Source organism: Periplaneta americana, chromosome 16 (genome assembly GCF_040183065.1).
Source record: "Periplaneta americana isolate PAMFEO1 chromosome 16, P.americana_PAMFEO1_priV1, whole genome shotgun sequence".
In the NCBI taxonomy this organism is placed as follows: Eukaryota; Metazoa; Arthropoda; class Insecta; order Blattodea; family Blattidae; genus Periplaneta; species Periplaneta americana.
The window spans coordinates 87943346-88015434 of record NC_091132.1 but is presented as its reverse complement, the minus strand read 5'-3'; the positions used below and the strand labels follow the sequence as shown (position 1 = coordinate 88015434).

The window sequence follows — 72089 nt, the reverse complement described above, 5'->3', positions numbered from 1 at the left end:
TTACTTGCATGCGTATACCCAGTGTGTAGCTGGCCTCCATACGCTCACAGCGTGCCAAGCAATTCAGGGTATTTAAACTCCACGTATATTCGGCTAATTTCAATTATACTAATAGTAAAGTGATAGAATTTCAAGGTATAAATAATGCAATATAAAATTAATACTCTACATTAAATAAATTGTGCAAGTGTGTGTGTGTGTGTGTGTGTGTGTATGTATGTATGTATGTATTCACACTGCAAATGGGTATATATCCGGTGGCAGTGGTAACTTATTACACTCAATAATAATAATAATAATAATAATAATAATAATAATAATAATAATAATAATAATAATAATAATAATAAACGCAACTACTAAAAATGCAATTAATGATAAATTAATAATAATACTAATAATAATTAGTACTTACTGGCTTTTAAGGAACCCGGAGGTTTATTGCCGCCCTCACATAAGCCCGCCATTGGTCCCTATCCTGAGCAAGATTAATCCAGTCTCTACCATCATACCCTACCTCCCTCAAATCCATTTTAATATTATCTTCCCATCTACGTCTCGGCCTCCCCAAAGGTCTTTTTCCCTCCGGCCTCCCAACTAACACTCTATATGCATTTCTGGATTCGCCCATACGTGCTACATGTCCTGCCCATCTTAAACGTCTGGATTTAATGTCCCTAATTATGTCAGGTGAAGAATACAATGCGTGCAGCTCTGTGTTGTGTAACTTTCTCCATTTTCCTGTAACTTCATCCCTCTTAGACCCAAATATTTTCCTAAGAACCTTATTCTCAAACACCCTTAATCTCTGTTCCTCTCTCAAAGTGAGACTCCAAGTTTCACAGCCATAGAGAACAACCGGTAATATAACTGTTTTATAAATTCTAACTTTCAGATTTTTTGACAGCAGACTAAATGACAAAAGATTCTCAATCGAATAATAACAGGCATTTCCCATATTTATGCTGCGTTTAATTTCCTCCCGAGTGTCATTTATATTTGTTACTGTTGCTCCAAGATATTTGAATAATAATAATAATAATAATAATAATAATAATAATATAACAAAGAGCATCCTAATTTAAATGAAGCACGATCACTTAAAATAACATATCGCTCAATTTGCGATAAGAGAGGCACAACTCAAAATTTTTCATTTTTGAGATTCTTACAAAAATGAACTCCAAAATCAGTATATTTTTATCGTGAATAACGACAAATACATTATTACATTATTTTCCCCCCAGATGGCAGATGTGTCTTTATTAAATTGTTTTAATGTAACAAAATCATTACAACAACAATTTTAGTTGTTACGAAGCATTCAAACTTAAACGTTTAAATCTTTTCATGAAGAGTGACAGAATTTGTGTTGCGTCTTTTCATTGAATAATCTTTTTTCAGCGGCAAGGAATTATTCTGCGTTGTGTCATTATTTTAGAAAAGTAACAAATAATTATTTAACTTCCCTTATCATCAATAAGCTTACATTTAATATTGTGACGGTATTTATGATTAAAACTATTTTAATTCAATAATAATTATTTCATGTTATGTCTGTCTATTTGAAAAGTATAATAACGTTTTACCTTTATTTTTAATAGGGTTCGTAATTTTTTTTACACGAAATGAGTCAATTACGTTCCTATCTAATTCTAAAGCTGCCAAAACAAACATTTTTTAGAAAATGATGTCTGGCAGCCGGTTACTCAAACACAACTCGATGGTTTGTTCAATAATATACCGCAAATTTTATCAAGATGAATAGTATTAATGCCTTGATTAAACATTTAAAAGAAATAACAGTGTCCCTATAAATGAAATAAGTTTAAAATATGTAACATGAATAACGATCTGCCCTGTTATTTACAGAAAATAAGCAGGCTAGTGTAAATGATGCTGATGCAGATTCTAAATAGAATGTTTTTAATTTAACATTTTTGACTTGAAAACAACTGATGTCACCCGTTTCATTTGCCATGTGGGAGAAGCAGAAAGAGTGTCAGTGAAGTAGGTATCTGTGTACTTAACTTCTTGGAAGAAAAATAAAAAATGTCGACTGAAGACATAAACATAATTTCCCATACTGATCATTGCTGAGGACTTCTGTTCTAAGGTTCATGATCCATCTGTACATGTTCACTGTATCCAAATTCCCAAATGTGAAATCCATTATCCATAAATTCTTGATAACTGGACACACTCAGGACGAAGATAATAGTGCCCTTTCAATGATCGAGAGCGAAATAAAACGCGTGTCCAAAAGTGGTCCGATTTACACTCCACATCATTTTGTCTCTATTGTTAAAGCTGCAAAGAAAACAGGACGGACCTACAAAACGAAGGAAATATTCCATAAGGACTTTTTCAATATCAAGAATCTAGGAACAAATTACAAGAACGCAAATTACTTCAGGAACACAAGGAAAATCAACGAAGTAAAGGTTTTGACAGTGCATCAAAGTCATCCATTGTCATTTTTCTACAAAACATTCTATTTCGACGAAGAATTTCAAGAAGTACAACTAAAAAATTGTTCTTCAAGAAGTAAAACCAAAACCGAGACTCCAGAATTGCCATAAGTTCATAATGAAAAAATAGATATAAGTGAGAGGAAAAAGGCAGATTTATTAGATCTGATTACATCGAATCACATTCCAAGCTTCTATAAAGAATTCTTTGAATCTCTGAAAGTGTAGAGAGGTGTTGTGAACTGTATTGAAAATGTTGTGCTGTAGTTTATGTTTACTGGGCAATTTATTTCTAAAATAATTTTGTGTAAAGAATTTAAGATTTTGTATAATGTTTTCTCAATCTAGATTGTTGCAATTATATGATTTTTTCTAATATAATTCATAGTCATGTATTTAAAAATAGTCTTTAAATTATACGGTTAATTATACAGTATAATTTTCATAGAAAGTTATTACATTCGTTTGTCAATACAACAATATCTTTGTTAAAATATAAATTTGTTAATGGATGTCACAGAGCATCCTTATAATATTATTGTGTAATGAAATGCCAATAAATTATTCCATTGCATTACTTTATCGAAAAATTACTTTTCTACAAAAACAATAATTGTGCAGTTATTGTACAATTGCAATTATTGTACAATTATTGTACGTCAGGTAAATATTCTCACTGTCATAACTAAAAATATACATATATTTATTTAAAAAAAGAACGACACAGCTTAAAATTATTGTTGAAATTATTGAAATTAATTAATTATAATTATGGTACTATACGCTACAACACTAGAAATATAATACATGTGCAAAATTGTATTCCGTTTGGAAAAAGCATGTGCCTACAATTTGATTTTTAAGAATATGAAAATTTTAAATTGCTTCTCCTGTAAAATTAACACTTTTTAAGTTATGTCACTCTTATCGCAAATGAGCGATATAAAGTAAATCTAATTTGTATCTTAACCCTAAGTTCGAACTAAAACTCACGGGTATGATATATTCATACCTGCAAAAGTACCTTTCAGCACCACACTTATTTCGCTGTCAATTCACTCACTGCACTGGAACTACGACACACTTCACTGATTCTATCCTGATTTCACTAACACTTTAAAAACATTTCACTGTTCAAATACTTTGCACTTCACTTACACAACACACTTCACTGACACAATACACTTCTTCACTGATATAACAAAATGTTCTAAGTATTGTAATAACACGTCATATTAGTGTCTTCAGAATATTAAAAATGTTATCAACATCATCATCATCATCATCGTCATCATCCTTCACGACTCTAGAACAGTTGATCAATTTCTTGACACAAAATCACCGGTTGCACGTTTTAAAGGTCTTCCCGTCTTGCAAATCTGGCTTTCAGGTAAAGCTCCCTGTGAAGCTGACTTCAATAATTTCAAGGAAAAATTGTTCCGGGGCCGGGTATCGAACTCGGGACCTTTGGCTGAGCGCGCCAACGCTCTACCTACTGAGCTACCCAAGAACTGTATCAGACACTCGCTCTTCTTTATCTTCCTGGTCGGTATATCAGAATTCGCGAAGAAAGTATGAAGAGAAATTTTGATTAATTTTCCCTAAGGTTATGCTTCCTTCAGAGTATGATACTGGAATTAAGATAAAGTGGGAAAGATATCTAGAGTACACGAAGTCGAAGCGAATTTTTAGAGAAATTCTATTGTCATCCATTCTTAGTGTAGGGCTGTTGTTCCCAGTTTTGCTTCTAATTTTTGGTTATATCTAAAATAGATGTAATTTATAATTCTTGAACATTTCTTCATTTATTTTATGGCCTAATTTAATTTAATTTCTTCCTGTAACCACTACAGGTTGCCATCTATAAAGAGTACCATGATACAATAGAATAAATGCCTTGAGGCTTAGTGATACATTGTTGTTAGAGTGAAAAATAACAATATGAATTATATTGAAACGCATGATATTAAACGAAGTAACGTCAAGGAGATGCGAATTAGTCATGGTCCATATGTATGATGCCTGAAAATAGCTATTGAGCCTTTGAGTGCTGCAATTGTTAGATCTCTTAAACTATTTTTATGCAGGCCAAAAGATTTACAGAAGTCGACTAGGAACCGGGGTATGGTCCCACGGGCTCCTATCATTAGTCCCGTAATTCCAGATGGTATTTGTCCTTATAAAAACTGATGGAAGGTTCATATATATTCCTTTTTTTCCTCGTGTACTTCTTCTGGCTGGTGTTCGTGCGATTCGAATCTCACAGTAGTGTCTGTGCTGTAACCTTCAAGAGAGGGAGGTTTAAATGCAATTATGTCGATTCTTCGATTACTGCCCTCACTGGATATGCCGTATACTTCTTCATATACTGAATAGTGTATTCAACTGTTCTTCTAAAAAATCTAACAAATTATAAAATCTCAATTCGAAGGCTTAATGCGAAACTAATGTAACTATTTTATTCACAACAAAACTCTTAACAGCCATTAACCTTATTTCAAATGAACTATACTACCATGTTTTGTCGTTACGAATTGTATTATATACAAGACTGTTCGGAACTGAGTTACAATTTTTTGTGACCACTTAAGTAGAAGAAGAAATAATTATTATCGATTTGTGTAAAAACCTAAAATGTCAATTTTTTAGTTACGTTAGTTTCACATTAAGCTCTCGAATTATGTAAATGGAATAATCATACGAACGCGCGTGAAGAAAGTATGAAGATAAATTTTGATTAATTTTCTCTAAAATTATTCTTCCTTCAGTGTATGGGACTGAAATTTAGATAAGAAGAGAAAAATGTCTAGAGACCAAGTTAATAATACCAAAACAATTCCTCATCTACAGATAACCAGGATAAAATGAAGCGTTGGAAGACCAGCAAAAAATGGACATAACAGTTTCACGTAGGTATAACAGGAAACGTCTTCCAACTCATGAAAAAAAAAAGACAATTAAACCGGGATATTTCAGAAAACTGAAAGAAGTCAAAGGAACTTTTCTCTGACTAATAGTTTCTTTCTACTCCACGCACGCAGAATTACGTCATTTCATGGAGTTTTTTTGAGACAAAAGTCATTCCTTGCTTACCGTGGATTATCAAGATCAGACATTAATAAGCTATGCTGTATTAGAAGGGGGAAAGGAACTGGAGACCCTACCCCATTACCACCTAGCTTAGTTACCTCATGAGCGATGCCTTATTAGTGTCACATGTGATGTTCAAACATATCTTCAGGCAGTTGACTAAACTACAAACATCTGTATTAGAGAAGCAGTGTTGTTTGTTCTGGATCAGGAGGCAGTATCACTACAGAATCCTCACCAGGAATCAGGTTTTTGCTCAGGTAAATGGCGTTGGCCTCTTACTGCTATAGATCGTACGCGAATGCCTAGTAAATACTGTAGTGTGTACACTTCCCCTGGTTCGAGCGTGGGAAGTTTTTTTGTTGCGTAGTATGGACAGATAACACAGCTGAAGAGACGTCAAGTTTAGAACATTAGAATAGAGCTGACTTCTATCCAGTGCAGTTCAGTTTAGTTCGTGGCAATCCAGTACACACTAGAACAGCGAATTTACATTTTTTTTATACATACGTATGATTTTACGAAAAACCGTACGAAAACTGTCGTGGTATATTTCTACGGAATTATCCTGGCGTTCAACAACCATCTGGTTCAACAATACAGAATTTTTTAATAGAAAAGAAGGCGCTTGTGTTGTAGGTCTGTGCCCCATTACAGTCCGCGTTACCGTTTTTGGCATGTGAAATAAGTAATGGGAAAGTTAAGTGCGAATTTTTTACATTTGTCGCAGTCAGTCTGATAATTGTGTTTGGCAAATGGCTGATGTAACGTGTAAAGGAAGTGGTACCATTCTCAGCTGCACTAGCAACATGCTCACAAACTGAGCACTATATATCTAGGACACACGCCAAAAATGTTGACGCCAGCTGTACTTTTAGGATCATTCCGGCATTTATTTTAGTGCCTTCGGAAAACGACAGGCTGGATGAGTTGTCTTAGGATACTAGCCAATTGGCTATAAAGTGACCCTAATAAAATATGATCCGATCGAGCATAATGTGGGGAAAGGAGGGTATTCTAACCAAAGCGGGGGAGAGAGATGTGTTCCTGGCTTAAGAGAGTGGTTGGGGGTGGGACACGTTTAATCCGTGGCACAACAACTCATTAAGAGCCAGGGCCGACCAGCTTGCCAAGAGAAAACTCGTCTTGAAAACTCTAAACAACCAAACTCGGTCCCGTTTGTTGATAGAGGAAATTTACTACAGTGCAAAAATTTTCATCCCATTTTAAAAAACTTAGGACTTTCAGTATACATAAGTGTACAGATATGGTTAAAATTATGTATTGTTGACCTTAATGCGGTAGTTAAAATATTAATAGTTGTAATAATTAGAGATCACATTAAATAATTCCAAAACTTGCTACATGTTGGTAATAGGAAGGCATTTGAAACTAACAGCCTTAAGATATTCACATAGAAAGACGACTTTCCTATAACGAACTTTTCTGTTCAGGGATGCTGACTGAATACGAGTAATTCCATAAAAATCTAAAATTCAATTTTTTCACCATCACAATGCTTTCTCTTCATACTTCGGACAATGAGAAAAAAAAAAGAATGTTATAAATGCGGTGGAATGAAATCTTCTTTAAAGTATCTGATCTGAATATTTCTCATCTCGTCTGATCTTTCCAACCGCTCTTTCGTGACCCGACCTCCGACCTCACTTCCTGTCTGGCTCGGTTCTTCTCAGTTTTCTGCCTGGTTTCAGTTATTTCCGGTCTGGCTTCTTAGCCAAGCGTAAGTAATTTAGTGCCATTATACAATTCAGAAACCTGTACCGTCTCGGCTTCTTCCCAAAAACTAAAGGCTGGAGAATATGAAACCGTTCTTGTCTTGTAAAGCATGGGTCCTTTAACTCAAAAGGAAGAAGTGATTGCAATCGCGAAAGATATTTGTAAGGACTCGAGAGTGGAAAGTAGCAGAACGAAAATGTTTATGCGGTTTATTTCTATTCCTATTTATGTATTCATCTTATATTTATTCAGTTATTTGTTTAGCTTTTTTTTCGTTATAAAGCATTTGATGGGAATTGAGAGCGTATTAGAAATGATGGACAAAATAATAAACGCGTTGATAAAATACACATACGAGTAGAAACCTCTTTGTCCTAGCCTAAGTTGCTGAATATAACCGTAATTAGAATGCGTTTGAAGAGTACAGGGAAAAAAATCAATGTCACAATTCTCATAAGGGTGTCATCATATAATTTATTACTGCAAACTTTAGTGTTTTTCTTGTTAAAACTGGTAAAGGAGAATTATCACCACAGATACAGTCATCCTTTCCTCCCTTTTCATTAGGAACAGCAATAAATTTTGCAGTAATGTACTGAATCAGAAGAAGACCTCACCTTTAAGAGAATTGTGACTGATTGTTTTTCCCTTATATTCTTCATTTGCTGACTTCAGCTATGAAGAGTATGCCTACGCCCTACAATGTCTGAAATGTAAAATTGTTCTTTCGAACAGTTTAACACTCAGAAATTTAATTCAAGACTTACATAGTAATGGGGTATATTTCACGAATCGAATAAAAATCTGTATTTTTTTATCAGAGATAGGTTAGAAATTCTAAAATTAGTAAAGCGATAGGTTTGGAAGTAAACCCCGGAAAGCCGAAGTATATGATTATGTCTGTGATCAGAATATTGTACGAAATGGAAATATAAAAATTGGAGATTTATCCTTCGAAGAGGTGGAAAAATTCAAATAGCTTGGAGCAACAGTAACAAATATAAATGAACTCGGGAGGAAATTAAATGCAGAATAAATATGGGAAATGCGTGTTATTATTCGGTTGAGAAACTTTTGTCATCTACTGTGCTGTCAAAAAATCTGAAAGTTAGAATTTATAAAACAGTTATATTACCGGTTGTTATTTATGGTTGCGAAACTTGAACTCTCACTTTGAGAGAGGAACAGAGATCAAGGGTGTTTGAGAATAAGGTTCTTAGGAAAATATCTGGGGCTAAGAGAGATGAAGTTACAGGAGAATGGAGAAAGTTACACAATGCAGAACTGGACGCATTGTATTCTTCACCTGACATAATTAGGAATTAAATCCAGACGTTTAAGATGGGCAGGGCATGTAGCAAGTATGGGCGAATCCAGAAATGCATATAGAGTGTTAGTTGGGAGGCCGGAGGGAATAAGACCTTTAGGGAGGCCGAAACGTAGATGGGAAGATAATATTAAAATGGATTTGAGGGAGGTGGGATCTGATGGTAGAGAGTGGATTAATCTTGCACAGGATAGGGACAGATGGCGGGCTTATGTGAGGGCGGCAATGAACCTCTGGGTTCCTTAAAAGTCATTTGTAAGTAAGATAGATTAGATGTTAAAACGACACAAAATAATAAGCTTAATAGTAGTAGTAGCAGTAGTAGTAATATAATAATAATAATAATTATTATTATTATTATTATTATTATTATTATTATTATTATATGAAGTATTGCTATGTTTTAAAACACGTCCTATATTGCTATTTAATTGAGAGAATTGTTATAAGCAGGGAGCGAAACTTGTTGCCCGATGGGAGAGAGGCAAGTGGTCTTAGGTAAACTGTGTTATAGAGTCCCTCTACTGTGTACAAAGAAGTCGTGCTCTGTTGAACTACTGTGCCTTAGTTGTTCGCTATTTACTTGGTTTGTGTTGCAGTCTACGAGTAACTTCTTTTAATTGGTTATTTCACGGCGCTTTATAACTGCGACGAGTAACTTACATAATGGGCTAGAGACCATAGAATTCCTTATTAATTTGGAAAAAAAATCGTGATATAAATATTATTTCGTGTTTTATCACTAATTAGTTGTAAGATAATCGCAATAATTTCGTATAAATTGAAAAGATAACCATATATTACGCATTAGGCGTCAAAATAATTATGAAAAATGTTTCATACATCAGTTTATTCAACAGATGGACAAGGAATCCAGACACATTCGAACACAGCAGGTGTAAATCCAGGATAATTCAACATGAGAACTCGTAATGCCTCAATCACGTCAACTTTAACATTGAAAAGTATTGGATGATTGTTTCAAAACTATTTCTTTCAAAGTAAGAAATGCTACACTGCAATCAGTACTTTTTATATCATTGAAGTAAGTCATTGTTTTAACCCTTTCTGTGAGTGTATTAACATTATTAACATTTATCTGTACAATATTTGCTAGGTCGAATAATTCATTTAAATTTACAAACAATGAATATGAATCATGTAACTCGTATATTTCAATTTTCTGAATCACTAGTTCACTGACATACCTACTACTTAAATAATGTTTTTATTTCAGTTTTTTTAAGTCCAAACTGAAATGGTTAATTAATCTGCCTACTGACTCCCCTACATTATTATAAATTAATGTATTCATTCTTGGCTTCATGCCATTATAAGGAAATGGGTCCAGGTGAATTGCCACAAAACCCGAATAGGTAAAGATAGTTATAAGATCGAGATATGTTGTCACAATTTTAGATTTTGTATCTGCGAGATATGTTAATTGCCATAAAACTACCTGCGGTAAATTTTGTGGTTGGTACCTGTGTCGATTAAGTTGCTTATGATTCGTATCAGTGTCTGTTCTACCCTCCTTAGTGATGGCAGTGCATTTGACTTACAGTGAAAAAAGTAAATAACTTTTAGTGATCAACAATTTTAAATTTTATGTTCATTATATATCTGAAAGTAACAAACATACATGGCGGTGTGTCCAAAGAAGCTGCAGAGCGAAAGTTTACACAACAGGGTTAACTGAAGAAATATGTGACATGGGTAAGTGTGACTTTACTCATAATCATACGAGCATAGCCGAGGTAAAATTAAATCGACAAGAAATAAGCGATACTTGCAAAAGAAAAACAATAGAAAACTTATCTGAAAAACCTTAAAAAACCATTCGTGTTGAATTTGCAAATCATGACAATGAACATGAGTTGACAAGAGCGGATCTTGAATTTCAGGCGAAATATACATTTTGCCAGATCAGCTGTACATCCCGCATTGCCTAAAACAAGACGAGAGGTACAAGAAATGCTGGAATCAATGACCATAAAGACAAATAGAGGCGAAGATTTTATTCTTGAAAACGACGTAGGAAGTGAGTTAGTGATTTTTTCGTGTACCACAAATATATCGGCTCTGAAAACTGCAGAAACTGTCTACATGGATGGGACATTTCAATATTGTAGGCCTACCCGTCACTTTTATCAAATTGTATTCCGTGCATTGCCTGTTAAATAATATCTGCTACCTTTGTTATTCACGCTTTTGTCAAGTAAAGCACTTGGAACCTATACTAGGTTGTTAGGCGTTTTGAAAAAATCTTAGAATTTCCCCCTCACTTTTATCAAATTGTATTCCGTGCATTGTCTGTTAAATAATATCTGCTACCTTTGTTATTCGCGCTTTTCTCAAGTAAAGCACTTGGAACCTATACTAGGTTGTTAGGCGTTTTGAAAAATCTTACAATTTCCCCCTCACTTTTATCAAATTGTATTCCGTGCATTGCCTGTTAAATAATATCTACTACCTTTGTTATTCGCGCTTTTGTCAAGTAAAGCACTTGGAACCTATACTAGGTTGTTAGGCGTTTTGAAAAATCTTAGAATTTCCCCTCTTTAATTTGCCATTGACTTTGAAATTCCCACAAAGATAACCATCGAAATAGTGTTTCGAGATAGTAAAATTGAAGGTTGTACATTTCATTTGGAGCAAGGGTGGCACAGAAAAATGCAACAACTCGGCTTTTCAAAACAGTTTGCTGATGGTGAAGGTGAAGTTGGAAAATGGTTGAATTAAGTTTTTGCCTACCATTTCTTCGTCCTGACGAAGTGAGTGATTGTTTCGTTGAGGACTTCATGTCAATAAAGCCTAATGACACTGCTGTGGATAAATATAGGCCTAGTGATTTTATTTATTAGATACTTACATAAGTGAAGATAGGCCTAGCACTTGTCACCGGCGTAGCTCAGTCGGCTAAGGTGCTTGCCTGCCGATCGGGAGTTGCGTTGGGGCGCAGGTTCGATTCCCGCTTGGGCTGATTACCTGGTTGGGTTTTTTCCGAGGTTTTCCCCAACCGTAAGGCAAATGTCAGGTAATCTATGGCGAATCCTCGGACTCATATCGCCAAATACCATCTCACTATCACAAATCCAATCGATGCTAAATAACCTCGCAGTTGATACAGTGTCGTTAAATAACCAAGTAAAAAAAAAGATAGCACTTTCCCGCCGGAAATTTGGTTAAGTTTCTAGTCACAGTCACTGCACACTACTAATGCCTGCGAATCTTTCCATTCGGATTTGAACTTTAACTGTTACTATTATCATCCATATATATATATATATATATATATATATATATATATATATATATAAATTTATAGAAGTCCTAAAGACATTGCAGACCAACACTTACGTAAAAATTAGAAGTGCTATACAACAAATTATTACATTCAGGAAAAAAATCACTTGTTGAAAAAAAGAAGTTTTCTTAGATAAGGTCATGCAAGAATATTCCTGTGGACAAATCAGTCCACACCTGTGGAGTAACGGTCAGCACGTCAGCACGTCTAGGTGGCCCAGATTCGAATCCCGGTCGGAGCAAGTTACCTGGTTGAGGTTTTTTTTCCGGGGTTTTCCCTCAACCCAATACGAGCAAATGCTGGGTAACTTTCGGTGCTGGACCCCGGACTCACTTCACCGGCATTATCACATTCATTTCATTCAGACGCTAAATAACCTAGATGTTGATACAGCGTCGTAAAATAACGCAGTAAAATAAAAATAAATGGACAAATCACGCGATTTTAATTTATAACGAAAGTTTCATATAGTAACAAGGCATTAAAACGCAGAAAGTGATAGTAAGACTTAATTTAAGTTTTTTCTTTCCCCATGGTATCTAACTTTATTTAACTTTTGACAAAGAGAACAACATTTCTAACCACACCAACCATGCTGGTTGCCCAGTCCCAAGTCTGTACAAAGTGGGAGGGAAAATGTACCGGAAAGTCGTATGCCTTTGTGACAATTCATCGTTCCTGTACGGAAATCTGTGGTCTCCGCCTATCCCTCTACACGCGCATGTAAAAAAACCGTATCTATAGTCAGCTAACAGCTACAGGAACAGTCAGCAGGAACAGCTAATCTGTTTCATCGGGCAACACGTTTCGTTCTTTGGTTATAAGGTATTTAGTGATTTACTCGTACAATGGTATTCTAAGTGTAGTACTTTATTTACGTAACATTTCATTTTTTCCATTTCATTTATTATATTCCATAGGTCTTACATTAGCAATGAAGCTTTACGATGTGGAACAAGTCAAAATTTTACAAGATTACAACTACAGTTACAATTTTTTACATTTGTAAAACTAATTTTTTTAATATCTTACAATTTTTACAATTTTACAATTTTCTACAATTCTCTTTTACAATTTTTTACAATATTTTGGCGAGATGTAGTGAGATGAGGTGAGGCCCGAGGATTCACCAAAAGATTACCTGGCATTTGCCTTACGATTGGGGAAAACCTCGGAAAAAACCCAACCAGGTAACCAGATCAAAGGGGATGAAATGAAGTGAGGCCGAGGACTAAGAGTACAACGAAGGCAAACCGAACTGAAGTCATAAAGTCCACGCCTGTGGAGTAACGGTTAGCACGTCTAGCCGCGAAACTAGGTGGCCCCGGTTCGATTCCCGGCCGGGACAAGTTACCTGGTTGAGGTTTTTTCCGGGCTTTTCCCTCAATCCAATGTGAGAAAATGCTGGGTAACTTACGATGTTGGACCCCGGACTTATTTCACCGCCATTATCACCTTCATCTCATTCAGACTCTAAATAACCAAAGCTGTTGACAAAGCGTCGTAAAATAACCTACTAAAAAAACATGAAGTCATAAAAGAGTCTAAGACACATTTGCTCATGCATCAAAGATTCCATTTTAGTGATTTTTTACAATTGAGTGTCGGCATGCGAAAAGTAACTAATTCTTTTAAGAACGGCCCTATCTGATTCCTATAAATAAGGTAAATAAACGGGTCAGTCCAGGCTGGCAAATTGTCCAGTGGCAAAAATCATGAAGTGAATAATTTTAATAGCTTTAATAGTAGTCGTCCAAAAGTCAGTGATATCATGCCTGCGACGTTGTCCAGAAACAATGATTTGGAACCTGTAAGGAAATTATTTAAGTTCTAGTGTGTTTGCCTCAGGGAAATATTCTTGTTAGAAATATGACTTGCCAACAAAATGAACTTCGACCACCTCTTCCGACCTTCAAGACATGAAAAACGAAGAACCATGCAATAGAACACTTGCAGGTAATTAATTTTTTAATATATTATTCTGATATTAAATTTACAAAGAGAATATTAACAATGACGTTCTATAATATTTATGGACCATTTAGTGTCACCTTAAGCTCTACGGCAGGCATGTCAATTGATGCCCACAGGAGCAAGCGCGCGCTTTAGTGCCCAGGAGAGCCTGAGCGCTTTACAGCGGAATGAAAAGAGACAGACGATCGAGCTATATTCAGGAATGGCCAGCACTGATTCAATAGATAAAGGGAAGAGAACTTATTAAAACTGTATCCATTTTAATTTTTAGATTTGCCTGAGAAGTATAAGTGCATTATAAGAATGTAAATTTTAATTTTAATGCTCATTTTTCACAAGTTTGAATTTTTTATTCAAAAGAAATGTTTTCTCAACTTTTCTTATAGAAAAGTGAAATTTTCAGGTATAGGCCTGTTTATTTAGTAGCCTTCCAGAATGTTTTCGTAAATCTAATATACCGTATATACGTATTACTGAAGATAGTGTATTGAAAATTTTGAAAATATTCGCATGGAAATTGTTTGTAAGGAAATGAATTAACAAAGCAACTAATGTTACATCATAAGCAAAAGATACGTGCCCATGTGTTCTAAAAATGTCAGCTCTATAGCTTCAGCAGGTTTCGAGAAAATAATTTAATATTCTGATGATAGGAAGTTGCTCACAAATATCACCTTAAAAGCATAATGCGATAAGAGTTTTGTTATGTAATATTAGTTACACTTAAAACAGATACAGTACCTAGGTAACTTTGCTTTGCACTGTAATATTGTTATGATTAGTTTATTGATTACTTTTGTAAGGCTAAAGATACCATCAATATAAATTCCAACTTATCATGTCATACTCAATCTCTTTCTTTGGAATATCACTTTCTTTATGAATGATGTGTTTCATCCACTTAATACAGTATAATATTATACTACTATGGAATTTAAGTGAATATTCCTTCTTAATTCTCTATTATGTTATTAAGATTTAAAACACAAGTGCAATATTAAGAAAGCAGTGTTAGTACTTTTGTTTTACAGACAATATAGATAATAGGCCTATTAAACAGAAAGAGGCCATATACAAATAACGACATAAAATTTCACGTTCCGTTTGAAGTTTGTGCATCAGTGGCGTATAGTGAACCTGGAGTTTGGGTGTTCTGTTAAAAATATATAGTTGGTCTATCTCGCACAATTATTATAGGCCTAAGTGAAATATCGAGTCACCATTAACTGCCATTTTAATATATAATTTAGTATTATTTATAAATAATAACTATGGGGCAGATGTTGATGACCTAAAAATCTACTTAAAATGAACATTAAAATGCCCTTAAACTGATGGAAAAATGACATAAAATTAAAAGAAAATGACATTTAAATATTATTCAAAATACTCGCACCACAACTTTTTAAAAATTAATCACCTTGTTTCAATGACTGCCCTGCAAATGCCGGAGAAAGGAGGCAACTACAAATAAGTTATTCAAAATTGCATTATTTATGATCAAACAATAACCATGGCCTGCAAAATAACCTGTTTGAAGTTGCACAACTCGCTAACTATTCTACAATTTCATATTGCGAGATAGAAAAATGTCTAGTGTATTGTTCGCTTTTTGTTTTATATTGTTACACTAAATTCGGAAGTGGTGGGGTAGGTCTACCCTTATTCACTATATGTAATTTCTCTCCTAGTTGGCGAGAAGAGAATGGCTTTTGCAAAAGATCTTTTACAGTGTACATTTGCATGTGCTATTATCATTAAATAAGTAATTTAAATTGTTCACCTACGCTGGCACACAACTATGAACCCTAGTAAAACCTAAACATAGTAAATTCACTTAAACACACACGTCAAATACAATATTTTGTAACGCTATTGACAAGTTGAGCTGCCTGTATACAGGACGACCTGGCGAGCTTGAGAGAAGCGAGTATCCCCACCATGCCACCTTGCGCGTGCAGAGAATTACAGCAGGAACTCTCAGCAGGGGATGTTCTTTTCTACGGACAGGACAACCAGACCAGAACTCATCCCACTTCGTCAGGCAGAGCGTACGTTATAAAACGAAAGCCGTTCTGGGGATGATGTGCATATTTAACCAGCAGGCATTTAAAATATTTAAATGGTAATAAATTAAAATTAGTCTTGAACTATATACGTCAACTGCCAATGAGATTAACACGCATTTAAATTGTGATAAATTAAAATTATTGTTGCATTATATAAAACAACTTAAAATAAAAAATGAGATTACCGAATTTACAGGGTGTCCAGCGCACACCTTGAACACCCGCAATATACGCCCCTGTTGTGCATCACTGTTTTCTTAATCCAACAGGTTGCTTATTCATATACACAACCCTTCCTGTTTCCATATTTAGCGCTTGCTGCCCGCGCACGACGTCAAGGTCAGAAAAATGCGCTTGCTTTGACATCACTGCTCTAAGGCAACTCCGAAGTCTACTCTTGAAACAGAGAGACTGAAGACTGTCCGTCTATTCAGCTAGCACTTGTTTGTGTATAGAATTTCTTTTGCAAATAAATATTTTGGTAAATTTATTAGCATTGTTAATGGACAAATTCTGAGTGCAATTTCGATATTGGATATTTTCAGAGAAAGGGCTTATTTCTATGGATATGTAAACTGTACTTTTACATATATTGGACCTTTTATACAAGGGAACATATTCAGAGTGAACAATTTGGAAATTGAGGACCGTTTTTGCAAAACTTGCTAACTGAAAAAAACTAAATTTTACAGGAGAGACAAACCACTATAGTAAGCAAGTTTTACTGTATCTCTCACTTATAGCAGAAAGCAAGTTTTGAAAAACCGATCAAACTTTGACACACTACAATGAAGAGAAATAACCCAATTTTACTAAGACGCTTTGAACATCATGTAGAGGCCTGTCTTATGTTAACGAATCCATCAAAATCTCAATTTTGCAAATTTTGCAGTTAGCAAGTTTTGCAAAAACGGACCTCAATTGGACATTTCGTGTATTGGATCTATTAGCGGGATGGACGTTACAATTATCTGGACCTTAATGAAGTTTGGGTGTTTTCCATTCGGACATTATCGCTGATAGCCAGATCAACACATTGACGGTAAAGCATGAGTAAGTTTGCTAGATGAACTTTGAGGATACGTGTAGTTCAGTGGCGTAACTTACACCCCCGCATACCCCACGTTGCGGGGGGGGGGGGACCGAGGCTCCGGAAACGTTCAGTGGTTAATGACATATATTTGGAAATGAGTTCGAATTACAATTCAGGGCCCACATTATGTATTTTCCGTAACGCATAGCCACTCTTTTTACTCTCTGGCATATGGAAATCAGCAACACGTCTGCTTATTACTAGATTTAATTCATCATTTTTCTCGTGTTTTGTGACAAAGAAACCTTTTAAAAGTAATTATGAACATTTAAGTTGTGCAGAAAAAAAAAAAGAAAAAACTTGAAAAACATGTTTCGAAATTGACTAAAATACACTCAGTATTTCGACCAAGCAGGCAAACAAACTACCTGTGGTGGAACGAATCCCAGTGTTTCAGTACCGTGACTCAAGAAAGACTTAGTGCTCTCAGTGTATTAAGTATTGAATGTGAAAAGGCCCAAGGACTTGATCTACATGATTTGATTGAGTCATTTGCTTCTCAAAAGGCCAGAAGAGAAAAGCGCTTGTTGAACTAAACTTCATATTAAATTTATCTTAGGTAGGCCTATTATTGTGTAATTATAGCATTTTGTTACCTATGCTAAATTGTTTTATTCAAATTAGATTTAAACAATAAAATTATGAAAATATGAAAAATGGCAGTAAGGAAAGGAGCCCAGATTATCATTTTTATTGGGAGGGTCCAGCTGTAAAAATTTACGCCACTGGTGTAGACCTAGAGTATATCATGAGTTGCTTCCTATAGAGTCAAATATGGATTCGTTCGACGCTATTGCAAAGCTGTCCGATATTAGAGAAAACCTTGTACCAAACAATGTGAGGTAAATAAGCATTAAGATGAAGTAGCCAGCATCTTATTGAACAGCACAATCATTACCACGCATTATCCAAGGCAAACGTCTTAGCTAGCCAACTGTCGTGAAGATTCTTCAAGCACTCGTAAAAACGAATCAACCAAGGAGGACAGCTATGTGACCTTGCAGAAATATTTGTTAACCGACATAACGTTGCTGAGAGATCGTAACAACGGTCGAGTTACGCATTCCAAATCCTTGGCGAGAATCAGAGTTGATATGCAGTCACTTTAAACTCTACTACAGTATTGAAATAGAACTGTACTATACAAAGAGATTAAGAACAAACCCCTGCTGTGTCCAGCTGCGCTCTGGTTGTCCCGCCTACCCATAAAAAGATCACCGTATGTTCAAGACAGGACAATGTAAAAAAAGTAGAGAATAAAACTACTATGAACTCAGTTTCTTATTAGCTCTGCTCTTCACTCGTAGATATTTGTAGAGGTTGCGAACAAAACCACTAATAAAATAAAATAAGCTTTTTACGGTTTCAGTATGTTTAGAGGCATCTTTATGATTATATTAACTTACTGTTTTTATCCTAACTCTGTCATTTTTATGAGAAACAGTACGATAAAATCAGTATTTTCAATCAAAACCGGATAATTCCATATCATACTAATGCCGATATTTTCATTGTCTTTTTTGTATCAAAAACGGACATTTCCAACATCTTATTGCTAATTGAAATTATTGTAAAAGTGTTATAAGTGATAGTCGGGTAGTATCGGACATCGGGTAATATCGGACAGTGCGTTTCTTTCATCTACCACCATATGGTAGTACCTGAATGACGTGGTTACGTTTCTCTATGCGACATCACAGAAACGTAAAATGTACAGAAAATGACTAAAACCATTATTATTGACACCATTAGAACAACGGTCGTAAGATGCATGACACATAAAATTGTCCTTCACTTTGGGATAAAGTGAAGACTCGATACAGTTTTTCCTATTTCCCGAAAATAAAATACTTTTTTGGAGATAACCTGTTTTGTTCGCAATCTCCACATTTATATATTTTCAGTTAAGTCTCTTCGAAAATAAATGAACAGTTCAGAGCCATATTGGGCCAAGTTCCATATATTAAAAACGGAGAAAACATTGATTAAAATTGAATGATTACCATAATATAATGAACATTATAGCAAATAATATAAAGTATGTACATTAAAGCTAAATAATATGACAATCTTCATTAAACTACGGTATTCACTTACCTTTAACCCTTGCTTTCTCCGTTTTTAATAAATGGCGTTTGGCCCACTATGGCGCTGAACCCTTCAAATTGTGTCTAAATAACAGTTACAAAAGTCAATATATCCTTTTATGTAAGTGACCAGGTATTTTTAGTGAACATTAATTTATTAATTCATCGTCTACAAGTGTTCAAGTAATATGAATGCAGATTATAAATCGGAGATTTCTGCAATGAAATTATACCCATTATTTTATGTGCCTTGGTTGTGACCTAACTTTGAGTTAAAATACACATAGCCTAAGAGTAAAAAATAAATGTCAGTTAATTTTGGTGCAAGAAGGTGCTTAAATTTTGTTATGCTTTGGAATGAATTAAACATACATCTGTGACAAATAAATTTGTACAAAGAATCAGAATGCAAAAATAAAATAATTAAAAATGTAAAATTACAGAAAGAACCTTCAATTAGACAAAATGGTTAAGAAACCATTAACGACCAGTGAAGAGGTGAAGTAAATGATTGAGTGTAACTACCACTATTTTAATTAGGCCTAAGATTTTGTCAAATTATTTGGTATCAAATTCTTCTAGTTCCCTTCCTCTTGCAAGGTCACAACTCTTCCACTGCTCGAGTTCATCAACTCTTTAGTTTTAAAGGCATTTATTAGATGACACAATGGTAAGTGCCACTCTCTCTCTCTCTATAAGCAATGTTTCCCTCCCCTTCATAAGTTTTATGATGGAGAAAACTTAAAAGCGTTGAAAAACTTTGTTTACTATCCACCATATAGATGTTGTTAGTACACATATTATGTGATTTCTAATGCTACATTTTTGTACCTCGTAAAGGGATGTTTTTACTTTAATTCATTAGTTTTTATAAGCTCAAAAATTTTCATGTAAAGGAAATTTGAGATTTTTTTTACAAAAATTGTTAATATTGTAAACCAATAATATTTTTGGACATCCTTGTCTTAGTCCCTGATTAATTGAGATTCTCTGTTTTGATTTTTGGTTTCCACTCTTTGTTACACTTGTATTTACATATAGGCTTTGAATAGCTCTTATAAAATGTCTTGGAACACCTCTTTCAATCAATATATTCAGTCAAAAGGTTTTATGTAGTCATTGAAGGCTATAAATAGTGAGAGGTTAAATTCTCATCTCTTCTTGATAATGTGTGTAGGTGTGAAAATACAGTCTAAGCACGATCTTCTTTGGCGGAAACTATTTTGTGTCTCTAATGGGGAACGTTCAGAATATTCCTTTATATTCTTTATTCGGTTAGTTAATACCTTCACGTACAATTTGTAGCAGGAGCTAATTTATCTTACAATATAACAAAATTAATTAAAAAATCTCTTATCACATTTTTTATGAACCATAATTTTGTGTAGTTCTAACATGAAGACTTCTATAAAAAATGGTATTTTGGAATACAATTATTACATTTCATGTGCATATAGTCTAAACAAATTGAATCACAGATGTTTCATATTTACAGAATAGTTAGGGTAAAGCTGTATCAGATGAAGAGAGAAAGAAATTACATATTACTAAAAACACATTTTTAGTATTGAGGATGGTCGAAATTGTATATTTTCTTATAAGTACCTAGGAGTGAATTTATTTCCCCTATACTTGTAATATGTAAAAAGTAAGAGAAGACTTAATAGGCCTATAGTAGGCCTATATATTTGCATATGTGTTTATGTTTTTGTACAGTTTCCCTAGAAAAGGATGAGACGATTGAATATTCCTAAGTCTCAGATGTAAGACACTGCGCATGATCAGAGACCAGAGCACTGATACACAAGATAACGAATATTGAGTTACTTAGATTCAGGCTATTTGGTTTGTTACTAGCATCGTTCCGAAATTCACTTCAAAAACTGCAAAAGATATGATAATATTACGTAAATAAAATATAAATATATACGTAAATCGTGTCGTTAAATCGACAATGGATCTTCATGAATAGATCGACTCTCCGCACAGAAAGAAAAGCTTTTGTGGCGTTTCAATAGCTCAGACGCTAAGACTTCTGCGTGTTGTGTAGAAGAGTGCGAGTTCGGTTCCTAGCCTACCCCACGATTTTTTTTGTCTAAATAACTTTGAAATAGCTAAATAACGTTGAAATAGAGTTCTAAAAAGTCCTCAGATTAAGTGTTAATGATCACAGACAATACAAAATTACAAGTTATAATATTATAAAAGTTAATCTAATGAATGCATTTATACATACACACATACAATGTAAATGCATATATATTAAAAACTAAAAATTGAAATGAAATTAAAAAATATCCCTAAGCCACACAGACACACTTTTATAAAGGTTTAGAGTCCTTAGGTTATGTCATTTGTTGAGTAATTATTACAATATTTTATTAGTAGCTTTCCAATATGTGTAAGAAATGCACTCGCACAAAAACAATTTTTGTTAGAAGTGTGGCTTTGGATTATTTCATTCTCACCCCTTCAGTTGATTTGAACTATTTTATCTACGTGTTTGCAATAGTGTTCAATTTAATGTGCATTCAATTTTATTCATGTTATGATTGAATGAAAAAGCACTTTTGCAGTTATTGACTAATTACATATATTAATACTAATTATTAAATGCATCTGTTAAGTTACCAATTGCAGTATCTTTTGAAAAATCTTGAATGTTTAATTTGTCAATAATATTTCTTTACTATATACTATAAGACGTTGAAAGAATTTACAATAGATTTGGGAGCCTCTACTTTATAATCACTGCTTTTAATGAAAAAAATATTTTCTTTCTTAGGATATCGACAAGTTTAACTTTAATAATATTACGAATAGCTTTAATTGCATTATCTGAATTTTGTGCTTTTCTATTCAAATGTATTCTATTTCTCTCTTTCATAATTTTTGATAAATTACACTGTACTTCTTGTAGTATTTAAGAACATGAGGTTCATTACATTGCAACTCATTACATATAGATTCTTCTTTTTAATACATGAGATTTTTAAGTCCCTGCGTTATCTACATGTTTTTACTTTTGAATTTTTTTTACAACATTGAGTGGAGAACATCCACTGAAGTGATTCTGAAATTAAGTCAAAAATACATTACATTTACTCTTAATGTCAGTAGTACCAGTATCATATACGTTTTCCGAAGATTCATTTCGTAGACATAAATGTAAATAATCACTAGATAGGCTACAGCATTTACGACCCTTTTTTAGTTTTTAAATTAATATTTTGAAATTGTTCAGTGACATTGGAAACACTTCGGACTTGTTTATCATGTTCAGACAAGCCATTGATTATAGGTTCTGTCGAATAGGAATTCAGTCTAATTCTGTGTACAAAACTTTTATCAATGGCTGTGCTACTTCAGCTTGTATGCAGGTGGGACAATGAGTCTACGACTAATGTTTCCAGTTTCAAGGAGTGAATTTAATTTACTTTTACGCAAAAGCTCCGAGAGATAATCTATGTTTATGTCACTACAGATCACAAATTCCATATGAGATTTCTAAAGTCTTTTCTTTACAAATTCAATGTTGGCTATAAATATTAATAAATAATGTAAGAAATATGAATGTAGTTAGAAGTCTGATTTACATAATAAAAAGCAAGAAGTTATATTCCTCGGCAAGATTCGAAATTTCGATGTTTGGTTTTGTCGTCCAACGCATAAGCACGGACCTATTCAATGCGTATGTTAATAACCTACAATTTAGTTGTAGCAATGTGGTGTCATAACTTGGGATTTGTTTACTTAATGTAATTAGATTTAATTGGATTAGGTTCGCAACAATTGGACTTCCTCTTATATCATGTTATTTAAATATTTAATTTAGGTTTGATTTATTAACTCTTACTGTGCAAGATACCCCTTATTTCAATAATTCTATATCACGTTAAATAGTCATGTCTACACTAAAGTATTATCGTCATCCCTCATTTCTCATCGCAATGGCGAACCGACTAGACATGAGACAGCGAGTTATAGCTCTAGTTGAGGCTGGATATGGGGCTAGATCTGCTGGCCGTTTGGTCGGTGTTCCTGGAAGTACAGCCGAGAGGTGGGTTCATCGTTACCAAAATTCAGGGGAGGTCGAAAATCGCCCTATTCCTGGGCGTCCGCGGATTTCTTCATTGGAAGAGGATGCTCTCTTATTCGAGACAGTTCGACTGGACCCCTTTCTGACTGCTAACGAAATAAGAGCAGCATCTAACTTTCCCGGCTCTTCACAGACTGTGATCAGGAGGTTGAGGAACCGCGGTATTAGGAGCCGGAGGGCTGCGCAAATGGAAATATTGGGGGAAGCACAAGCTGTCAACCGTCTTGCCTTCGCTACCAATCGAATGGATTTCGATTGGAGAAATGTAATTTTCTCCGACGAAATAACCATCTCGAGTGATTACGAAGGTCCTGTCCGTGTCTATTGTGAAGATGGTCTCCGACATGATCAGCGCTATGTGCACCGACGTGAAAGATCGGGGCGTTTTAGCATATCGTGTTGGGGGTGGATGTCTTATGATAGACCTGGCGTTATAGAACGCATCGATGGCCGGTTTAATGCGGGAACTTACGAACACATTCTGGAAAATATATTCCTTCCTTCAGTCCGAGAACGTTTTTCCGAAGGAACATTGCTATTCCAGCAGGGTAATCATCCCGTGCACTATGCCCCAAGCATTCAAAGATGGTTTCAAAGGAGACCTGAGATCGAAATCATTAATTGGCCTCCGAAGTCACCTGATTTGAATGTCATCGAAAATTTATGGCGGAATTGAAAAAGAAAAGAATAGCCACCTATGCCCACCGACGCCCTCGAAATCGAGACGAATTGTGGGATCAAGTTGTTGACACCTGGGAAGATCTCGCCGGGGATCAGAACTTATTCGACAATCTCGTGACATTCATGCCTGATCGACTTAGAGCTGTAATAGAAGCTGATGGTATGTGGACAAGATTTTAAGTTAACAGGTCTCTTTTAGTTTTTTTATGATTTTTGTTTGAGGAAAAATACTTTTAAGTTCCAAGTAAGATTTTTTTTTTTTTTGACGAGGTTCAGCCCACTTGTAAGACCCAAAAATTGGACATAAATAATTCCATATTTTTCAAACTCGAACTCTGAACAAATTAATTACACCTCAATAAAAAATAGTTTCACCTGGGATCAAACACGAGACGTGTCGGTTATACGGAAGAACCGACACGCTACACTATGATCTACCGAGACAAGACAGTGACAGCAGCAGTCCAGAATGTAGATCCGATAACAGGCATTTGTCATTCGGTACAGAGAAGCAATGATATTTTGTTACCCAAGCTAAGTTGTGAAATCGTGGCCTTAAATGGCTGTCTTCTTCGTGATCCTTATTCTGGTCCTTGTCCTTGTGGTCCTTGTAACAATTCTTGTTCTATTTTTCATGGTATTTATCGTTACGTCGATATCGAGTGAACCGCGCTGTGGAACTTTAACTTCCGACGACCAAGAATCGTCTCATTCTTTTTAAGGGTAACTGTACGTTTTTTCAACAACTTTTTGAACATATGGTCCAGTATTTTCTGAAACTTGTCAGGAATATAGTGCAATTGGTGCACATTTCAGATTAATGTTTTGTACTTCTATAATCACTCGCCAACACTAGATGACATCTGGTACTTCCAGCTTTTGACCTGTATGAAAAAAACGGAAAAATGATAAGTATAATTATATTGGTCCCAATCAGAAGTCTAATAAAATATGATACTTTAGATACAAGTAGTTTCACATTGATAAACTCAGCCATACCACAGGCAGTTGTCTCACAACTTCTCATCAAAAAGCCCGGAGTTCGAATCCGGTCAAATTCTGCTAGATTTATGGTGCAGAAAACAGCTGTAGACGAAATTTTCAGAAAATACCTAACATATCTTCAGCAATTATACAGCTTGTGCACAGAAACATTCCGTGATTATACACTGATATAATTTTGTAACTATGAGTATCAAGAAATTCATACCGGCGCCATTATGAAGACCGGCTCAAAGAATTTCAGGGGATTTGTAATTGTAATTGTTGACGGAAAACAATAGATGTCACCATGAGGAAAAGAATACACTGTTCCAGCTCTTTCGCTTGTAATTGTGGTATTGTTGAATAGAAGCAAATTTTGTTAAATGGTGTAAATGTTTACATTTCAACTCGGTGTGAATTCTGCAACAAAGAATTATGGCGAGCTACAAACTATGTTCCTGTGTATGACTTGAGGCTTTCCCGGCGTTTGGAAGCAAATCTCCAACTCACCTGGCTGAGAACCAGAGAAGAGTTATTATACGTTCCTGTGTATTGGAATACCATAGCATACGGAGTGTAGTAAGAGTTCAGCGTGCTTTCAGACGGGAGTTACAACATGCAGCACCTAGTGACAAGACGATTCTGAGATGGTAAAATATACACCAACTACGTTCCTGTAGGTTCGCCATAACTCTTTAAATGCTGCAGAATTCACAATGAGTTGAAATGTAACCATTTAACACAATTTGCTTTATCCAACAGTGCCACAATGACAGGCTAGAGAGCGGAAACAGCCTCTTTTTTTTCTTATGGTACCATATATTGTTTTCCGCCAACAACTTACAATTACACATCCTCTGAAATTCTTTGAGCCGTTCTTTCTAATGGCACCGGTATGAGTTTCGTAATAAGTATGCAGTAGTTACAAAATTCTTACTTTATAATCACGGAATGTTTCTGTGGAAACTATATTATTCTGTACCATAACATTACTCATTATCGCCGTATAATAATCTAATTATCTGTGTGGGCTATGTAGTAACCAGTAGGTAAAAATTAGGTTCAAATATAAAATTTTATATGAAATAGCCTATTTGTCCTAAGAATTAGGCAGGGTGTAATATCTATACTAATAATAAATCTGTAGCCGAAATTTTTCTGGTAATTTTCGATTTTCCAAAAATAATTGGTTCTAACATATATAATTAACCACCCTGAAACCGAAAATCGCTTTTTTGAAATTTTGTTTGCATGTGTGTCTGTCTGTCTGTATGTCTGGATGTTTGTTACCTTTTCACGCGATAATGGCTGAACCGATTTATATGAAAAGTGGAATATAAATTAAGTTCGCTGTAACTTAGATTTTAGGCCATATGGCATTCAAAATACGTTATTTAAAAGGGGGGTTATAAGGGAGCCTGAATTAAATAAATCGAAATATCTCGCTTATTATTGATTTTTGTGAAATATGTTACATAACAAAAGTTTCCTTAAAATGATTTCCGATAAGTTGTATTCTTTGCAAAATTTTGATAGAGCTGATATTTAATGAGATAAATGAGTTTTAAAATTAAAATACAATGCCATCTAAGGCGGTGTAATGAAAAGAAAACAAATGACTACGTCTATAAGGGGCATTGGACAACAACAATCGAAAGCTATGAAACATAGCCTACAGAGAATGTTTCTGTGTTTATCTGAAGTAATATCGAAAGCTATTTAACCGATTGGTAGAATTCATTATTATTTCACCATTGGAAAGTGTAGTTTCTCTAGATGGACATAATGCTACTGTATAATGTTATTACAGTAACTTCTGAGTGCTCTCTGGACCAAAATGATCTCATTTTAATTATTTAAATACAATTTAAATTAAGTAACATATTAAACGATTTATCCTTCTATCAAACACGAATGTTCCCTGGATCAAACGTCCTATTTTAATTATGTAATTACTTTATATTTATTTCTAACAGGTGCAGCGGAGCGCACGGGTAAGGCTAGTACACAATAATATTATAAGTAGGGGACGGATGTTGATGACCTAAAAATCTAGTTAAAATGATTATTAAAATGCCCTTAAACTAATGGAAAATGACATAAAATTAAAAGAAAATGACATTTAAATATTATTCAAAGTATTCGTACCACAACTTCTTAAAAACTAGTCACCTTGTTTCAATGACTGCCCTGCAAAACTCGGAGAGACAGGCAACTTCCTGGAATTTGACTAAGATAAAGGAAGAGGGCAACCAAAAAAATGATGATTTTAAGGGAAAATTATAGATTTTAATAAGGGTTTACAACGTGTTTCATTCAGGGGTGGTCCATGTCAGTGTCTTCTTTCTCCGTCTCCTTCTCCTTCCACTCTTCACTTTTGTTACCAGACCTTCCAAATGAGGGAGTGTGAATGACAAAACAAATTGTGGGCGCAGCGTGCATTCTTGCAATCTTTTTGTTAAAAATGTACATTCCTTCTTAATCATATTGGAGACACAACGTCCTGTGCAGGACACGGTGGAAGTTTCCCCCCTACCAAACATAAATTCTGAAGACACCCTCGTACCGACAAAAGAACAGTAACGTTCAAAGCCCTCGCTGAAACTAAGCTGATGTCAAGCATTTTATATTACTTCCGTTGTGTGAAGTGAAGCCTTCAGTAGAATGAGGGATGGACTTTAGAATTTGTTCCAAACTATAAAACTCAAACTTTACTATTATTCACTTATCCAGTAGGTAATTACTACTGACCTATTTGCTTAGAAAAAGATTTAACAGATCTAGAGGTAAAGAAGAAAGTAAAATGCATTCCAAATGATGTAAAAGTTCTTCAAAGTATTAAAAATGATCAAAAAATGCCGAAAAAATATAAAAATGTCCAATTAGTTCAAAAACGTAAAAAAATGCAATATAAGAAATTAACTTCTTACGTTGATATTAACATAGGATTTCTATATTAATAGGCATCGTCCTAATGTAAAAAATAGGATTACTTTTCATCAACATCCGCCCTAATTATTAGTTATAAGGAAGCCAATTACTGTATTTGGACAAATATTTTATGACCTGCAGGGGAGATGGATGGGACACTTACCTTTCACCTATTCTTCAATTAAGTTGACAATTAGCAAAGCGAATATCAATTAAGACCTGCTATTCCCACCTCTAGTAACCCAGATAATTTTCATTCACGCTTTGCTTTTAGCATAGGGCCATATGCTTTTAGGAACCGTTGTCCTACAAGACTGGTCAATGTCAAGTCAGCTGACAACCAGAAAACTCAGAACTGGGCGAACTAAAGCACACACGAGTGACTAAGCGTGACATTTCTGTCACGCTGAACGCTTTTTTACAACATTATTATACGCATAGACTATTTGGTCACGATTCTTAAAGAAACTCCTTTATCTCACTACTACACATTAACACATTCGATTCTACAATTGCGATTGTTATGTAACAGAATAAAAATATTCTATCAATGAGGTAGTTACTGATCAATTGATCATGAAGAGAAAACCTTCAGAACATGTCCAAGGTGGTGTAGTTTCTTGTGTATTACGACAGTTAATTAAAACCGTTGTGATTTTGTATTTTAAAAGTGAAATTTAAAACCTTCACGGTATTTTTTATGAAGTAATGTTCATTATTTCAACTTAGAACCCGGAGGTTCATTGCCTCTCAAGTAAACCCGCCATCGGTTCCAATCCTGAGCAAGATTAATCCAGCCCCTACCATCATATCCCATCTCCCTCAAATCCATTTTTATATTATCCTTCCATCTAATCTCGGCCTCCCTAAATATATTTTCCCCTCAGGTCTCCCAACTAAGACTCTCTATGCATTTCTGGATTTCTGGATTCATCCATACGTGCTACATGCCCTGCCCTATCAAATGTCTGGATTTAATGTTCCTAATTATGTCAGATGAAGAATACAATGCATGCAGTTCTGCGTTGTGTAATTTTCTCCATTCTCCTGTAACTTTATCCCTCTTAGCCCCAAATATTTATCTAAGTACCTTATTCTCAAACACCCTTAATCTCTGTTCCTTTCTCAAGGTGAGAGTCCAAGTTTTACAACCATACAGAACAACCGATAGTATAACTGTTTTATAAATTCTAACTTTCAATTTATTTGAAAGCCCATTTAGTATTTCAACTACGTAGTTAAGTGAAGGCTCTGAGGATGGTGTCAAGTAGCACCGAAACAGCTGTAAGCCGCACATGCTTACATAATTAACACAAGTAAGATCGCCATTTAACTTAATAAATTATTTATATTCAAGTGTTAAAAGTAGTGTACGAAAGATTCAGCATGGGAACATTTTCCATTTTTTTTCGAAAACGCTTCCTGGTTTTATTTAAAGAGATATTGCAATATATATAGAATGATGGATGTCACTTTCTTGTCGAAAATGAACCAAGACTGTCAATGCATAGCTTAAGACATATAGAATGTACATAGAGAGTTATATGGCATTAACACTGATAGTCATTGTCCAGTAACGATCGGAAAATCACAGTGTGGATGTCACTTTCTTATCGAAAATGAACCAAGACTGTCAATGCATAGCTTAAGACATATAGAATGTACATAGAAAGTTATATGGCATTAACACTGATAGTCATTTTCCAGTAACGGTCGGAAAATCACAGTTAAGCTTTGAGCGCTAAGCATTTCAAACTTTCAATTGTTTCTCCTGCAAAATGTATTCTAAATGACATCCATCATTCTTGCAGTGGACTCTTCGTATATATAGACAGAAACAAGTAATTTAAAATATTAAAAACTTCACTTCACCTCATTGCTGAAACACTTAACTGCACCACTTGACTAATGACTCGTATTCTGAAACTGTGTTTGGGCTTTGGTTCTATTCCCAATTGGTCTGATTACTTGAAGTTACCAGGAAATTTTCCAAAATTTAATATGAATGTAACCATCAGCATAGGGCAGACGATTCTGACTATCCTGTCACTGTTTCTCTTCCAATTCATGATACTGCATCTTTCGTATCATGAGACCTTTGCATGTATGTCGTAATTTTCCTCTTTTCCACCGTTCGCGAAACTACCAATGCCTTTCTTAGTCATCTCTGAATATATCCAAGCCATCTCAAGCTCTTCGACACCACAACACGTTTATAAACCGTTTCATTTTCTCATCTCTATATTTCGAATCCTCTCCAACCTTGATATTCTCAGGTCCGTAAAAATTCATCTATTTTTACAGCGTTGATTCGATGTTTTATTCTCTCTGTAATGGTTCAACTCATAGAATCATATGTTAGAATGCTTTCTGTTATTGTGTTAATGATATTGTTCTTAGTTTCTTTGGACAGATCTGTAATCCAAAATATCCTTTCAATAGCAACTCTTACCTGCATTACTCTATTCTAAATTTCAGATTCACATGCACAATTTTTTTCCATTATGGCTCTAAGATATTTAAACTTCTCTACATATCTTAAAACATCCTGATCTAGTCAGATCTTAACTCTCTCCTCTCACAGTCAAATATACAGTTTTCTGCAGATCGACCTTTAGTCTTCACTATTCGTAGGTCAAGGACTTCTCAGTAAGAATTCTATATCTTCCAGCTCTATACCATCGATCGGAAAATCACAAGCAGTGCACTAAATAATATATCACCAATTCCATTGATGCTAAGTACCCTAGTAGTTGATACAGTGTCAAGTAACCTATTAAAAACACGGTCCCGCGCCGTGGACTTGCGTTACGGAATGCACGCTTGTTCGAGTCCTCATGGGGGAAGAAATTTTCTCATGAAATTTCAGCCAGTGTATGGGACCGATGCCCACCCAGCATCGTGATGCACTTGGGGAGCTGCGATAGGTAGCGAAATCCGGTCGCGAAAGCCAGATATAACGGCTGGGGGTATCATCGTGCTAACCACACGATACGTCCATTCTGGTTGGATGATCGTCTACCTCTGCTTCGGCATGTGGGTGTGAGGCCAGTAGCCGGCTGATCGGTCTGGGCCCTTCACGGTCTGTAGCGCCAAGGATTATTATTATTTACTAAAAACACGAATTTTCGTTAATCCTAATTACCTCTGATTGGCTGATATGTGCATCTGTTATCAGACATAACATCTCACTTGACGATATGTGTCAGAAAAAGAACAATTGACTCGCCTAGAATCAAATTGCACTTTATCAAAAAATCTGATTTTTTAGGAAAGACGAAAAACTAGCGCAGTTAGCCTGCAAACTGTGATTTTATACCAACTTCAATGCAGATAAAGTGCAGTTTTACTACAAACGAGCAGTTTTTCACATTCCCTGCTAAATTCTGCACTGAAACATATCTTATCTTGTTTGATGTTATCTGTAGTCTAATGCTTATTTGATCTAACACGGAACACTGGTTATTACTAAATATGTCTGTTTCCTCGAAATGTGCATTGTAACATTTTTATTGCGTGAGAAATGCAGATTGAGGGTACTTAGGTGCATGGCCTAACTTGTATTGAGATGGATAAATTGATAAGAGGTAATAATCAAATATGTGATGGGAAATATTTCTTGACTGGGTTAGTCAGTGGTTAATATTTTTCAAATTACTTACTTTTTTATCAATGGGAATCTGTAAACGTGTGAATAAAAATAATTCACATGAAAAACTTGCTCCAGTATGTAGGTACGTCAGAGACTAATCCTTAGAGAAACAAGTTTGTATCTCTGAGAAAATCTTTGTTTTGGTGAAGCAGATTAAATTCTTTCAGCAATTTTAATTGAATTTTTGTAACGAAAATTACGAAATAATCACCTGTTTTATGGATTTAGATCCCTTGAATTTTTCCCACCCTCAAGAAATTCCAGCCTCCCGTTCAGTCAGACTTCGGCATTACTGTCTTTTCCGGATTCTTAACTTACTGTTAGCATATTTTTAGTTAGCTTCTTTGCTTACATTCTTCAAATATATATATATATATATATATATATATATATATATATATATATTGCTAGTAAGTTTGAAATGAATACAAATTAATAAATACAATGAAAGATAAACTAGCCCACTTCTGAATGAGTGAGACTCGTGCTCAGGAGGGGATTCCAATACAGACAAAAATAAAATTAAAATTTAGAGTGAATACAGATTAAATAGGTTTAATATGTTTTAACCCAAACTATAAATCCAATACAATTTTTTTTTATTAATTTGGAGAGGATTCGTGGTTGAAATATTATTGGAATAAAATTTGTTTAATAGTCTGGGATCTTGACTCATGCTATGATAAAAAGCTGCATTGGTTTTACACTTTGGTTCACACAAAAGCAGAGAATTCATATTTTTAGTTCTATATTTATGTATATACCAGAGCTAATATTAAAATTTCTATGAAAATATTTTAATAAAATGAAATAATAAATTTGTTTAATGTTGAAAACTATGAAATGTTTAAACAACAATTCAGTTGGGCAATCTTTCTGCTTTTTTAAACAAATTTTAATACTTTTCTTCTGCAGTAAAATTAACGGATAAAGGTTGGATTTATAAGTTCCACCCCAACCTATAATACCATACATAAATATAGATTGAAATAATGCTAACTAAATTACACGTAAACAGTTAATTGATAAAATATTTCTTAGAATAACAAAGTAACATAATGTTTTACGTAATTTATTACAAATATAATGAATATGATTATTCCATTTTAAATGATTATCAATAATTATACCTAAGTATTTAACCTCATTAACTTCATTAATAACTGAACAATTGCAATTTATATCGGAACAATCAGAATTATGCATTTTAATTTGTAGTATAGATTAAATTGGTTTATTACCTTTATTATTAAAAGAAAATTGGATAGCTATTCTTTTATCTTTATTAATTACAAGTGAATTTAAGTCAAACCATTTTTTTATTAATTTTAAGTCGCAATTTGCATTATAATAAGCATCAGCCCAAGTTTTCCACTAAAAAAGTAAAACAGTATCATCAGCATACGAACATAAATCACCTTCATATTCTTTAAGGTCTATCATTAAAAGGTCATTAATAGTCTATATATTAAAAATAAAATCCGTCCAAGGACTGTACCTTGCGGAACACCTATTTTAATTTTAATAAATTCACTTAATACATTATAATTATATATATATATATATATATATATATATATATGAGTTGAAGTGAAATAGCTTTGCACATTTCCAGAGCTAATAATAATAATAATAATAATAATAATAATAATAATCCGTGGCGCTACAGCCCGTGAAGGGCCTAGACCGACCAGCCGGCTGCTGGCCTCACGCCCACATGTCGAAGCAGAGGTGGATGATCATCCAACCAGAATGGAGGTATCGTGTGGTTAGCACGATGATCCCCCCAGCCGTCCAGAGCTAATTGGTCATGTTCTATGTAACAAAAAACTATACTATATCATATTGGTGGAAAGTTCATAGTTTTTTTCAGAAAAAAAAATGTTTAACAATCTCTTATTCGGTAACTATTGCGAGTAGGATTGTGATTCTTTTCCATATCGATAGGATATCTAATAAAAATAATTTATTCCTCTGGGGTATTTCAATAGTGTGGACGGTTTTCGTATAAATTTAAATTTAAAAACCCCTAATTTGAAGCCACTGCACGATGCGAATTGGTTGCAGCACAGCGCCACAGAATAACTCATCCAGCGAGACACAACGATTTCGTTGACCTCTTACATCTGTATGACGAGAAGTTTGTGTTAGCGGCGATGTTGGCGGATTACTGAAACTTCAAACTGAATTTTCTAATTAACAGTGCATTTAATCGCAAAACGTAATACAGATTTTCTATTCATTTAAGTGTAACCTATCGTCCCTTTCAGTCTGCAAGGTTATTTCACTTCCAATCTGTATATAAACTGGCTGTATTTTTTGTTGTTTTTTATGTTGAATAACATTTATTTATGAGCTTGCATTGCTGCACTAGATTAGACCTCTACATTCTCTTGAAAACGTCCGACTGAACTTGCCGATCAGTTCTCGGTTCTGAAGAAGGCAGCCGGAAATTAATACGCTCGAGCGCATGCAGTCGAGAATTTATAACCTGTCGGTTGAAACGTTTACTGACCAGGCATGTCAATTGATGCCCACAGGAGTAAGCACGCGCTTTAGAGCCCAGGAGAGCCTGAGCGCTTTACAGCGGAAAGGAAAGAGACAGACGAAATAGGTGGTATATGCCGCTTGGGCGAGCTATATTCAGGGATGCCCAGCATTGATTCAATAGATAAAGAGAAGAGAACTTATTAAAACTGTATCCATGTTAATTTTTAGATTTGCCTGAGAAGTATAAGTGCATTATAAGAATGTAATTTTTAATTTTAATGCTCATTTTTCACAAGTTTGATTTTTTTATTCGAAAGAAATATTTTCTCAACTTTTCGTATAGAAACGTGAAATTTTTAGATATAGGCCTATTTATTTAGTAGCCTTACAGAATATTTTCGTAAATCTAATATACCGTATATACGCATTACTGAAGATAGTGTATTGAAAATTTTGAAAATATTCGCATGGAAATTGTTTGTAAGGAAATGAATTAACAAAGCAACTAATGTTACATCATAAGCAAAAGATACGTGCCCGTGTGTTGTAAAAATGTCAACTCTGTAGCTTCAGCAGATTTCGAGAAAATAATTTAATATTCTGATGATAGGAAGTTGCTCACAAATATCACCTTAAAAGCATAATGCGATAAGAGTTTTGTTATGTAATATTAGTTATACTTAAAACAGATATAGTACCTAGGTAACTTTGCTTTGTACTGTAATATTGATTTGATTAGTTTATTGATTACTTTTGTAAGGCTAAAGATACCATCAATATAAATTCCAACTTATCATGTCATACTCAATCTCTTTCTTTGGAATATCACTTTCTTTATGAATGATGTGCTTCATCCACTTAGTACAGTATAATATTATACTACTATGGAACTTAAGTGAATATTCCTTATTAACTCTCTATTATATTATTAAGATTTAAAACACAAGTGCAATATTAAGAAATCAGTGTTAGTACTTTTGTTTTACAGACAATGTAGATAATATTACACAGAAAGAAGCCATATATAAGAATAACGAGATAAAATTTCACGTTCCGTTTGAAGTTTGTGCACCACTGTTTTCTTAATCCAACAGGTTGCTTATTCATATACACAACCCTTCCTCTTTCCATACTTAGCGCTTGCTGCCCGCGCACGACGTCAAGGTCAGAAAAATGCGCTTGCTTTGACATCACTGGTTTACTCGGTCGGCCGCGAGCGTTCGAGATTCTTGCACTACAATTACATCGCCTTTAAATGCCTGACACCCAAAACAGCCTATCTAAGAAGGTTACCACTTTGTTTTTATTTCATGTATCACGAAAATTGAGAAGTATTCTAACATTTAAACAAGGAAACATAATTGTGATATAGGTAACACAATTTTTTTAATGAAGTAATGTTTTATATTAGCAATAGTGCTATTCAGCATCCAACTTGTCGAACTCATATCAGCAACGAAAATATTTAATGTAGCTTAGTAAATATGTGATTGTATAAAAAGGACAGAGATTTTATGTTGGGTGTCAAATTTCTTCAAAAGCAGACAAACTATTTCAGTGACAATATTTAATAAAAATAAACCAAATCTATACGTTCACTAACATTTTAAAATTAGTATATATTAAGAGATGCTTAATCGCAGACAATGATTGACGTTGGAGCTACTTATGGTAAGGTGTATGTATATTCCATTATTCCACATTCGACGACAATATCACGAAATGTCAAGGATGGAGCAAACAAACTTCGTGCTGAAGTTATTCCAAAATTAAAAGAATCAATGGAAAAACCGCCATTTGGTTTTAAAATTAATAATTTTTGTTCAATCTTATCTAGAATTTCCTCTTTGGTTTCTTTAATGTAGGCCTATTTACTTTTGTCCTGTGCCATTACGAATATAACACTGTTACAAAATATTATAAGTTAACTGTTTCGTTCAACTAGAGGATGAATACGAACATATTTATTTTATTTTTTTTTAGTGCTGCTGATACTTTCTATGTAGATTCTTATAGACAACAGTTTGTTAAAACTTTATTTTATTTTATTGATTTATTATTATTTAAATATTTTATTGTAATTTTTATTCAAAGTACAGTAGTTGGATCTACATATTATGAATTGATTCGTACATAAGTAAACACGAGGTTTTCAAATCTGTATTCAGATTTAGTTAAGTTTTATGGTCTAAGATTTTTAGTATAATTTGTTAATAAAGCTCTGTTATATTGAAAAAGTCTTATTTAATCCGCCGTGACAGACAGAACCATAGACAAACACAGTGCGATCAGTTATGCTTTCCCCCGTGGCGCGGGGTTTTTCCTATAAGCGAGCCTCCACTCGTTTGCAGCGCACTGGAGGGAGTAGCAAGCCTGCTTGCTTACTTGTTGGCCTTGCTGAGTATCGCAGTCGTAGTGCAGCTGTTCCCGTGTGCGTGTTGTTCGTTTCTTAATTCGATAGTATATATAAAGTGCAATATGCCTCGTGAGTCTACAACGGCACTGCATGTCTTTATGTACAACTTATACAGGGACATCATTCTATTTTTACTTCAATTTTTATTGTACCTGAGTTTTTGAATGTACTTCACTCCCACCCTTTCTACTAATGAAGTTCAACCGTCCTCCACACAGATCCAAGACCACATATACAGTCATAGTAGCCTTACGGTTATAGAAAACAGTACGTTCCAAAAATATGTTCGCGTTTCCCAGTGACGAAAGAGCTTTCAATATTGAATCATTTTCGCACAGATACTGTCGTCCATTTGCCTACGTCGTATCCCAGTTTCCCCTACCAGCTTTTATTCACCAGCTAGTGGCTGGGCTGTCTTAGCTCTTTTCTGAGAACATTAATTTCTGTTAGGATTTGGACGTCTACGTAATATTATACAACTGTTTAAAATAACTTAAATAAAAGGGCCTCGTTGAGTAATTAACTGTCACGTGATTTCCTCCCTTTCTACGACCCTGCGACATAACCACTTGGACGGACAGTAGATAGTATGTCTGAGTAATTTTATCTTTTCGAATCGGGCAGAAGTGAAGATTGAATTTACAGTACGTAAGGTACTCTTTTATAGAGTAGGTACAGAATTATTTCAACATGAGTTACTAGTACGAAGAACGAAACTGGTAATTGGGATTAGATGCAATAGTCTATAGTGCGATAATATGCACATTATAACTGAAGCCTGTATCGAAATGAACGGCACCATTTTAAAAAATGTGTTTAAATATCCATATTATGATTATTTTTCAATTTAACTTCATTCTCTATATTGTACGCTAATTTGCTGTAGACAGTATAATATACACTGCATAATGAATATGTCCACATGGACACCTCAGTTCGTGAGTAAAAACACTCATTGTTAATACTGTACTGTATTTTGATTAAACAAAAACCTACAGTAATGAAAATGATCAAACTCAAAAGCGCAATATTTCCTAGTTTACGTAAATGGATGAACTACTTTTCTTCCCTCGTATATCTAGTAAAGTGTTTTTTTTATTTTACGCCAGTATCATCGAACTCCATCGTGGAAGGGGGTAGCAAACGCCGTTGATCCAGAGGTAGGCCTATAGGCAAGTTAATATTAAAAATGTTAGTAAAGATAAAATGATGTCCCTGTATGTGTTAACTCAGTCACCTCGTGAAATTCGAGGACTGTTTCAAGAAAGATTCCAGGGTGTAGGCGCTTCAGATCGTCAAACAGTCAATAATCTTTATCATAAACTTCAGAAAACTGGAAGTGTCCAGCCTAAGAAAGCAAAAAAGCAGCGTAGGGTTCTCACCGAAGAAAGATTGCATGACACTCGTAATCGTTTAGAAAATTCTTCTAGAAAATCTCTTCGTCCTCTTGCACAAGTGTTACTTTCATATAAGTCTATGCAAAAGATTACTAAATTATTGCACTTAAAGCCTTATAAAATAACTGGCACATGCTCTTCAGCCAGGTAACCCCGTACCTTTCGTCTCGTTTCTTACCTTTCGTCTCGTTTCTCTTATCTATACTCTAACCACGACGTAAATACCAGATCACTTATCTGTGGCGCGTTAAGTATACCTCTTCATAGAACATCTCGTTATTCATCATCTTTTACAGTATCCACCTCGCGACAATGGAATTCCTTGTCACAAAGTATTAGGAGCTGCAAGACAATAAACACTTTTAAAAACAGCTTAAAAGATAACCTTCTTAGGATTTCACTCCAATCATACTGACTTAAACTATCACTGTCTACATTGTTACTCCTGCCTTTAGACATCATCCTGATAGTGCTGTATTTTCAAAATTGTCTCATAATAATCTCTTTCTATTATCTAACATTATTCAAAATATATTAAAATTCTATGTATTTTAGCTTAATTCTGCTACATAGTTTGTATTTCAGTGTTTAATTAATAGTTCATAGTATTTTGTTGTTTAATTCGTAATTAACTCTTGTATACATGTAGCTCTTATCTAAATCAAATTGTTGAATTCTTTGTATTATTATTATTATTATTATTATTATTATTATTATTATTATTATTATTATTATTATTATTATTACTCAGGCGTACATTTTGTGAGTGGATTCTTGAATGTAATTATTATTATTTTTTATGTTTTATTTTAGACTTTTAGAGGATGATAACATAATGTAAAAAATCACCTTTAACACCTTATGACTTCCTTTTGAGATTTTCTTAAAATTCGCTAGCATAGCTTGATTCCTAACGAATAATATCGTATTTAAAATCATACTATTTATTTTAAAATCATTAACTGAAAGTTTTTGTTACTGTCCAGCTACATTTTAGTATACTAAATTGAGTACAACGCGAATCTCTGCTCACATTCTTGATTTTTTATTAATAAACTATATATTATGAAATATAAAACCTCACAATAATGACGCAGTATCAATTTTTTTTAAATGCGGATGTCTAATTTATTAGAGAGTTGAATTGGCACGTTCAAATGGAAACGTATGATCACATAGTTTAATAATTGCAGTGCAACGTACTATGAGTGCATTCTGGGCGGTGTTCCGTCAAACTTTCCCACAAATCACGCCCTACGGCCATAATTTGAGCCTCCATTTGTCGCTATTACACGATCTCGCCGCAAGGGAATAAATTAAAATTAATTTCTAACTTCATAGACCGGAAATGTATACAGAGTGTATCATAACACGTGGAAATTACTTCAGGGATGGATTAGAGACCTAAGATCAATAAAGAGAATTCATAAAAATTACATCTGATATTTACTTAATTCTAAATTGGTCATTTTTTATGTTTCAGCAATTTTTTCATAACCAATGTTACCATAGAAACATTGTGAGAAATACGTCTTGATTACAAAACTTTTAACACTGTATCACTTCGGAATATGTATGATAAGAACTTTCTTGTGTTAAATTTTAACGTACCTTGTTAACATGTTTCGACCTATTTTCGGTCATCTTCGGAACTGGTCGTTGTTGGTCTTGGCGCTTCTTGTTTCCTGTGTGGGTGCGTTCGTAATGTAGAGTGAAAGAGTGTATGTGTTTTGAAATTGAGTTGTGTGTTGAGAATATCGTTGTCTGTATATTTCATATTGTTCTATCCAACCAGAAACGCAACACACTAGAACAATATGAAATATACAGACACACGAAAACACACCCCAACGATATTCTCAACACACAACTCAATTTCAAAACACATACACTCTTTCACTCTACACTACGAACGCACCCACACAGGAAACAAGAGGCGCCAAGACCAACAACGACCAGTTCCGAAGATGACCGAAAATAGGTCGAAACATGTTAACAAGGTACGTTAAAATTTAACACAAGAAAGTTCTTATCATACATATTCCGATTGTGAGAAAGCTTGCAAATAATGCTTGATATTTCATAGAGGATCTTCCTGTTAGTCGAACAAGTTTTATTACTGTCCCTTTCACTGAAGGGTCTAGGAATTCTCGTCACCGGAGATGTCGTCATTATACCTTCTTGTCACCGATTACATTTTAGTCACCGGCGTTCTCATCACCGGTTACATTTAATAATTTATTAATATTTTATTGGAAAAATTTAATGAGATTTAAATGTTACTGTAAGGTTGTTTCCGTGGTTACGCAAATAAGTATTTGGCAAAAACTTTTAGGTGTAAGGTGACGTTCTTACTTATTTTAGTTACCAAATTTATTATATTGAAGAAGCATCACGAAGAGGAATTTTGATTCACTCGAAGTATTAGGAATATTGCGAAGGTCACTCCCCACTCCGTAACAAGAAGAAAGTGGAGGATTTAGACAAAAAGATTAGTGGGATGCAGAACGATATTCTGATTATAAAGATGATGATGTTCTTACATACCTCAGAACCATCGGACACAATTTGGATCGCAATTTTGAAACATAAATCATGTAACATTTTATGCTGTATGGCAATTTTGAAACATTAATCACATAACATTTCATACAGTGTACTTAAGGATATTTTACTTGTTAAAATAGATTATTATTTTTAAGGAAAAGTGTACTGGAGACCAAAATATCGGGAGACCAAAAAGTCGAAGTGACCAAAATATCGGGTGACTAAATAGCAGTGACTAGACGGTATAAAGACGAGAGTTCCTTTTACTGAAGTAAAAAAATAACCTATTATGACGCAGAAAAAATTCGATTATAAGAATTGCTTGCAACGCTTTTCGAGTACAGTGGAACTCCACAAATGGACACTCACTCTCTTATACTTCACGATACAAGGTAAGTCAACGCATCCTGTCCCGCGCTGCACAGGGCTAACCAGTTGAACCAGTGCAGTAGTGTGCAGATACTCGTACACGTTGGCAGCATGGCACGGAACAAAAAAATGTATACTTATGTTGAAGCAGAAGTTACAAATATTGGAACGGTTTAAAAAGGTGAATCAATCAGAGCCATCGTTCAAGAATTTGACAATTTGATCAGAACAGTGCATGGGATAAAACAAAATTCATCTAATTACGAGGCATTCTGTAATGATTATAAGAAGCTTTGTTAGTATCAGTTGATTGTATAATGAAAAAACAGCTCATTTTGTGTAATTTCCTAAATTTAATCAATAAGGATGATTTATGTTCCCTCATGAAGGGTATACACCATTTTAAAATAATTTAATACACAAACACAACTACTACAAGAAATGCTCAATAAGTTTTTGTAGCTTTATTCTCTTCACCTCTAATCTACAATAATAATAATCCAGGTTGCCAGGCGACAATAGAAAAGAAAAGATATGAAAACGAATGTGGTGTATAAACAAGTGAATGCTCTCTCATATTTAAGTATAAAAATATAGGGTTGCTATTTGAAATTTCAAAGTGGGAGTGGCTGTGGTTGGGAGGTGAAATCTAAAATACAATTAAGCCTTGTTTAAGACTTCTCCCTCAGTATCTAAATTTGTGTTTTTTGTTTAAATTGAATTCAATTTAATTAACTAGTTATTTAGAGTGGGAAGTTTTAAAATGAAACCTCTGTAAATACATTTAGAGTTTTTCCTCCAGAAGTTTGTTTTATGTTTCAGATGTATCACGGATTTGTTTTGTTATATATTTTGCACATACAATATATTATTTAAAATTATTTACGTTAATTATTTATGTTTCGGTCCGCACGCCATAAAAAACATTGTACAGCCCTTATATTTACCAATGTCCGCAATACTCCGTAGAAAGACAGAGGTCGTACATCGTCTCGCACACGGACCATTGCTGTGTCTATTTGTGGAGTTCCACTGTATCACTGATGTTGATATAGAGATTTTGACTGTCTGTCTGTTTCTGTGTTCAGCGATTTTTTTTATTAGACGACATTTGTTCCTATTCAATATTTGCGAGGGTCGTTCCGAAATTAATGCCCCCTGTTTTTTTTTTGTGTTGACCTATAACGTCTGAGCAGGAAGTTAGTGGTGTTGTAGTAAAAGTCGAACCTTCACGCTAATGCCCTGTTAATTTGGTTGTAGTGAAACGAATAGTGGCAGCAGAGCAATCTACCAAAATGGCATCTGACATAGAGGTGCGTAAAACAGAGATATTAAGCTATTAAATTCCTCACTGCCGAACAAATTGCTCCCATTGACATCCATCGACGCTTGCTGAAGGTGTACGGAGACCATACAGTGGATGCGAGCACAGTGAGGCGATAGGTAGTGCGTTCCAACAGTGATGAAAATGAAGTCCTTTGGGATAGGCGGGGTGTGCCGTTCTGAAGCCTGGAGAAACTGTCAAAATTGAACGTTACAAGAAGACCCTGGCAAAGCTGAAAGCCTGAATTTCCAGAGTCAGCCCAGAGGAGAAAACCTTTCGCTTGCAATAAGATAACACCAGGCCCTATATCAGTTTCGCGACCACCGAGCACATTGCAAAATTTGGCTGGATTGTCCTACCACATCCACCATTTAGTCCGGATTTAGAGCCTTTAGACTTCCATCTCTTTGAGCCTATGAAATATGGATTATGTGGACAACATTTTCCAGACAAGGATGCTGTCATCGCAGCTGTAACAAAGTGGCTTGTCTCTGCTGTTTCAGATTTTTACGAGCGCGGCATGCAGGCTCTCGTTCATCGCTGGCAAAAATGCATAGGTCTAACGAATGGTGATGACCAGGGAAAGGATTTATATGTAAATACATATTTACTTATAAAGCTAATATAATTTATATTTTGCATTATCTTTATGTTTCACAATGTGTAGGGTTGAAAAATCCTACTTTTATTTTCCATATTTTTCCATATTTTAGAGTTTAGTACATATTTTCGTTAATTTCCATATATTTTCCATATTTCATATAAAACAGTCCATATTATATTAGGTTTAACAATAAAACAAAACAAAATTCCATTAACTTTTAAAAATACATTTCAACAATAGAGATTTAAACACATGTTCAGTAATCCCTTTAACATCAGAGTTATTTGAAAATTAGCAGTCCTATCAACAATGGGAAAGTAAGTTACAAAACTGTATTAATTTAATTTAAAATTTTTAACAGACTTCAGTTGTGCAGCTCAACAGTTAAATGCCAGTCAGAGTACACATAGGTTCAGTTTTGTAAATCATATTATAAAGACGGTAAATATGCCAAAAGTACGTCATTCAGTCAATTTAAAATCAAAACTAACAAGTTACATTTCAGAATTTAAAGAAGATGGTTTATCAACTGACAATAAAATATTATTTTGTAATTTGTGTCAGTGTGCAGTATCATCTACACAAAAGTTCCTGGTGCAACAACACATTACAACTAGTAAACATCAGGCCAACAAACAACTAAATTCCAAGCAGAGACAATTGTTTTTAACACAACCAACAACATCGAATGTAAGATCTGAGTTTAACATCGACCTGTGCCGTTCTCTCATCTCTGCTGATATTCCTCTCTACAAACTAAAGAATAAGGTCTTCAGGGAATTCCTTGAAAAATATACTCAACATACAATCCCGGATGAGTCAACACTTAGGAAGACGTATGCTCCATCCATCTACGATGAGACAATACAGAAGATAAGAGATGAAATTAAAGATAGTTCAATTTGGGTTTCCATTGATGAGACTCCCGACAAAGAAGGTAGACTTGTTGGTAATGTAGTTATCGGTTTGTTAAGTGAACAATATTCTGAACGAATTCTTTTACATTGTGATGTTCTAGAAAAGTGCAATAACAAAACTATAGTTAAACTGTTCAACGAAGCTATGGGTATCCTGTGGCCAAAGGGTATTATGTACGATAATGTGTTATTCTTTATTAGCGATGCTGCCCCTTATATGGTCAAAGCTGGACAAGCATTATCTGTTGTATATCCTAAATTGACTCATTTTACTTGTGTGGCGCATGCATTTCATCGTGTGGCAGAAGTGGTCAGAGACAATTTCCCTAAAGTAGATTTGTTGATTTCATCAGTGAAAAAAGTATTTCTCAAAGCTCCCAGTAGAGTTAACGTGTTGAAAGAAATGTACCCTGAAATTCCATTGCCACCAAAGCCAATTTTAACTAGATGGGGTACATGGCTAGAAGCAGTTGAATATTATGCCGAACATATAGACTCTATTAACAATGTTCTCCTTGCATTGGACTCTGAAGATGCAGTCTCAATTGATACTGCGAAAACAGTTACCTGTGACATAAGTGTGAAGAATGACTTAGCTCACATTCAGCATACATTTTCATGCATCATAAAAACGCTCAAAAGTCTCCAAAATAGGCACCTTTCACTATCTGAAAGTTTTGAAATTATAAATAGTACTGTGGAACAACTGAATCGTGGTAGAGGTAAAGTTGCAGATGCAGTAAGAGCTAAGGTGGACACTGTACTTTCAAAAAACCCTGGATATGAAGAACTACAAAAGGTTGTTGCTGTGATGAGTGGTGAATCAACAGTGAAGATTAACTTGGACTTATCCCCAGCAGACATTGTGAAATTGAATTATGTACCAGTTACTTCTTGTGACGTCGAACGCTCTTTTAGTCAGTATAAATCTATCCTCAGAGACAATAGAAGAAGATTCACTTTTCAGCACTTGAAAGAAATGTTTGTAACCTATTGTTATGGTAACAGACAATAAAAATTGTGTTTTGTTGAAACTACATTGGAAGATAAGGTACGTCCATTATATTTTTTGTTTAGTTTGATTAAAATGTACCAATATTTAACGTACATAGTCATTTTTTTATAATTTTAAGTCCATATTTAATTCCATATTTTGGTAAAAATCCATATTTAATTCCATATTTTGGTAAAAATAACTACATATATATTTACATATTTCATATATTTTTAGTCCATATAAATCCGTTCCCTGGTGATGACTATGTGGAAAAATAATCGCATGTAGCTGAGATCTTGATCCATTTAACTGTGTTGTTATGCTCTCTATATCTGTTATAGTTTCCATGAAAATAAATAGGAGGCATTACTTTCGGAATTACTCTCGTACTAATCAATTTATTCGGGCATGTTTCACATGATAACTTTACTTTGATATTAATAGACCTTTATTTGAAATCAAAAACATAAAATGACAATCAACTCGAAATATATCCTAATGATGTTCTTTAAATTTTCTTCCTTTACTAAAATAAAATGAATAATGAAATGAACTGAGTACTGCATTTAGGAAATTTTAATTAACATGTAGTAGAATTATTTCTGCTTTTGTTTCGAATATTCTAAGTCCAGATAGTTCAGGCTAGATCCTTAGTAAAGAGGGTCTCGTACAATATTTAATAGCAGTAAGATTAGGATCTCTTTTCATTAATGAAATTATTATGCAAATTCTATGTAGTATAATATTCATGTAACTTTTTTTGAATTCCGAATTTCGTAAAGGAATAGATAATATTAGAAGTGATTGTAAAATATTTATAGCTATTGTATGTAAATTTGTAACAAACTATTTGTTTTGCACTGACTTCTTAATATAAAGAGCGGTTAGTAGTGTTCGGGGCCGTCAGACTCTGTTCCGTGTCTGCGCTACACCTCACGTTGCAAACGGGAAAAGGGAGCTGTTACTGCTAATTATAGCACACAGTGTAATCTGTTCCCTATTTATTTTATAGTCGCCAAGGAAAGACATTTCTCTCGCGTTAGCGTACATTCCCGATTGTTGCTGTCATAACGTCATTTCAGACTCGACGACAAATTCACTAGCAAAGTCCTTTATAAAAAATCTAGGTGGGAGCGTGCCCTGCAATATAGTGTGAGTCGGCTTACTTAATACCGTAAGGGTTAAACCTAACCATTTTCCCCCCATTACTACATAAGCTAGTGGATTATGGTGATTTTCTAGTTTGCAGGTTGAATTTTCTTTTGCCAACTTCGTTTCGAATTTCTGTACTGAGAAATAATACAACTGGTAGTGATTTTATAACTGTTATGTTGGCAACAGTGACACAAGTTGTTGTTAGTTTAAATGGTGAAAATTCAAATTATTCTAGATTTCTGAGGAAGCTAGTGAAATTTGAACATACTAATAATTAATTAATTTCAGTATTAATATTAATACATTATAGTTATTGTATGTGTTGCTTTGTGTTGTGGTTACAATTTCAAGATTAGAGTCATGTAGGCTAAGTGTAAATAAATATAACATATTTCGTATGATACATATCCTTGGATAATCGTTAGAAATACTATTTCAAATTAATTTCTTTCGTGTTTAGACTTTTATTACAATAATGGAGTAATTATTCTAAAGCATACATTTAAAAGTGGCATTCGTTTTCGGAATTCATACAAATCATTTCGCGTGATCAAACAAAATACATTTTTAGGTTAGGTCTCGTGAATCGCGAACTATTTAATCAAAGCAATGAATTTCATGTTGTCAGACAAAATACATTTTAATATTAGATCATCACTAATCTTCTAACTACTAACATAATGTTCGAGAGGTCCAGAAGAAAAATATACTCTTTCACAAGTTATTGAACCTTTTAAAAAACACCTTCCCAACATAAAGATGAGATGTGGTAAACAAGCAAGACATCGTTATTGTTAATACTATATTATTATTATTATTATTATTATTATTATTATTATTATTATTATTATAGTACATGGCATTGTGTGATTTTTATCCTCCTTTGGTGATATCTAGTATTAGTTGGCAACACTGAAGAGATGGCCAAATTAGTCGGGTGCTATGCATAGACATTTCGCTAGCCTGCGCTACGAGCGTGCTAAACTAGCCGAGGCTATCGAGTGATTACTTGTACAGGATTCATATTATATCATATCGCTGACACTGGTTTATGAATACGAAAAACGTTAGTTCGCTGATCATCCACCGGAAGCCCGCGCTAAGAATGTCTATGAATATGGCCCTTAGGAATTACTTCTACGTGATCCTCAGTATACATGCCGACATCGCAAGACCAGAATAAATGACGACTAGAACGTGATCCACGGCTCGATTGCCTAGTCACGCAGGAAGCGGATCAGTGAAGAAAAGTGAGTTGAATAATTTTGATTTTATGCGAAGAAAAGGAAGGCAGTCCACTGTCGTAGCTTAGGTGGCAGGTTCGTTCGCCTGCTGTTCCAGAGCTGCACTTGGACGTTCCTCAACTGTAAGGCATCATCTTGCCAAATATTACTCGCCATCACCAGACAGCGTAGTTAAATAATCAACTAAAAATAAAGGAAGGCGTTGTGGACACATTAACAGTGAAATACTTCTGCATATAGCATTTGAATTGCTATAGCCCATAGGTGGGCAACTCGTGCTCTCAGAGTGTCAATACAACCTCAGTGAAGGCACAGCGGACTCTGTACTAGCTGTAGTGTGTGTATGCGGTTCTTGCAACACGCAAGTTTGTTCGCGTCTGCAGTAAGTGGCGGCTCGTTTTAAGTGAAAAACAATATAATCCCCAGATCATTTCCCTTTAGTGATGAGTCGAAAGAGAAAGATTTCTTTTATTAAAAAGCGAGGTAAAGCTTGTATTATGTTCCATTACACTTCTTACGCATGACATTTTATGTTGCAAACAAACACAGTGAAGGTTTTAGTAAAGAAATTCTGTCTAGATCTGCTTTAGAACAGCTAAAAGTAAAAACGGGATATCAACAAGGTGATACTGATATCAAATATCGTTAGCACGTTGTGCGTGCGAGTTACAGAAATGCATGAAATATGATCAATTAGCTAAGAGAATTTATTAATAAATTTTAAATATGGCAGTATCATGTAGAACATAGACAATTTCACTTTCTTTGACTATAAACTATCTTGAAGAGTGATAAGTAAATCTTCTTGTCAAATATAAGACCCTACTTCAAAACCTACAGCAGAATTCACTGGTAAGTTTGAAGAAACAGTGACTATTGACAAGGAATCGAGATTTTTCTGAAATTCTTTTCGCTTACAGTCGATAGAAGATCCTGAAAGTCTATAGCTTGAATTGATAAATCTACAGAATAGCACGCCACTCAGATTCCAGCGAAATCAGGAATCGAACTGTTCGTAATGCTACCTAAGTTAGAATTTCCAAATATACTCTTTGCTTCCATATCTACTGTATGTGCTTGAGACAGAGTTTAGTACAAGAAAGAAGTGTAAAGCTCTCTGTGTACAAAAAGAGCTCAGAAGTAAGTTTATTTCATTTTACGTGACATGTAAAAATTACTTGCTTGAATTTGTGATTGTTTGCGAATACAAACGATTACCTTTCTGAGAACAGAGGAATACTCTTTATTGTATAAAGACTTGCAAATTCTCGCGTTCTATGTTTCAAATAAGATATATAATAAGAAATATTAACAAATAGTGTTGCACCTATATTTGTTGTATCTTGAAATGATTGTATTTAGTTAGTATTTCCAGTACTAAACTAATTTACAAATGTAGGAAATAATATAATTTTGTTATGTGTATTTAGGTACAGTATAAAATTACTTTAATTACTGTATCATGCGTCATTCTGAAATTCAAATCATGGAGTAGGTATTACGACAACTTGCACGAGCCGCCAGAGCGCACCGCGGCAGTGAACTGCTTTTGCAGCGAAACTACTAACAACTGCGGCTGGCTCCGTCTGTCTTTTTCTCTTTCAAGGTGTTTTTAGCACTTTGTGAGCACGAGTTGGCCATCCAATGAAATATGTAATTTCTTGCTTAACATGTTTGCTTCTATAACTATCCACTTATTGTGCTAAGGCCACACAGGGCGCTACGCTATGTTCACGATATCCGGTGCAGAATCGCATTTTCGCCTCCGCGAAAGATCCGGTACTCAATTTCACAGGAGGCTGAAAGGTCCCCGGGGCCGTTCTGGAAGATTGGTAACGAGAACAATCCTCCCACGACCCGAAATTGAACCGGGATCTTTAAGTTCGTAGCCAGTTGCTTTACCAACTGAGCTTTCCGGCAGCCATTCTTATGTAAAGTAGGCCTAAAGTGTTAATAACTAATATCATGAGCCGTTAACATTTAAATTGACGGTATGTGTTGTAAGAAAGAGGAGAACTCTGCCGGAAGGTATGGAACATCGCTTTTTTTTTAATTTAATCTCTTACACAATGTCCCACGTAAATATTGTATGTCACAACTTTCAAACAGAAGTACACATTTAGGCCTATTATATTTCATTATGATTATGTACGGGTTAAGTTACAAGTCGGATACCTGTAAGGTAGATTTCATTCTTGCTGCGGGTATTCTGAAGTCTGACGTAACCCACGACATCCGCCGAGGAGGGAGATTTTGTGACGTCTTGTTTCTTGAGGTGAGACAAACTTGCCAATACAAGAGACTGTGAATCACCTAAGAGGCCCCCTGCTAGAATTCTCATAGCTCTTTCCAAGTTATTTACGTTAGTGAACTGTAGGATCCGTAGTTTACACAGAGTATTACGGAATAGTTTTCGGTTTTCCTATTGTTCTATTATCGCCATATGACAGTTTCACTGTTCTAAAAAGTTTTTGTGGATTCTTAAATAAATAATTATTTCACCTCCTCTCAACACGGCGGAAAAATGTAAGTCGATATGATTACGTTCTTTCTTACTGTTTAATTTTGTGTTTATAATATTTAGTAAAGAGTGGCACATCATTAGTCGAAGGGCTAGAGCATAGGCTTTTCACGCTAGTAATAATACAGATTAAAATTCCAGTGCTTTCAGTGGAGATTAGCGGAAACGGTAAATTGCCTCCCCAGGTCGAAAAATTACGTACTGTTCTCCAACCAGGAGATCAACCGTGAAAGGAATGTGCTTACTATTGCGTCATCTATTGGAGCGAAGTAGATAGATAATATTATCATTATAACGTCAGTTTAAAAACCATGCGCTCTCCTGCATATGTTATTTCTTGTATGGAGAGATTAAAAGACCAAGGGTGCTATTCATAGACATTTCGCAGCACGCGCTATGAGCGTACTAAGCTAGCCTCGGCTATCCACTGTTTAGTATAGAATTCAAATCATATCCTATCGTTAAAACTGGTTTATGAATACAAAAAACGCTGATCATCCACCGGAAGCCCGCGCTAAAAATGTCTATGAATACGGCCCCAGGAGATTAACCGTGATCTAATTTTGTAACTAGGGTAGTACAAATATGTGTATCAATGTTATTGTTTGTGCTGTGAGAGCTAGCCAATAGAGATACGAGTACCCACGTGTGAGACCTTATGACATGTTATGACATCAACATTCATTCACAGCATTACTCCGCTTCGTCTCATTCCGCAGACACTTTCTCGTGGTTGGAGTACAGTAAATTGCCTTCTGTTTATATTGAGCTACAATACGTAAATTGCCTCCTCTTTACCTAAGAGAGTGAATGTGCTTTCCGTTTGTAAATATGCCACTGTAACCATCATTTTCCTTCCCATTTTCAAACTTAGGACTGTCAGTAATATTGGCTTACGTACATGATTCTCACAAATTACTTGTATAGTTAAAAATGCGGTTCAATATGATTAAAATATTGATCAGCTTCAGTTAGAATAACTTCATCATGAAACTTAAAATGTCTTTAAAACATTAACTACTGACTTCTTTAAAAAGGTCGTAATTTAAAACGAGTAGCTCTTACAAACTCAAGTCGAGTAATCTGTTTTTACCGAAGTGCAAGTATTTTATTTGCGAAAATAATTATTTGTCCAAAACAGATTTATTCCTTTCGCCCAGATCTTTAAGCGACATGTAGGTGTCGCTCTGTATTTGTTTGAGAACTTCAATGAAGTGATAAATATTTGGATAACTGGCGTTGAAAAGATTGTTAAGTTTTCTATGGAACGACCTTATCTTGGCGGATAAACAAGTACTACCGTGCTAGGTACACTTAGCGACGGATTTGAAGATTCGACGTTCGAGGAAAACGGGAGGCAATTTACGTACAATATCTCTAGTAAACAGGAGGCAATTTACGCACTTATAAAAAGGTGAATAGCCTCCTTCGAGACAATTTACATCACCCGGGAATTTTTGGTATACAAAAAGACGGTATTTTGTGCCGGTGTACGAGTACTTCCATTTTCTCCACCTTCCTTAATCGTCATTAGGTTGAGGATTTCTAGGCACAAGGCTAAGTGGAACATGCAAAAGTATTGAAAATAGTTAAAAATAGGCAACGAATTATTGAACGTAGACAAACATAGGCAACTTTAATCCTAGGCATACCACAAACTCATGATCGACAAGGTACTATCATCGCAATAAACGTTTTAAGTAAATAAATTCAAATCTTAGAATAAATTAAATAGGCAACAAGTAGTTTACTGACTTGTAAAATATGTCCACGTCTGATTCAAACATAGCTTGTCTTGGTATAGCTTTAGGAAGGTTGGACACGGGACGGATCCATATACTTGGCACGGTTTGGCCATTTGTGTGCGATGGTTGTCAAAGTTCGGCTGGTGGCATTCAGGAATCAGACGCTGATAGATGGGCCACCTTCCTAAAACACCTTGATATAGCCACATCACGTTTCGCGAACGAGTAGCCTGATAAGCCTCTGGCGTCCGGAGCTCGAAGTCCTTCCTGATAAGCCAACGCTGACAGGTGGGCCATTCTGCCTCAGCCCCCAGTAGAGCCAGGTCCCGTTCGCATACGAGTACCCTGATAAGCCCCAGGGGCCCGAGGCCCCGAGCCCTTCTCCTACCAGCTTAGCCTACTAACACCAAGACTTCACCCCATCCTGATTTTACTCTTGCGGATGAAATATGATATGAGAGAGACGAAGAGTGTTGGTAAGATGATAGAGGGAAATGGAAGTAGCCAGAGAATAACCCTCTGCTGCGTCTGCTTTGTCCACAAAAAAAATTCCATCATAACCTAGCCGGGGATGTAACCCGAGTCGCCTGAATGGAAGACCAATGCACTAGCATTTGAGCTACAAACGCGGCCTTGAAACATAGCTACTCTAAATCTTACGCACTTAGGCTACAACATCTGTAAATTTTCCAATGTGGATCAATACCTAATATCTTTAAATATTATGTTTTTATACTGAGAGAAATTTCTCGTCACTTCACTTGTTGTGAGAGGGCAAATTCTCTGGCAGAAACGCTGGAGAATCATTAAAAATCCCGACGCCGCGCGCCGGTACTATTTTTCAGTAGGCCTATGTGTATAGAGCCTAGGCGACTTGGCACTTTTCCACGAAATATGAACTATACTTTCAAAAAATGTACAACGCTATCATTTCTTGACCTAAGGTACAATTGAAGGGTTCAGATCCATAGTGGGCCAAGCACCATTTACTAAAACCATAGAAAACAAGGGTTAAAATAAGGTTATTACCATAATTCAATGGAAACATATAGCAAGTAATATAAAGTATACACATTAAAACTAAATGATATGTCAATCTTCATTAAACTATGGTATTCACTTAACTTTAACACTTGCTTTCTCCGTTTTTAATAAATGGCACTTGGCACACCATGGCTCTGAACCTTTCAATTACAGTATTAAACCTGCAGAGTCGTATATGATTATCCCAATGAACCCATTGCACTTATGTAATATGTACCATCAGATAACCCAGTGGTATTCAATCTATGGTACCGGTACTCGTATCTCAAGGGGTGTGCATCCCACTGACTGTGTATATAAAAATGCCGACATTTATTTTATTATACTTGTTGATAATTATTGTAGTTTACATGTTTTCGTTTACAATATCAGCTCTTGTTTTTCCTTGCTTAATAACATTTCACTTAGGTTAAATCATCATCATCATTATTATTATTATTATTATTATTATTATTATTATTATTATTATTATTATTACTATTACTATTGTTATATTATTATTGCATCAGTATAATATAATAATAATAATAATATAATAATAATAATTCATTTTGCATATAACGAAAATATTATTTTTCATTTCTTATATAATTGCAATGTAATTCGGGAGTACGAAAGTAAAGGAAATGTACTTTGGGGTACGCTAGCAAAAGGATTGAATACCACTGGAATATTATAGACATATTAATTTGAACTACAGAATTTATCGTAATACTGACACTTAATATTTTAGGAGAAAAATTCGCTCCGGCGCCGGGGATCGAACCCGGGTCATTGGTTGTACGTACCAAGCGCTCTAACCACTGAGCTACGCCGAATTCAATCCACAGCACCGGATCGAACTTTCCTCCTTCGATGCTTCCCTTTGTGGCCTGACTCCAAGTTAGGCACATATAACTTATGTTGACGTGTGTATATATATATATATATATATATATATATATATATATATATATATATATATATGCCTAACTTGGAGTCAGTCCACAAAAGGAAACATCGAAGGAGGAAAGTTCGATCCGGTGCTGTGGATTGAATTCGGCGTAGCTCAGTGGTTAGAGCGCTTGGTACGTAGAACCAAGGACCCGGGTTCGATCCCCGGCGCCGGAGCGAATTTTTCTCCTAAAATATTTAAAAAATAAAAAATATATATTAGTACCACTGGAATACTTTACCTACTAGCATTAACCCAGTTCTGTTCTTTACCACAAGTTCTAGCGACATCGTAGAAGTCTTTAGAACCTACGCGATGATGCTAAAACTCATTTTACGATTCTTCTCATTCGAAAATCATACACCGTTATAGTATCACAATGTTTAAAAGAGACATTGCTTATGAAACTGGAAATTCATAGAGTAACCAACCGGAAATTTTGTCCGGAAATCTTTAATTTTTATTCGTTTTGTAAATATAAAACATACATGCCTACTGGAAGAAAAACATGTTTCAGAGCAGCTAATAAAACTCGTAATATACATATACTCGAGATAAAACTGAAGTAAAAGCAAAACATGTTGCTACATTTTTTTCTGGAAATTGGAAATGCAATTAGTCGAGGAAACACCAAGTCCGTTACTATTTTATTTAATAATCGTCATCAACTTCAGGTCTTGGGCCTACTGACTCGTTCCTATCCCCGTTGGAATATATGGCAGATAGTCTCTCAAGGTTGTCTTGGTCATCCTACATTTCTTTGACTCTAAATTCTACAATAAAAGATATCATCCATTGTATATGTAGAAACCTTGTTATTTTTATTCGTCTCCATCTTTTTTTTTAAGTTACCGGTATATAGTTTCTTTCCGGATGCTATCATTCTTTTTTATATCTTAAAGAAACTCCAGCTATCTACCTTAAAAATGCATGCAATCTTTTTTAAATTTTAATTGGGTTTCTTAAGTTGTTTTATATCTTAACTTCTTATTCAACCACAGATCTTTAGAAATTATCCTAACTTCTTTTCCTCATTCATATTTCACCAACATGATATCGTGTATTGTAGACAGTTAAAAGAGGTCACTATTATTATTATTATTATTATTATTATTATTATTATTGTTATCAAAATATTGAAACCCTATTTTACCTTTGATATATTATGGTTATAGTTTGTTACATGTGAAATACATTATGTAGAGATAATACACAATTTTAAAGAAGTAGTAGTAGGCCTGAGTCATAGTTACAATATAAATACACTAATTAATAGACAGTAAACAATACTAAATACCTTATGCAATAATTACTTTAAATAAAATTAGAAATTATAATCGAAGGTGTAGAGAAATTGCAAGAATATTACATAAATTTGCGATTTTATACATAATTTTAAGCAATAGTAAAGAGATAATGCACAAAATTGGCTTAGTTACAAATTAAACACCTATTATATAGTTGGTTTGCAATAGTAAAGAAATAAAAACAAAATTACTTACGGTTACAAACTATATACTTGTCATCAAATACTGAACAATAGTAAAATCTATAATACAAACATAGTTATTGTTGTTATTACTATTATTATGTCCCAAAGAGAGACATCTTGTTTTAGATAGTGCATTAGGATTTTATATCATCATTAATTTACATATTCATATTCTTTATTTGCCTGAAAGTACAAGAATACAAGAGGCCTCGTCAATGCAATAATATAAAAAAAAATATGTCAATATTTAAAATATTAAAAGAGTAAAAAATAATAAAATTTAACTAAAATACTACATCATTTTCAAAAAATTCATTCATGCTATAAAAGGGATTATTTTGTAGCCATCTCTTAAGCTGAAATTTAAATTGTGTTTCATTAAGTGCCTTTATAATTGTTGGTATCTTATTATATACTTTTATTACAGTAATTACATAGCTTGATTATGTTTTTTGCAACCTGACATGTGGTACGTTTAATTGATCATTATTTCTGGTTTCATAGCGATGCAGATCAGCTATACTTGTTTACATACATTAAAAGTTAAAAAATATATAGATTGTAGATTGTCATAATCTTTTCATTCCTGAAAAGAGATCTACATGATAGTCTGGGTGGTGACATTGTTAACATACGAACTGCCTTTTTCTGCAGTAAAAAAATGTTTGGAAGATCAGGACTATTTCCATATAAAAGTAATCCATATCTAATAATACTTTCAAATAGTGCATAGTAAACTTGTTTTAAATAATGTTTGGGAATCTTGTACATGATACTTCTCAAGAGATAAATTACTCTAGAAATTCTTTTACATACATAACTGACATGGCTGTTCCACCTTAGTTTAGGATCCAGATACATACCCAGCATCTTTACAGATTAATTTATCACATTATTTTGGGTTTGTTTCAAACTTAGAGTTAACACATGAGTTTTTTTCATCATTAACAATAAATCCATTAATTGAAAACCACTTTCTTATTTCAGCAAATACAGCTTGCTTCATAAAATCTAACTCAGCAGTATTATTATGTGTGATAACAAAAGTTGTATCGTCAGCATACATTATAGTTTTAGCCGACACATTGTATGGCAAGTCATTTATCATAATAAGAAACAGAAATGGACCAAGAATAGAGCCCTGAGGAACACCACACTTAATTGGAGCTACAGCACTTCTTTTTCCATTTACATCAACAATATGGGAACGTCCAAGCAAATATGAACATACATCATTTGCGTGGATGTGGTGTATAAACTCTATGAATTGTTTATAACATTTTTCCTAAGTAAATGGTAAAGGGGTGTGCAGTAATTTAAATTGCAGTCCGAGATATATCTTAAAAAGTGTCTTTTTCTTTCGAACACTGGACAGTGAAAAATCAAATGTTCAACAGTCTGATTGTCTTTGCATATGCACAGAGATTCTTCTGCACTTTTGATCCTAAATCTTTCAAAGTAGGAACCGAATTTTCCATGGCCGGTCATAAATTGAGCGAAAAAGAAGTCGGTTGAGAACAGACTACAACATAGTCTGTCTTGTACATTGGGAAAGAATAATTTCTTGGTCACAGAGCCTTTAACACTAGAGTTCCATTATGTAGTCCACTTGAGTGTAGTTGTGTGTTTGATCCTCTGCTTAATGTATGAAATAGGACAGGTGGAATATTTATATTCTGAGTTGGTTGAGGCTGCTTGCTTCGCTAATGTATCCGCTCTTTCGTTTCCTTCAGTACCTGTGTGGCCGCGCACCCACATTAAGCAAATACGACCTTCAAATTTAAGTAGTGGGGATCTAATTTCGACGGCTATGGAATGCAAGTTGTATTTATCGTCAATGGTTTGTAAGGCAGATTGAGAGTCGCTTGTTCAGCTATATTAGATCCTACTTTTTTTCTTTTTGTGTTGGGTTCTGATAAATGCCATAGATGTTGTTATTTTTATTGATATGTTTAAATTGTAATCACTAGTTACTTTCTATCATTTACGTATACAGTAATGGATTACAAGTAACTTGGTTTGCGAGTATTTTGCAAAACGAGCAAACAATGAGGAAACATTTTTGTTTGATAAACGAGCGAAGTCTGAAATACGAGCAGCACGATTTATATTGTTGGATGTAACTTGCTTCGCGAGCAACAGCAAGAAGCAATGGAGGGGATCTCATCTGTGGAGGAAGAGGAGAAAAGAGCTGACGAATTCCTCGCTTCAAATGAGATTGAAGAGGTGTGTAAAAAGTGGAAAACATTACAAAATGTTGTTCAAATTCACCACCCTGATAAGGTTGTAGCAATGCGTTCGATTAATCAGTTTAACGACAACGCAATGTCACATTTCCGCAAAATCCTCAAAATGTGGCAAAGGCAGGTGTCATTGGATAGGTTCTTAGTCAAGCAAAAGATTTCAGTCAGTCAAGCAGTCAGAAGTGATTCCGTTAATGATAGTGAAAATATTTTCTTTATGTTTACTAAGCAGTAAAATAAGTTAAAGACACTCAAAAACAAAATACAGTAAAGTAATTTGTGTTGCAGTATTGTATTTAATTTTACTTCAATTATACTGTATTTTATATGCATAAAAAGTTGTGAAACGAATTAATCTGAGTTTGCATTATTTTCTTATAGAGAAAGTCGGTTTGATATGAGTTTTCAATTAAGAGCACGTTTTGGAAACGAATTACACTCGTAATCCAAGGTTTTACTGTATAGTGCTTACATTTTATCTTTCCACGCTCGCGGATGAAGAAAGGAAGCGGCAGTGCACACCACAGCTACACACATGCGAGCGAGGAAAGATAAAATGTATGCATTGTACTTGCTTTTTGAAGTTGCTTTTCTGAAGAAGCTATTATAACTTAAGCCTATATCTTAATTTCAGATGACTAAGTTTACTTATTAAATGGATGAAATAACTTTATAAACGAAACTACGAAAAGGGTATATGTTCAGCAGAAATAATAGAACATTATTATGTTATGTCGATGATACAATACTGAAAGCTGAAGTGAAAATGATCTTCAAAGACCACTATAGATATAAAGGCATAAAAATTAAAGTTTCTGAAAACAAGCGGCAAAAATTTAAAATGATAGGCTATGTGACATGCGCACATTATAATGACCATATCTCGGGCACTATTAGATATAACTAGAGTCCTGCGTTTGGTTACCTAAAGCCTCCGAGAATCCGCAACAAAATAGGTATGTACGGAGTATAGCGAGTCATACACACTTCAGGTCTGATGTTCAGTGAACATATCAAAGGAAAACAAAGCTATATACGGTTGGAAATGAGTGCTCCAACAGAAGAATTTGGTAGAGAGCACTTCATTAGGAAAGAAGGAGAAATTTTTATTTTGAAACAATAATGTTTACGGTCACTTGTATGTGTGGAGACTCGTAAAGCAAGTAATCTGTGTAAATAATTTTGTTTTTACTATGGTTTAATGTAGTATTGTAATTTACAACCATTTATTTATCGGCACTTATAGATGTGTACATACTTATACTGCGTCCAGTTATAACGCTCACGTGCAAAACAAATATGCCTATTCATAATTAATTTCTGTAATCTGGCACTAGAGAGATAATACAAAAAGAACCCACAAACATTTGTAAATGAACAAGAGTTGAAACATCAGGAGCAAAATATATTTCATGTATTTCAATATTAACTCATTTTTAATTGTGAATATTCAAATTTCAATCCTTTTAATAAATTATCATATTATTTACGGTACTTCTACACTCATTTTCACTTTGACAAAAAAAATATGTATTTATTTTAAAAAGTTCAATATTTAAATATTAAAAACTTTGTAAATATGAGAGAGCTAATGAGGATAGGTTTTTTACTTTTTGTATGAAAAATATATTTGTGAAACAAAAAAGTAAGTCTTTCTAGAATCTAGATGCTTTTTACCTATTGTGAGAATAATTTTCTGTTGTCCATAAGACGACTTTAAATATATATTTAGTTTGCTTTTAAATACACGTGATAGTATATTTTGTACGTAAGTAGTATTCACATTGTTCAGTGTCTATACAGGCAGACCACGAGTAAGCAGACGTAAACACACGAAATGGAGCGGGGAGATGAGTCAGAGCTCTCCGTTGCAAGCGAAGCTAGTTTGATCCATGAGCATCTAACTTGTACTCAAAGTAACCAAACGCAGGACTCTAGATATAACTAAGAAATTCTCTCATCGCAAAAAATAAAAAAAAAATACATATTGCGTCAACTAAATGGAAAACGTCATTTTTCTTATCCATAAAGGTATAGCTACCACCTTAAAAATTCTGCAATATCATCATAATAATAAACTTAAAAGGGTGAATGTAGTTGTTTGATATGAATGAGCAAAATTTAATTAACTAGTGAAATAGAATTATCGTGTCCTATAGTACAACATTATAATATCTTCAGCACTTGGGGCGAGTTTGCTCGAGTATCACTCGCACAGTGCAAGGGCTCGGAACCCTCCTCTTGCGAGGACTGCGGCAATCGTACTCAATGTGCAGGCTTTTAACACCTTTCGGCATTCCTATCCTGTTGCTGTTCTGTCATGCTTCTCGCCCACCTTCCGTCATGTGATAGCTACTACGTTACGTCCATTTTCGGCTTCCCCATCAAAATTCTCTAAAGTTCTTCAGTGGAACAGCGAAATTCGGAGTGAGACAAATGACCAACAAGCTTCGAGCTCACATATTCAGTTTTTCTTAGCCCTAAACTCCCTTGCAAGGATAGGTTTTCGCGTACCTTCTCCATCGTTGCAGCCATCTCACCATAAAGCTAGTCATATGGAGTCAAGAAAAGCGACATTATAAATCATGAATTAAAACTGAAGCATACAGTGATAAAATAAATCAAACATAAGTAATTGTATTACTGCAAAAGACAGAAGAATTACAAAAATGGCAATCCTAGGTCTATAAAGTGACGAGAAAATTTCGTGACGAATATGGAACTGAATACCACCAGGAAGACAGAAGGATATGGGTGGAGTAACGGAAGCATTGAAAGAATGGAATGCACGTAGGTACGAAGTGACATACATTCTGTATATAAACATGCAACCACACTTCAAGTAAACCTATACTGGGTGGTCTGCGAGAGAACGGTAGTTCAAACCTTCCTTTTGAATTCTTGGTTTTAATTTGTCTTTCAATGTTGTTATATGCTCGAACACTACGTCCAATAAAATAATTAATGTATAGTGGCAGACTGACATTTTAAATACCTTTGGTAAGAGAACAGTACAGTGGCAGCAGTGGTGTGAAAATTATACACTATTATTATTATTATTATTATTATTATTATTATTATTATTACTACTACTACTACTACTACTACTACTGCTACTGCTACTGCTACTGCTGCTACTACTACTACTACTACTACTACTACTACTACTACTACTACTACTACTACTACTACTACTACCACAATTTTAATTGAATTCTAGAATCGTATGTTCAAATTTGGTCGAGGATGATGGGCTTTCAAAAGCTATACAAATTATTGAAATCATTTCCTTCCGAAGGGAAGTAAAACTAAGTACCGGTACATAACGCGAATTTATATTTGAGTAAGAGTATTCTAGGAAACGTTAACGACTACTTATTTTTACAAGTTCCAAGCTTCGCAGACAATTAGCATTAAGTGTAGTTTGCAACTACAGGGATTTCTGATATTCTAATCAGAAAAATAGAAACATCCATTCCTAACACTGTTGTGAAAGTTCTGAAGACTGTTGTAAAGTCCTTTAAACGTGTGAAACTGGGAACTGGGCTGACATTTCTGAGCATCCAATGGTCAAGGAAGTGGAGGTAATACTGAATGTGAGGGTTAGCCTAATCCACTTGTAGATCTTGCGCACTAATATTGTAAATGCGGACAGTTAATTTTGGGGAAAATTTCGTTAGATTTTGTGTGAACTTACATAGATCTGCGTATTTTCTTCAAATATATTTTCGTTTTTTATACATTGTAACACAGATTATTACAAAGATGTAGCTCGGGATAGAGTTTTTTTTTTATTTCTTTGAAGAAGCAGATGCATGAATTTAAATATGGAGACCTAATTAGACTAGACGGCAATTCGGAAGGCGGACGGCTACTAGATGCGCCGTAACCTGTATGGCATGTGACGTCACAAGCTTCAACAGGAGAACCAATCAGAATCAGTCAGTAACAAGTGCTTCTCGAGTTACTTTGTTCACGTGTGAGTGTTTTAAAACATCGAATAAGTAAAACTAACATATACTATGTATGTGTAAGATAAATAAATGGAAGGAGATACTATAAAAAGACAAGTACTGCACAGGCAGGCGCGGGAAATAGTGTTTAAGGTGTATAATTATTTTAAAAACATTAACGAGCAGAACTCTGCCGGGCATCATGGTGCTGGCCGCAACGTTGCCAACGCGCAGGAGAAGACTGCAGAAGCATGTGGTGTGGGTTTGCGAACCGTGCAAAGAATTGTTAGTGAAGGAAGCAAATCTTTTAATGTAAGCGGAACTGCCACATTTCGTTCTCCTGGAAAACATCCTCGTCGTGAAAAACAGTCTCAGAATTAGACGATTTTAATAAAAGTGTGCTGCGACGTACAGTATTAGATATGTACCTTCGAGAATCCGACTCTGAAGAATCTGACGGGACTGATGAGAAAATCAGCGACTTCCATTAAAACCAAGTACTGAATATTTATTAAATCCTAATTTATATTAAATGTGACCGAAATGTGACAATATAACATGGTACTCGTAGTTATTGTTTTAGGGTATTTAATTAGCTAAAATAATTTGCGCCTAGAAATAGACCTAAATACAATTTCTACTTAAATAGTGTATCATTTTTTCTAGTAATACACCGTATACACTTCGTATTAAAACTGTGTGATAACAATAATAATAATAATAATAATAACAATAATAATAATACCGCATATAAAAATCTTAAAACTTGGTATAAGCATTATTAATAGAACGTAGGATTTGATAATGTCCTGATAAAAGGTTTGTCATGCTTGCAATAATTAACGGCTAAGGTCATTATTGTCTTTTTAAAATTGATATTCTCTCCTCAGCTACTTGTATTGCGCGCCGCGTGAAGTACGATGTGGCAATGCTGTACATTGCCTTTCTCTCACTATGTGTCTCTCTCGACTCAAACGCTAGCAGCCGACCGCCTTCCAAACTGACGTCTAGTCTAATGTTATTGGAAAAATAAATTAAGTTTCAATATCATCGTATGTTTATTACATTTAAGATATTAGTAGATACTTGAGCAGAGAATGCTGCATTTATTTTCTTGCACTGGTTATGATATTCATTAAAAGTTCAAGTTCTTTGTTACACGATTTATATGCTAAGATGATGCTCATCATGCGAGTGACCTAAGATTGTTTGAAATCCCACAACCACCAACCACTTAAACGTTTAACGCAATTTTCTGCCATCCTTTTGAAATGAATGTGATTTTATCCAGTGGATAGCTGTATTTTACAAGTTGTGACCTCAACTTTTCTCTCAACACGTCCTATTTGAAGTGTACCTCAGTGTAGTGAATGTGTAAATGTTTGGAAATTTTGTTCCACATCGAATGTGGATAACTTATTATGTGTATAATCAATTCAGAAGAAAACCGACAGAGAACATTTTTATTTATTAGCCATTTTATGCTCTTATTGGCTATTAGTATTTGGATACATAACATTGGAAAGGTGCTAAGTGGCAAAATTAAAAGAAAAATGTGATATTTCATTAGAATGGTGGAAATTGCCAAATTACATATCAACAGGTCTACATCCACAGAAGATTGTAGAGTGTTATTAAGATCACTCAAAGGTGGCAGTGGTGCAAAGTTATCAGGGCTCTCTCATAAAAAAATGTGCAATGTGCCATTCGTTTTGATTTCCTTCCGTTGTTTATTTGCTGTGTTAATAGTAAAGTTACGACAGAAGGCATTATTGATTATATACTATGGTGTTTTTCTACAAACAGGAAGATCACCGTAGATATATCTTATATATACATACAACATAATACGTACGTAATGTAGGCCTATGAATTACATGAAAACAAACTATTATCCCTAGATGACACAGCTGGTCTGTTTTAAACTTTCCAATTCCTAATGTTAAAAATCCAGAAAATGGAAGGAATATAATTAAATTAGCACGTTTCTGTTTATTGTAAGGGCATGAAAATGCAGAATAAAATGCAGTGAACTGACACCCGAGTAGAAAATAGCTTTATTTTATAAGTATATGACCAAAATTAATCAACATTTTCAACATTTCTGTTGGGTCTCTCTACTGCCATTCCAGTACAATGACGTCAACATAGAATGTATGATAATCATGATGAAAGTCGGTGAAATTCAGTTCCAAGCGGTGACAGTGATTTGCTGAAAGTCTGTAAAATCGCTTTAATGAAAGTATTTGCAGAAATTAACAGATCTGTGGATAATAAATGGATCATAGTACATAAGAAATGTTTATGGAAATTAACTCTCTCAGTGTGCTAATTTTAGTATCAAACTAGTGCTGAAGATTGGTTAAAAGTTGTCGTAAGTACTATCAATTCAATTTTAAAACATATATATTCTTAAAATTGTTCAAGATCAAAAGTTATTTATTAATAAATAATGTTCATATATTTGATACTTTGCACCTTTCTACTGTTAAGTATCCATTTATAAATGTATATTACTTTTTTATTTTATCTTTCTGTTTTATGATGTATTAGTTTACAAATAATATCTATAAACAAGGACCATGTAACGGACTAAGATAAAAAGAAACGAGTGCACAGACAAGCCATGCATTGCGTCAACAGCTTTGTTCCCATCTGCTTGGTTAAGATGCAGTAATTTAGATTATTCCTCGCAATCAAATTCAAGTGAACTGTAACAAGCGTAATCGTCAGTTGTTTCTATAGGTATGTGCAAGAGCTATATTGATCCTTGATAATGGATTTTTTTTATTTATTTTTTCCTTTTTTACAGAATGAAGTAAGCTTTTCAAACCGCGAAGCTATTACTGACTCACACAACAGTATATAATACAACAGCTGAATAACGGATGTTGTGCTGCAATATCGTGTGAAATGAAACGAAAGAAGTTTAATGGTAAGATTTAACGGACAATTCTCTTAATATGTTTTGTGTGTATTGCATTTTAGTATGAAGATGTAAAGTATCAGAACTCTTTTTCACTCAGACATGCCAAGAAAACATTTTTGTTTGTAGTGATGTTAATAAATCGTAGGTAGACCTCATGCATATTATTTCGTTATAGTAGTTTTGCACGATTGTATTTTTTCTCGATCTTATCGACATTGTTCACACGCCATGTAAGTAGATTACACAAAATATTGCCTGGTTTCCACAGAAATCTCCTCCCAAAAAGTACTATAACTGTTATAACAGATTATAAGATAACATGTGCGGTAAGTAATAAAATGACAACATACATAATCCTGTAGCAACAACACACAGAGTACTGTTAAACATTACTTTTTAAGAAATAAATTAACTTTTTTATTTTGCATTTGCGTCTACAAGAAATACAAGAACAAATACGAGCCTGAAAAAGATCATTTAGGCCTATGTTACTTAATTTTTAAGTGCTTAGAATAGAATATGCTTGAGTCGAATGATAAAATATTACCAAAATTTCAATATCTGAGAATTTTGGCTGTATGTGCCATCGCAGAGTCCTGCTGGAATAGAACAAGTTACATTTCCCCACATAATAATAATAATAATAATAATAATAGTAATAGTAATAGTAATAGTAATAGTAATAGTAATAGTAATAGTAATAGTAATAGTAATAGTAATAGTAATAGTAATAGTAATAGTAATAGTAATAGTAATAGTAATAGTAATAGTAATAGTAATAGTAATAGTAATAGTAATAGTAATAGTAATAATGATAATGATAATACTTTATTGCCAGAACAAAGAAACATATTGATTTTTTATATAAAACACTCTAGCACCTCCAGAAAGAGTAAGCTACATACTCGTGGTCAGGGGGCACTCCACATAATGTTACATTTTATTAAATAACACAGAAAAGGCCACCGGTGTAGCTCAGTCGGCTAAGGCGCTTGCCTGCCGATCCAGAGTTGGCTCGGCGAGGATTCGATTCCCGTTTGGGCTGATTACCTGGTTGGATTTTTTCCGAGGTTTTCCCCAACCGTAAGGCAAATGTCAGGTAATTTTTTTTCAGTGGTGGGGCATACGGTTCCATATTTAGCTTAACAGCAGAAAAGAATCATTGACTAAGGAAATGTTTAATCACTGTGAGAGTGATTTAGGCCTACAGAATAATTCACATGACATGGAATATCAGTTTAAAAATACATTGGACACATTTTTATCTAACCTTAACAAGCGCACAGTGAATCAGAACGTAAATCATTAGCTGGACAAAATTAATAATTTCTCTGCAGTCTAACGCATTGTTATGAAACTTTGTGCATGTCATATAAGTGGCACGTATGATTTGTGTACAAACTCTGATTACGTTTGCACATGGAAAAACTACCCTTTTATAGCTGGTGCATTTAGACAGAATTAATAACTTCTCTCCTATCTAAAAGATTTTTTATGAAACATTGTACGGAAGTTACAGATAGCATATATTTTTTGTGCACAAACTATATTTACGATTCATAAGTAGTACTACTTCTTTTAGGAATGCATTTAAACAAAATTAGTAAATTCTGTCCTATCTAACAGATTTTTATGAAACTTTATACAAAAGTTTCAGGTGGAATATTTATTTTTTGTCTACAAAGTCTGATCATATTTTATAAGAAGAACGACCTCTTTATATTGGTGCATTTAGACAAAATTAACAACTTCTCTCCTAAATAATAAATTTTTATGCAACTTTGTACAACTACTAGGCCTACTGGTAGCATACAGATATAATCAGAATTTGTACACAAAAAGTAACTTATATGCTACCTGTAACTCCTGTACCTACAAAGTTTCATAAAATCTGTTATGTAGGAGAGAAGTTAATCTTGTTTAAATGTACTCCATGTAAAGGAGTACTTCCTCTTTTGGAACCGCAAATATAGTTTGTACACAAAAAAATATATACTACCTGTAACTTCCGTACAATTTTTCATAAAAATCTATTAGATAAGAGAGAAGTTACTATTTTTGTCTAAAACCATCCCATGTAAAGGGGTAGTTTCTCTTACACAATCGTAGTCAAAGTTTGTACATTAACAATATGTGCTACCTATAATGTCTGTACAAAGTTTCAAAACAATCCGTTGGAATGCAAAGAAGTTATGAATTTTGTCCAGCTAGATTTGCGTTATTGCACACTGTGCGTAGGCTCGTGGTCTAAGACCTCATGCCTAGCAGTCGCGTTACGGAATGAGCGCTGGTTCGAGTCCTCCTGAGGAAGGAATTTTATTATGAAAGTTTATGGACTCGGTGCCCATTCGGCATCTTGATGAATTTTGGGAGCTACGGTTAGGAAAACCTGCTATAATGGCTGGGGTTGTCATTGTGCTAACAACACGATACCTCCGTTCTGGTTGGATGATCGTTCACCTCTTCTGAGCCATGTGGACGTGAGCCTAGCAGCAGGGTGGTCGGCCCATGCCTTTCACGGCTTATGAGAAAAAAACGGCATCCATTTTTGAGTTTTTAACATTCATACTCGTTTAGCATAATGCAGTTAGTTGATATAATAATTCTCAATGAAGACTGTGAATCGTGACGCTCATTGCTATTATGTAATATTTTACTTACATGCCTGTCTTCAATCCGTCCTCCTTTGAATTAAGTTTATAAAAACTTGATTGTAAGAACCTATAACCTTTCAGGTAGAGAATGATTTTCAAATCTCTGAATCGGAGGTATTCAGTAAGTACATCTCACTGACAAAATATAATCATGTTTCATCTTGGCTCTTCTAGCCTCAAGCTACTTACACTAAACGAAGAGAATAACAAAAGATCTATCATCAAGTACAAAGCAACTCGAATGATATTCGATTTGTATGAAGCTGCAGGTCATAGTTGAATTGCGTGATAGGTGATTGAATTATGGAATGTGTTACGAAGAAAAAGTGGGAGAAAATGGGATGAGCTGCATTTTGTGGAAATTGTGATGAGTTGAAGTTTTGCGGAAGTATCAGCATTATAGAAAGTGAATATGAATAACGTTGTCTTGCATTCTAGACACAAAAATTACTGACAGAACTAATTTCAATACTTTAAAACTTCATTACAACACACATGCTTTGTAGTGTAATGAATACAATAGTTCACCAGAAAGATACACCAATAAGGTAGCCAACAGCATAGCTCAGGCGGTAGCGCGCTGCCTGCTGATCCGGTTCTGTGCTCGGGTTTGGGTTTGATTTTCGCTTCGGAAGATTTCCTGAGAGGTTTTTTTCCGAGTTCTCTCCAGCTGCGAGGCGAAAGTCAGTTAATCTCATGGTGAATCTCCGACTTCGTTCGCCAAAACCATTTCGCTGTCACGAATTCCATTGACACTAAAACCTACTGTAGTATAGTTGATACAGACTTAAAAAAACTAACAAGGTCACCTGTTTTCTTGGATTAGAATATTTATTGCGTGTGTTCTCTGTCAGTGTGTGTGTGTATAATATATATATATATATATATAGGTGTGTATATGTTTGTGTGTGTATAATTAATTTAAGAAACGTGAAATGGGTCGAAGTTTTGGAATAAAAAGGGTGTGTAATGTACGGTATTTTTATATTAAAGGCCGTATATACAATGTAGGTCAGAAATCGCTTTCCTCAATATTCGTTCTTATGGATTGGCCGTCGTGGCACAACAGAATGACCACCGAGATCATGAGACCTGATTTTTCGCTGTGGGGTATCATGGAAAATGATGTTTTTGCTCAGAAACCGCAGGAACTGCATCAGTTGTGACAGATGATCGAACAGTCATTCGTGAAAATCGTGAGTTGTGTTCTGCCAACTGTAAATCAGTGTCTAAAAGTTGTGAATTGTGTATCGAGAAACAGGGCCTCATTTTGAACAAAATCTGTAAAGAAATGTGTAGTCAAATGTAAATTGAATGTAATTAAATGTGAGGAAGTGTTTTGGGGAAGCGATTTTTGATCCACCTTTTAGAATGATACATGAAATTTAGCCTACAGTTATGGAGTTTGTTCCTAATGCAATTTTCAATTAAGATTTATACGATTATAGACTCGATTCGGAATGGTTAATGTAATAATTATTTCTCATTTTGAGGATTTCTTGAAATCTACTGTAATCGTCGTTTTGTGATATGAAAGTGTAACTTGCCACATACAAACATGTCATTCATGAAGTACTTCATTCTCTTTTTCTCTTTGAAATAAAATAAATATTAATGTTGTTTTTTAATTGATTATTTAACGACGCTGTATCAACTACTAGGTTATTTAGCGTCGATGAGATTGATGATAGCGAGATGAGGCCGAGGATTCGCCATAGATTACCTTGCATTCACATTACGGTTGGGGAAAACCTCAGAAAAAACCCAACCAGATAATCAGCTCAAGCGGGGATCGAACCCACGCCCGACCGCAACTTCAGACCGCAGGCAAACGCCTTAACCGACTGAGCCACACCGGTGGCTTAATTTTGTTCGAACAAAAATACACACAAAAATTGGTTTCATGGAGAGATAGTTTTGAACGTTCTTTATTGTAAGCCTGCACTTACCATTATGCTGTATGTCATCGGTGATGTACTGTACGTCTGAGCGACTACTAACTTCGTTGCGATTCTCCACCCACGTTGAGCTGTTCGTCAGTCGTCGGTACTAAATCTCTTTTCAGTGTCAAAACAGTAACCCACGCGAGGTCAGTCTTGAAATTCAATAAGCTAATACTCCTTCACTTCATAGATACAGGTAACTAAATTCAATACCCAAACTTCTAGGGATGATAGAAGAGACCAAAACCAATGTTTTTTGTTAAATGACCAGGTCTGAAACTAATTATTTAATGACAAAGCCAGAAACTATACTATAGGATTACTTACTTACAAATGGCTTTTAAGGAACACGCAGGTTCATTGTCGCCCTCACATAAGCCCGGCACCGGTCCCTATCCTGTGCAAGATTAATCCACTCTAACATCATATCCCATCTCTTTCAAATCCATTTTAATATTATCCTCCCATCTATGTCTCTGCCTCCCCAAAGGTCTTTTCGCTCCGGTCTCCCAACTAACACTCTGTATGACTTTCTGGATTCGTTCATACGTGCTACATGCTCTGCCAATTTCAAACGTCTGGATTTAATGTTCCTAATTATATCAGGTGAAGAATACAATGCTTGCAGTTCTGAGTTGTGTAACTTCTGTAACTTCATCCCTCTTAGCCCAAAATATTTTCCTAAGAACCTTATTCTCAAATACCCTTAATCTCTGTTCCTCTTTCAAAGTGAGAGTCCAAGTTTCGCAACCATGCAGAGGAACCGGTAATATAACTGCTTTATAAATTCTAACTTTCAGATTTTTTAACTGTAAAGAATAAACATACTACAGTTGTAACGTTACCTATGATACTCATGCTTCAAAACCATTTCAATTTGTAATCCTTAACAAAAACTGTTCAAATTTACGGCCTCCTTCTTCAATACAAACTTTGCAATGACGTGTCATTGCCTGCCGTACACTTTCAAAGATTCTAGGCATGTGATGTAGATAGTCACCAGCTGCAAGCATCGGAGCGATGAGCTCGTCCTCAGATTCAATTGGAGTCTCGTACACCAGGCTCTTCAAGTGCACCCACACACAAAGTAAAGTGGGGTGAGGTCAGGAGAACGAGCAGGCCATCCAACTGGTCTACCGTGGCCAATCCACTGCTACCGAATCTGCTGTTCAAATCGCCATAAATTAAGTGCGCATCTGTTAATTCAGCCCAAGTGAACTGTTCCATCTCTCTACTCTCAATGAACAATAACGTACCGCGTGATCACAGCACAAACATTGCACTCTCACGTCATGGCGTGTTTACTGATTAATGTAAATATTGATGGTTTTGAAGCATGAGTGTCATATGTAACGTTACAACTGTAGACCTTATTCCTTACAGTACAATAGAGTTTCTGGTTTTGTCATTCAATAATTTATTTCAGACCCATGGTCATTTAACAAAAAAACGTTTGTTTTGGTCTTTCTATCATCCCTAGAAGTTTGGGTAGCCCTATTTAATTTAGTTATACCCTGTATACTAAAGCTTTTGATTAATGATATTTAAGAGTAAATAAATGACACCTCAATAACATAACATAGAATTAATAATAATAATAATAATAATAATAATAATAATAATAATAATAATAAGGTAAAGGATGATAAGTGTGCGAGGTCGGGTAAGAGTGCTCTCGTGAATTCTTCATAGTTGGTATGCCTACTGCAAAATTGGCTTGCATTGCTCCATTGAGTATGGATTATTGACAAGGTTGAGGCATACGTTGGTCGAGCCGCAGAAGAATCTCTATTTAGAAAGGTGTGTAAACATTTTGTTTGAAATCACATGTAATTTTTCAAAATAAAACTTGAGCTTTCTACAGAGTTATGTCAGTCAGAAGGAACATGTTGTTATTAAAATGAAGTCCTATTAGTAGCAATGAAGTGGCATAAACTGATGTCCTATGACCGTATTGTGCTGCTCCTTAGTAATACTTTCTTAAACCGACTCCCTGTCGGCTAACAGTGTGCACAGAATAAGCGAGTGCGCGAGTTAAATTCAAGTTGCGAAGGATTTGGAGCATTTGTATGCGACTGTTATTCTTGAGCCACTTTTTGTAATCGTTGTCTATTATTTCTCGTTTCTACAATTGTAGTTAAATTTATTACTAAATCTCATATTTCTGTTGTGGGCATTGTGCTCTAGAATAGTGTAAAAAGTTTCGGTTATAAGTGTATTAAAAGCCTGAAAATTTCTATGTCTGCCTCAGAAGTCTTCTCATATAAAACAAATTGTTTTGGCATGAATTCAAATGTTTGTTTCGTAACTTAATCACTGCAAACTCTTTATGCTTACTCTTACCTGCCTATGTGGTTAAGAATGTGCATTTGCCTCCTTTAAAAAAAATCAAATTTCGTTTGTTTACTATCGTTTCCTAAAGTCCATCTGCTGAATTTATAAACCGTATAATTACTATCATTCATTAAACTATTTTTTCAATATTTCATCTATAGGGGAGAGTTGGGTAGTATCGGACATCGGGTAATATCAGACAGTGCGTTTCTTTCATCTACCACCAGATGGTAGTACCTGAATAACATGGTTACGTTTCTGTATGCGACATCACAGAAACGTAACCATGTCATTCAGGTACTATCATCTGCTGGTAGATGAAAGAAACTCACTGTCCGATATTACCCGATGTCCGATACTATCCAACGCTCCCCTAATACAATAGATTCCACAGACAATAATATACTAGGTGTGCACACTTACCCTCCTTTACCTTATATTGATTTATTGAACTGTTTTACAAAAATTTAAGATTTGAAATCACATATTTATAATTATATGCATAGTAATATATAATTAATTAAAATACAGAGTAAATCTAAATTCAACCGACAACAGAGTTGTAGAGAACGCCCAACTAAACAATTAGAGGTAGAAAATCACTTATCAAAAACCATTTCTTTACAATATACAAAGTGTTAATTATTTGTATGTGAAAACTATTTATGTTTTCTCACCTCACTTTTAACTTTACTTGTAAAAAATTATAATTATATTAATAAATCATAATCAATTAACAAAAAATTAAATTAATGCTGTAGAATTTTATGTAGACTACAAAAGGCAAAAAAAAATAATACTTGAATATCATTTCAAAATAACCTAACGAAAACAGATTACTGTAGATTTTGTTCAAAGTGTTATCCTCTTGATCCCACACAGGCTCTGCACCTCAAGCCAATGAAATTGGTGATAATGTGATGGTATTTGGCCATATGATACCGAGGCTTCGCCATGAATTACCTGGCATTCGCCTTACAGTTTAGAAAAAACTCCCAACCCATCCAGGTAAGACTGAACAACAAGAATTTTCCTCCGACTTAAAACAATGTGACCTCTCTGGTTTGGTGTGCACTGAATCCGAAAACGCATCTCTTTTCTTCGTATCACGTAAGGTTTTTAAGATATACTATGATTTCACTTTTCGAGAAGCGCTTTTCCAGGAATCAGCTGACGTGGGTTAGGGGTTGCAACCAAAACAAAAGTTAATACATTTTATGAGTTTATGACCTATTTCCGATTTCTTATAGTTGTTGACATGATTTTTTGTACTTCTAATCAATAAACAGATATTAGTCCTTCTATTCAGTAACTTTCATAACACTTCAAAATGAG

At 34.6% G+C, this 72089-nt stretch overlaps 1 long non-coding RNA gene and 1 other non-coding gene across 2 annotated transcripts; one reads left to right on the top strand and one right to left on the bottom strand.

Annotated features, from left to right (window-relative positions):
• The first annotated feature begins 12686 nt into the window (after positions 1 to 12686).
• Positions 12687 to 71747, top strand: LOC138716263 (uncharacterized). Its single transcript, XR_011336618.1, has 3 exons — positions 12687 to 12757; positions 63707 to 63829; positions 71637 to 71747. It is a non-coding gene; the product is annotated as an uncharacterized lncRNA (long non-coding RNA).
• On the bottom strand, positions 53018 to 53090 carry TRNAT-CGU (transfer RNA threonine (anticodon CGU)). The gene has a single exon. It is a non-coding gene; the product is annotated as a tRNA-Thr (tRNA).
• Positions 71748 to 72089: the final 342 nt, after the last annotated feature.